The sequence below is a fragment of the Callithrix jacchus genome, chromosome 12, assembly GCF_049354715.1.
Source record: "Callithrix jacchus isolate 240 chromosome 12, calJac240_pri, whole genome shotgun sequence".
In the NCBI taxonomy this organism is placed as follows: Eukaryota; Metazoa; Chordata; class Mammalia; order Primates; family Cebidae; genus Callithrix; species Callithrix jacchus.
In genome coordinates this window covers 52,182,969-52,254,598 of record NC_133513.1, presented here as the reverse complement: position 1 = coordinate 52,254,598, position 71,630 = coordinate 52,182,969, and the positions used below count along the sequence as shown (strand labels likewise).

At 45.4% G+C, this 71,630-nt stretch overlaps 1 protein-coding gene across 2 annotated transcripts; it reads right to left on the bottom strand.

The window, feature by feature from the left end:
- Window positions 1-15,795: 15,795 nt before the first annotated feature.
- Window positions 15,796-71,097, bottom strand: POLR3A (RNA polymerase III subunit A). 2 transcript variants are annotated; one of them, XM_002756207.7, is made up of 31 exons: window positions 70,916-71,097; window positions 67,315-67,450; window positions 66,840-66,977; window positions 66,195-66,366; window positions 65,773-65,927; window positions 60,926-61,165; window positions 60,640-60,802; window positions 60,328-60,464; window positions 58,010-58,113; window positions 56,428-56,569; window positions 52,182-52,322; window positions 49,065-49,134; window positions 48,470-48,597; window positions 48,143-48,281; window positions 46,268-46,432; window positions 43,189-43,361; window positions 40,331-40,442; window positions 39,326-39,444; window positions 38,255-38,392; window positions 36,268-36,438; window positions 34,094-34,207; window positions 28,550-28,636; window positions 28,379-28,461; window positions 27,648-27,818; window positions 25,879-25,972; window positions 25,588-25,680; window positions 24,338-24,502; window positions 23,841-24,005; window positions 23,467-23,598; window positions 22,137-22,269; window positions 15,796-17,776 (listed from the first exon to the last, which is right to left on the bottom strand). In XM_002756207.7, the coding sequence occupies exons 1-31, from the start codon at window positions 70,957-70,959 to the stop codon at window positions 17,628-17,630; spliced, it is 4,173 nt and encodes a 1,390-aa protein (XP_002756253.1). In that variant the 5' UTR covers window positions 70,960-71,097; the 3' UTR covers window positions 15,796-17,627. The 2 variants fall into 2 exon arrangements, with proteins under 2 accessions (XP_002756253.1, XP_078201620.1); XM_078345494.1 differs by lacking the exons at window positions 56,428-56,569; window positions 58,010-58,113.
- Between the last annotated feature and the right edge of the window lie 533 nt (window positions 71,098-71,630).

The following is a 71,630-nucleotide window of genomic DNA, read 5'->3' as shown; positions in this document are numbered from 1 at the left end:
GTGCCTTCTACATAGCAACATCCAACACGTGGTGGCCACTGATAGCTCCATTTACTGACAGGAAGATGCTTTGTACCCTGTTAAGTAGTTCATAAACTTGGTGGTCAGCATCTTTTGGACAGCACAGCATCTAAATCCCTCTTCCTCCACTATGTGAAGGCCTCCCCTTGCTTCCCATTCCCCCAGACAGGAATGATAGATAGTTCACTGTCCCCATTACTGCTCCATGGTGGCAAATGGGGACCATTGGATACTCCTGCTAAGGAAAACGGGAGAATGTTATTCGGGCAGTGGAGGCAGAGGCAGCACCAGGTCCCCTGGCATGGAAGGGAGGGTCCTAACCAGACCATGCCTGGGGTGGGGTCCAGCTGGACTCTGCTGCCAGTAACCCTTGGTTTTTTATCTTTTTCTTATCCTGGGTTTCTGGACTTTATGATGATTCTGTGAGCTGCCTGATATGTTTCCAAAAACATGACAAAACAAAGCTTTTCCACTTCGCTAACCAGATTTGGTTTCTACTTCTTGTTACCAGGAACTCTGATTAATACACTTGGTGCCAAAAACAATGCAAGTTATTAAAAACAGGGCAATGAGGTCTGACACACCTGTGGGACTGAGAACGCCAAGTGAACACACCTGTTCTCCTGGTTGCATTCTAAGGATAGGCAACTCATGGAAAAAGAAAAACAGCCAACAAAAGTTGAACCTCAGGAGTAAACAAAGAAGTAAAAATTAAAACAGATAGGGCCAGACATGGTGGCTCACGTCTGTAATCCCAGTGCTTTGGGCGGTTGAGGTGGGCGGATCACTAGAGCTCAGGAGTTCAACACCAGCCTGGGCAACATAGAAAAACCCTTCTCTACTAAAAATTCAAAAATTAGCTAGGCATGCTGGCATGTGCCTGTAGTCCCAGCTACTCAGGAGGCTGAGGTGGGAGGATGGCTTGAGGCCAGGAGGTGGAGGTTGCTAGTGGGCTGAGATTGCGCCACTGCACTCCAGCCTGGGTGACAGAGCAAGGCCCTCTCTCAAAATAAATTAATAAATAAAATAGATAACGTTTTTTCCTGTCAAATTGATAAATACACATGCATGTAATGAAGTTATAATAGCTGGTGTTGGCAAGGGAGCAAGTGTCCCACCAGGTGGCAGAGAGAGTGCACAGCCTGGACCAGTCCCAAGGGGAGTGATGGAAACTTACTATTGGAGAAACACTTTTAAGGTGAATTCCTATTGCTGAGCAGTTTTTCTTTTTTCTTTTTCTTTTTTGGAGTCCTTCTGTGTCACCCAGGCTGGAGTGTAGTGGCACGATCTTGACTCCCTGCAACCTCCTCCTCCTGGGTTCAAGCGATTCTCCTGCCTAAGCCTCTGGAGTAGCTGTGATTATAGGCACCTGCCGCCACACCTGCTAATTTTTGTATTTTTAGTGGAGACAGGGTTTCACCATGTTGGTCAGGCTGGTCTTGAACTACTGATCTCAAGTGATCCACCAGCCTCAGCCTCCCAAAGTGCTTGGATTATAGGCATGAGCCACCATGCTCCACCTCCTGTCAGATCAGCAGCAGCATTAGATTCTCAGAGAAGTGTGACTGCGATTGTGAACTGTGCATGCGACGGATCTAGGTTGTGCTCCTTATGAGAATCTAATGCCTGATGGTCTGAGGTGAAGGTGAGGCGGTGATGTTAGCGCTGAGAGGGGCTGCAAATACAAACGTTATCAGAGAGTTTGCCTGCACAGAGACCACCATGAATCAATTGCTTGCAGACTCATCTCAAAACCCCAACAGTGAGTGGCAAGGGACAATTAAGCTGCATCTGGTGACAGGCTTTATGGTGGCAAGTGAGTGGATGTACTTCAGTTGCACAGCTGCCTTAAAAGTATGAGACATCTTCAAGTCTGTGTACATTCTGAATTAAAGTCAAGGCGGAATGGCCTGAGATTGACAGAAAAGCACTGAAAAGCCTGCTTCCATTTCCAACATCCTACCCTTGTGAAGCAGGGTTTTCCACAGTGACAGCAACCAAAACGAGATTTTGGCGTAGACTGGGCATAAGCAACGCACTTGGGATGTCACTGTCTCCCAAACCACCTAGATGGGACTGTCTAGTTGCAGGAAAACAAGCTCGGGGATCCCACTGACTCTACATTATGGAGAGTTGTGTAATTGTTTCATTATATATAACAAGGTAGTTATAATAGAAATAAAGTGTGCAATAAAATGTTTGAGTTTGAGTCATCCCGAAGCTATCCCCCACCCCCAGCAGTCCGTGGAAAAACTGTCATCCATGAAACTAATCCCTGGTGCCAAAAAAATTGGGGACCACTGCCTTAGCTGTTCTCTCATGCCCGTTTCTCCTCTCCCCCAACCCTAGGCAACAAATAATCTACTCTCTGTTGCTTTTGATTTCTCTATTCTGAACGTTCTCTATAAATGGAATCATTTACTATGTGATCCTGTGTGGTCTTCTGTGACTGGCTACTTTCATGTAGCATGTTTTCAGGGTTCATCCATGTAGTAGCCTGTATCAGAACTTCATTCCTTTCTATGATGGAATAATATTTCATTGTATGGACATATCACATTTCATTTATCCATCTTCAGTTGATGGATTTTTGGGGAGATGCCGCTTTTGGGTACTATGGATAATGCTGCTATGGACATTTTCATGTGGAGGCATATTTTCACTTGTCTTGGGTGTCTACCTAAGAGGGGAATGGCCATCACATAGTGTTCATGTTTAATTTTTTGAGGATCTGCCAAACTGTGTCTCAAAGTGGCTGCCCATTTGACATTCCCACCAGCAGTGTAGGAAGGTTCTCATTTCTCCACATCCTTGCAAATACTTGTAATTGTTTATCTTTTTTATGCCAGCCATCCCAGTGGCTTTGAGGTGGTATCTCATTGCTTGTGGATGTTCTGTTTTGTTTTGAGCCAGAGTTTCACTCTTGTGCCCAGGATGGAGTAGAATGACATAATCTCGACTCACTGCAACCTCTGCTTCCTGGGTTCAAGCAAGTCTCCTGGCTCAGCCTCCCAAATAGCTGGGATTACAGGAGGCTGTCACCATGCCCCACTACTTTTATGTTTTTAGCAGAGACGGGGTTTCACCATGTTGGCCAGGATGGTGTCAAACTCCTGACATCAGGCAATCCACCTGCCTCGGCATCCCAAAGTGCTGAGATTGGAGGCTTGCCACCAAGCCCAGGCTTTTTTTTTTTTTTTTTTTCTAAGACAGGGTCTCACTCTGTCACACAAGCTGGAGTACAGTGTTGCCATCACAGCTCAGTGCAACCTCTGCCTCCTGGGCTTAAGTAATCCCCCCACTTTAGTCTCCAGCGTAGATGACACTGCAAGTGTGTGCCACCATGCCCAGCTAAGTTTTTCTTTTCTTTTTTGTACAGACAGGGTCTCACTCTGTTGCCCAGGCTGGTCTCAAACTCCTGGGTTTAAGCGATCTACCCACCTTGGCCTCCGGAAGTGCTGGGATTACAGGTGTGAGAGCTACTGCACCCAGCTGTGTGTTTGAGATAGATCCTCGATTTGTCACCCAGGCTAGAGTACAGTGCTGTGATCTCAGCTCATTGCAACCTCTGCCTCCTGGGCTCAAGCGAGCATGTCTGGCTAATTTTTACATTTTTGTAGAGACAGGTTTTCACCATGTTGGCCATGCTGGTCTTGAACTCCTGACCTGAATTGATTCATGAGCTTCAGCCTCGAAAAGTGTTCGGATTATAGGCATAAGCCATTGCGCCTGGCATCAGCCATGTGTTTTTAAAATTTTTTTCTTTTAGTAATTTTTTTTTGAGATGGAATCTGACTCTGTTGCCCAGGCTGGAGTGCAATGGGGTGATCTTGGCTCACTGCAACTTCCACCTCCTGGGTTCAAGTGATTCTTCTGCCTCAGCCTCCTGAATAGCTGGGACTACAAGCGAGCACTGCTATGCCCAGCTGATTTTTGAATTGTTAGTAGAGACGGGTTTTCACCATGTTGGCCAGGATGATCTCAATCTCTTGACCTTGTAATCTGCCTGCCTCGGCCTCCTAGAGTGCTGGAATTTCAGGCATGAGCCACTGAGCTTCACTAATTCTTTTTTTTGAGACAGGCTCTCTGTTGCCCAGGCTGGAGTCCAGTGGCACAATCTCAGCTCCCTGTAGCTTTGACCTCCCAGGCATTGATCCTCCTGTCTCAGCCTCCCAAGTAGTTGGGACTACAGGTGTGCACCACCACACCTTGGCTAATTTTTTTTTTTTTTTTTTTTGAGACAGAGTTTCACTCTTGTTGTCTAGGCTGGAGTACAATGGCATGATCTCAGCTCACTGCAACCTCAACCTCCCTGGTTCAAGTGATTCTCCTGCCTCAGCCTCCCAAGTAGCTGGGATTACAGGCATGCGCCACCATGCCTGGCTATTGTTGTATTTTTAGTAGAGACAGGGTTTCTCCATGTTGGTCAGGCTGGTCTCGAACTCCCGACCTCAGGTGATCCACCCACCTTGGCCTCCCAAAGTGCTAGGATTAGAGGTATGTGCCACCGTACCTGGCTAATTTTTGTATTTTTAATAGAGACAGGGTTTGCCATGGTGTCCAGGCTAAAATTTTTTATTTTTTGAGACAGGGTCTTACTCTGTCACCCAGACTGGAGTGCAGTGGTGCAATCTTGGCTCACTGCAACCACTATCTCTAGGGCTCAAGTTTTTCTTCCACCTCAGCCTCCCAAGTAGCTGGGATTACAGATGTACACCACTATGCCCAGCTAATTTTTTTATTTGAAAAAATGTTTTAATTAAAAAAAAATTTACAGAGGGTCTCCCACTGTTTCCTAGGCTGCAGTGCAGTGGCACAATCTTAGCTCACTGTAACCTCAAACTCCAGCGTTCAAGTGATCCCCACCCACTCAGCCTCCCAAAGTGCTGGGATGACAGGTGGGAGCCACCTCACCCAGCCCCATTCCCCATCGTGGTTTTGATGTGCACTTTCCTGGTGGCTCATCTTCCCTGCTTCTCTTACACTCTCTGCAAAGGGAGAATCGAGAGGTTTTTCAAGGTCTCTGAGGGCTGCTGTCACACCCTTTTACTCCCTGTCACCACACTCGCTACTTCCCACTCGCTAACACCCACAGCTGTGACTCTCCATGGTGCTGAGGGAAACCCTTCGTGAACTCAGGATGTCAAGCTGGAGAGACCATCGTCTTCATCCAGTCTAAACTGCTAAACTATCTGACAGGTGAGGAAACTGAGGCCCAGAGGAATGCATGCAGGTTACCTAAAGGTGCCTGGTGTATTAGTGACAGAGCTGGGCTGAGACCAGAGAATCTAGGCTTGCACAGGGGCCCAGAAGCTCTGGGTTTGATTCCCAACCATCGCCATGACTGTGCCCTTCCTTCCTTCCTCCCTCCCTTCCTCTCTTCTTTCCTTCTTCCTCTTTGTCCTCTTTCTCTTTCTTTCCTTTTCCCTCCCTCCTTCCCCTTTCTCTTTTTCTTTCTTCCCTTCCTTTCTTCTTCCTTCCTTTTCTTTCTCTTTCTTTTCTTTCCTCCCTTATTTCCCTCCCACCCTCCCTCCCTCCTCATCCTCTCCACTTCTTCTCCTTCTTCTTCTTCTTCTTCTCCTTCTTCTTCTTCTTCTTCTCCTTCTCCTTCTCCTTCTCCTTCTCCTTCTCCTTCTTCTTCTTCTTCTTCTTCTTTTCTTTCTCTGTCTCTGTCTCTCCTCTCCCCCCTCCCCACCTCTGACAGAGATTTTCTCTTGTTGCTCAGGCTGGAGAGCAATGCTGCAATCTCAGCTCACAGCAACCTCCCCTTGCCAGGTTCGAGCAATTCTCCTGCCTTAGCCTCCCGAGTAGCTGGGATTACAAGCATGCACCACCGTGCCCAGCTAATTTTGTATTTTTAGTAGAGAAAGGGTTTCACCAGGTTGGCCAAGATGATCTCGAAATCCTGACCTCAGGTGCAGGTGACCCACCTGCCTCAGCCTCCCAAAGTGCTGGTATTACAGGCGTGAGCCACCGCACCCGGCCCCTCTCTCTTTCTCTCCCCCTCCTTCCCTTTTTTCCTTTTCTCTCTCTCTTTCCTTGTGAGACAGGGTCTCACTTTGTTGCCCAGGTCTAAGTGCCATGTTGAGATCATGGGCTCACTGTAGCCTTGACTTCCTGGGCTCAAGCAATCTTCCCAGCTCAGCTTCCCGAGTAGTTAGGACTATAGGTGTGCACCACATCCAGCTAATTTAAACTTTTTTTTGTAGAGACAGGATCTCACTCTATTGCCCAGGCTCGTCTTGGACTCTTGGGCTCAAGTAATCTTTCCTCCTCCGCCTTCCAAAGTGCTGGGATTACTGGCATGATCTGCCACTCCCAGCCTTGTGAGCCACTTTCTGAGCCTTTCTGAACAGCAGTTTCCTCATCCATATAATGGAGATGATACCTACCTTATGAGGTTGTTTTGAGGATATAAAATATTTAACATACTAAGTAAATAACATTTAATTTTGGAATAATTACTATTTATGTGCCTATGATAAAAGAAAGTCAAACAGTGCAAAGGAGTATAAAGTGAAAAAGAAATCTCTTTCCTCCAACCCCGTCCTGGGGGCCACCATTAACACCAGATTCTTGTCTTTTCTGTCAGCTCTCTTCTATGGATATAATGGAAGTTATTTATCACATGGGACCCTAGAGCTGGAGATCATTAACTTGCCTGCTTTTCTAAGCTGGTCCTTCCACTTTGCCCCTCAACCCCCCTTCCTGTGCCAGCACACAAACCGAGGGGCTCCCTTATTTGTCCAGCTCCCCCTTCCCAAGCCCCTCCACCTGGTAATGATTTCCTAGAGAGTCTCCCAGGGGTCTCCATGGGGACGTTTCCTGCTCCAGTCTCTATGGCAACCCTTCAGGTTGCCATGGTGACGCTTAAGCAATTATTTGGAGACCCTTAAATAAATCACCCATGGTGGTATATGCTAGAAGCATTTGGCTCTGGCTCTTGTGTTCGGGGCCAGAGTTGGGGCCCAGGCCTGAAGGCAGAAAATGTGGGGCGGCAGGGGATGGTGGTCAGAGCCTGGTGCCCTTGGTCTGGCCCTGTGAGGGGCCCTCTCTGGGCAAAATTGGAATTGAGCCTTTTGTGAAGTGGTGTGAGGACAGGAGGCAGTTAGGCTTGTGCAGTCTTTAAATAGGAAGACCCTGTAGCCAGGACGACATCTTAACCCTGATCAGGATGGGAGCAACTTGGAGCTATGCAGTCACCAAGCAGGGATTCCACTCCAGGGATTCCGCTGGGCTCCAAGGCCCTCACTCCTCCTTGACACCAAATTTCAAGAGGAAATTTAAGATGGAATACACTCCTTCCTATATTTATTTATTTGGCCAATATGTTTAAAGTGGCTGCTATGTGCCAGGCACTGTGTGCTAAGCACTGGGAATACAACGGTAAATTAAAAAACAAAACCCCTGTACTCATGGAGCTTACCTTCGAGTGGGGAGAGGCAGACAACTAGCAAATAAAACATCCATGGCTGGGCACAGTGGCTCACACCTGTAATTCTAGCACTTTGGGATGCCAAGGCGGGTAGGTCTCCTGAAGTCAGTTCGAGACCAGCCTGGTCAACATGGTAAACCCCATTTCTACTAAAAACATCAACATTAGTCAGGCATGGTGGCGGGCACCTGTAATCCCAGCTACTTGGGAGGCTGAGGCAGAATCGCTTGAACCCAGGAGGTGGAGGTTGCAGTGAGTCGAGATCATGCCATTGCACTCCAGCCTGGGAGACGAGAGCAAAACTCCGTCCCCCTTCCCCCATCACCCCCAAAAAGAGAAAAAAACATCCAGGTTAGATGGTAGTTCCAATGTTAGGGAAGGGGCCTAGGGAACAGCAGGGTAAGCTGTGGCACACACTGACACCAGAGCTGGGGGACCCAGGTACCCTCTCAGTGCTCAGCTTCAGGTCTCAGGACAATTCCTGAAACGTGGGAGGGTGAGGTCTGGAAGGAGCCAGCCAAGACTTGAGGCTCCATCAGCAGTGACCAGCTCCCTCGTGTGTTCTGCGTAAGCGATGTACAAAGCTTTCCAGCTTCTAGATGCCTCGTGGATGCTTGGAAGCAGACATGCATGGCTGAGAGTTTAATCTCCATTACACAGACTGGGAAACAGACACAGAGGAAGGCAGCCTGCTAAAGGCAATGCTGCTAACGGCAGGCAGAAACGTGACTAGAACTGGAGTCATGGATATCCCAGTCCAGGTCCATTCCTGCCAGACCAGTGGGCTTATCACCAGGTCTGCAAATTCATACTTCCCTGGGTGCTGTCTTACTGAATAAGTAACTTATCTTGTACATGAGAAAGATCATGTTGTCTATGGGGAGAGATTGTGATTTACCTGTAACACCAGCCTCAGGTGATTCTACCATGCTCCCTGACTCGGAGCTTTACTGTAGGCCACTGGTGTAGACTAATGCCTGGTGTGTGTGAATGAATGGGTTAGGCCCATTCCTTGGTGGTGGAACAGACTGCAAGGTGCAAGAATATGATTCTTCTTCTTCTTCTTGAGACAGAGTCTCACTCTGTCACCCAGGCTGGAGTGCAGTGGCGCGATCTCAGCTCGCTGCAACCTCTGCCTCCCAAGATCAAGCCTTCTGAGTAGCTGGGACTACAGGCACACCCCACCGCACCCAGCTAACTTTTGTATTTTTTAGTAGAGATGGGTTTTTGCCATGTTGATCAGGCTGGTCTCAAACTCCTGATCTCAAGTGATCCACCCACCTCGGCCTCCCAAAGTGCTAGGATTACAGGTGTGAGCCACCATGTCCAGCCAAGAACATGATTCTTTTAACCTCTGACTTCCTCAGCCCACTGGCACTCCTCCTGGAAATGAACTTTGGAGGCACAGGCCTACTTAAGGTTTGGGCAACTCAAAAAGCTTCCTGAGAAGGTGATGAGACTCTGGACTGTCTACACTGGGATCTCCTCCCCATTTTTTCCCTTCCTTTTTTAAAAAAACTTTTTTCCCTTTTAGACAGGGTTTTGCTCTGCCACCCAGGCTGGAGTACAATAGCATGATTTTGGCTCACTGTAGCCTCTGCCTCCCAGGTTCAAACGATTCTCATGCTTTAGCATCCCGAGTAGTTGGGACTACAAGCATGCACCACTATGCCTGGCTAATTTTTTATCTTAGTAGAGACAGGGTTTTACCATGTTGGCCAGGCTGATCTTGAACTTTGGACCTCAAGTAATCTACCTCCCCCAGCCTTCCAAAGCGCTGGGATGCTGGGATTACAGGTATGAGTCATTGCACTTGGCCTTTTCTTTTTTAAAAAAATTAGACCCAGTCTGGGCATGGTGGCTCACACCTGTAATCTCGGCACTTTGGGAGGCCAAGGTGGGAGGATGACCTGAGGTCGGGAGTTGGAAACCAGCCTGATCAACATGGTGAAACCCCAACTCTACAAAAAATACAAAAATTAGCTGGGTATGGTGGCATGTGCCTGTAATCCCAGCTTCTCAGGAGGCTGAAGCCGGAGAATTGCTTGAACCTGGGAGGCAGAGATTGCAGTTAGCCAAGATCATACCACTGCACTCCGGCCTGGGCAACTAAGTGAAACTCCACCTCAAGATTAGATACCTATTTTTAGGACAAGTTCATCTGGCAGGTGAGTTATTCCATACTCCTTGGTGGATTCCAACTTCCACGACTACCATCTGCTTCTCTTTTCTGAGTGTGACCTATCCACCTTCATATAGGTCTCGGGTTTGGGGCCAGGTTAGCAGGCAAAAGAAAATCACTTCTGGTTAATTTAGGCCCCAGGAGGCATTTACTAGAAAGTTCTTGGACGGTGAGTAGAGGAGCTAAATGGCCAACCTTTGGGTTATGTGGTTACTGAGCACTTGAAACTCGAGATGTGCCAAGTGTAAAATATACACTGGATTTTGAAAACTTAGTATGAGAATAAGAGTGTAAAATATTTCAGTCATTTTTATATTGGTTACATGTTGAAATGATATTTTGAGTATGTTGGGTTACATAAAATGTATTGTTAAAATTAACTTCTCGTTTCTTCTCCCTAGGCTCAAGTGATCCTCCCACCTCAGCCTCCCAAGTAGGTAGGATTACAGGTGCATGCCACCATGCTGGATAATTTTTTTGTATTCTTTGTAGAGATAGGGTTTTGACATGTTGTCCAGGATGGTCTCAAACTCCTGAATTCAAGCACTCCTCCTGCCTCAGTCTCCCAATGTGCTGGGATTTCAGACATGAGCTACCATGCCTGGCTAATACTAGATTTTAAATTACATATGGACCGGGAGTGGTGGCTCACCCCTGCAATCCCAGCACTTTGGGAGGCCAAGGCAGGTGAGGTTGGAGTTCAAGACCAGCCTGGCCAATATGTGAAGCCGCATCTCTACAAAAATACAAAAAAAAAAAAATTAGCTGGGTGTAGTGGAGCTACTTGGGAGGCTGAGACAGGAAATTTGCTGGAACCTGGGAGATGGAGGTTGCAGTGAGCTGAAATTGTGCCACCACACTCTAGCCTGGGCAACAGAGCAAGACTGTCTCAAAAAAAAGAAATTATATATGACTTACATAATTACTGTTTTCTATATTACTATATACTACAGTACTGCTGGACAGTGCTGTGACTAGATTAATTCCACAAGGAAAGGAGCCATAGCAATATTGTCCATTGCTCTAAAGCCAGAACCTGGTATTGGGGCCAGGATATAGTAAGTGGTCAGAAAAGTGTTATTTATTGAATGAATGTTTGACAGTCACATTTTCCATCATCCCAGAAACATTTTAAACAGCCTGTGAAGGGAATGTGGTCTAATTTAAATGTCAGTTTATATATTAAAAAAAAAAAAAAACAAACCTGTAACTCAAGCATGCAATTTGCAAGAAGCGGAAAGGAAAAGGGAGAATGTAGGGATCAGGGTCTCAGTCCCTTTCTTCTGAGAGATTGAGGGGATATTCTGACCTTGGTCAAGACAAAAAAAGAGAAAAGAAAGGTCCTGCCCATCAGAGGCAGAGATACGATCACTCCCCACTTCCTGTCCCCCCTCCCTTTCTTTGCTAACAGAGGAGCCTATTTTTAGCTAGGCACATGGCCACCCAGAGTCCAGACATTTTCCAGCCTCCCAGGAGCTGGGTTTGGCTATGTAAGTTCTGGCTCATGGGATGTAAACAGAAGTGTCAAGTAACTTTTGGAAACTTTCCTTAAAGGGAAGTGCTGTGTCTCTCCCCTTCTCCTGGCTGGAATGCCTGGAACCTCAGCAGCCACGCTGAACCATGAGGAATGGTGGAGGGGTATAGCAGAAGGCTGGGAGGGGCCTGGGTTCCTCCCTGACAACTTAATGAACTGTCGTATCAGCCTTGGAATGCCTACTGTGGACTTTTTATGTCAGAAAAGAAAATCCTGTGTATTTAAGGCTTGCTGACTTGCAGTTTTTGGTCACCTTGTCCTAACTGGTGACTGGTGCCTATCAGCTTTATGTGGCTATCACTGAAAGGGTCCACTTGACTACCTTCAGAACACTCCAGTACTTTCCGGGACAAAGTTTGCTCCAAGATGACTGGATTTCTTTACCATCAGGTACTTATTTATTTACTTTTGTTGAGACAGGGTCTCGCTCTGTTGCCCAGGCTGGAATGCAGTGGTGTGATATCGGCGCACTGCAGCCTCTGCCTCCTGGGCTCAAGTGATCCTCCCACCTCAGCCTCCTGAGTAGCTGGAACCATAGATGTGAGCCATGATGCCCAACTACTTTTTTTTGTATTTTTTTGTAGAGATGGGGTTTTGCCATGTTGCCCAGGCTGTTAGGTATTAATTTAAAAAAAAATTGGCAAGAACTTCAGAAGGTACAAAATTAGAAAGGTACAATAGAACACAGAGTGAAGAGCCTAAGCAACATGGTAAAACCTCATCTCTACAGAAAAAAAAAAAAATTAGCTGGGCGATGTGCCTGTAGTCCTAGCTGCTCAGGAGGCTGAGGCGGGAGGGCTGCTTGAGCCTGGGAGGTGGAGAGGTCATGGTGTCCCGAGATCATCACGCCACTGTACTCCAGCCTAGGTGACAGAACAAGAACCTGTTTGAAAAACAAAAAAACAGAGTCACTTCCTACCTCTGTCCTTGTCACCCAGTTTTTGTTCCCAGAGACAACCACTATTACTGGTTTAATACATTTTTTTTTTTTTTTGAGATGGAGTTTTGCTCTTGTTGCTCAAGCTGGAGTGTAATGACGTGATCTGGGCTCACTGCAACTTCTGCCTCCCAGGTTTAAGCAATTCTCCTGCCTCAGCCTCCTGAGCAGCTGGGATTATAGGCATGTGCCACCATGCCCGGCTAATTTTGTACTTTTAGTAGAGGCGGGGTTTCTCGATGTTGGTCAGGCTGGTCTTGAACTCCCGACTTCAGTTGATCCGCCCACCTCGGTCTCCCAAAGTGCTGGGATTACAGGTGTGAGCCACGGTACCAGGCATCTTTTTTTTAAAAAAAAAACATGATCTGACTCTGTCACCCAGACTGGAATGCCGTGACGCAATCTTGGCTCACTGTGACCTTTGCCTCCCAGGCTTAAGTGATTTTCCTGTCTTAGCCTCCCGAGTAGCTGAGATTACAGGTGCACACCACTATTGCCTGGTTAATTTTGTATTTTTAGTAGAGACAGGGTTTCACTATATTGGCCAGGCTGGTCTTGAACTCCTGACCTCAAATGATCCACCAGCCTTGGACTCCCAAAGTGTTGGGATTACAGGCATGAGCCATTGTGCCTGGTCCTAATATATTCTTCTAAAGAGAAAGAAAAATGTTAAGTCCTCCCTTGTGAGATACCTTCTTATATTATCTAAATATATAGTTGTTATCAACATCTATATCTCTACAAAAAACTTGCCTGTGTGAATTACTCTGCTGTTACTACCTGTGACTCTAAAATGAGATCACACTTACTTTATGGCCTGCATTTTAAAGTATTCAAGCTCTCAACCATGCAGTGGCCAACATCCGTCCCCTTCCCTAACCCTTCTCCTCCCCAGTGTAAGATACTTCCCACGATCTACTGATTGAGCAGACAGTGGGGTAGTTGTTATGTCTAGAGAGGCTGGATCCCAAGTCCACCGGGGTCTACTTGGGGTCAAATAAAAAGAGCCAGAGGATTGGTTTTTAGTTGTAAATTCACAGACTGTATTTTTCAGTAAAAACTAACGTCACTGTATTAATCATTGTAAACATTTAATGTGTATTATGATGTGCCAGGCACTGTACTAGACCTTTATATGTAATCATGTTTAAAACTCACAATGACTCCATGAGTCAGACACTACTAAACATTATTCCTATCTTATAAATGAGTAAAGTGAGGCAAGGAGAGGTCAAGTAATTTGTTCATGTTCACCACATGGAAAGGGGGAGTTGGGACTGGGCATGGTGGCTCACGCCTGTAATCCCAGCACTTTGGGAGGACTGCTTGAGCCCAGGAGTTCGAGACCAGCAAGGCAACATAGCAAGACCATCTCTATTTGAAATTTTAAAAAGAAATAAAAATAAAAGAAAGGGGGTGTTGGAATTAGAACTCAGGCTCATAACAAGATGACCCTGACCAGATGGTAAGCTCCATTCATGCAGGGACCTCCCCTAAGGGCCTAGTGCACTGCCTGGCACAGAGCGGAAGTATAGCAGATATTAATGGATTCAAATGTTCATACGCTAACACTGCCAGTAGGCTGGGGAGAGGATGGTAGCAACCTTTCCCTGTGACAGTAGGCTTGTGTCCTCACTCAGGGCACACTCCCCAGTATCTGAGCCTAAGGCAAGGAGGCCAAATTAGTGTCATAAGAAGCCCTGTGGGAGGGGTTAGAACCAGAGGGCTGCAGTCTCAGAGGGGCCTTTCTCTACCCTGGTGGGGCCTGACATGCCCACAGGAGCACAATCCCTTGATCTGTAATTTTCACTTCAGAGTGTGCTGGACACACTTTTGCACATGGAACCTGAACCTCTTTGCTTCACCTGCTTCTGTGGAATTCGTTTTAGATGTATTAACTTTTTTTTTTTTTTTTTTGAGATGGAGTCTTGATGTCTCCCAGGCTGGAGTGCCATGGTGCTATCTTGGCTCACTGCAACCTCCCCATCCCGGGTTTAAGTGATTCTCCTGCCTCAGCCTCCCCAGTAGCTGGGATTATAGGTGCGTGCCACCACACCTGGCTAATTTTTCTATTTTCAGTAGAGAGGGTTTTATCATGTTGGCCAGGGTGGTCTAGAACTCCTAACCTGGGGTGATCCACTTGCCTCGGCCTCCCAGAGTTGGGATTACAGGCGTGAGCCATCGCACCTGGCCAGATATATTAACATCTGATTTACCCGTCATGTTTACTGCTGCACCCCTAATACCTAGAACAGTGCCTTCGAAGTAGCAGGCCTTAAATCTTTGTTGAATGAATAAAAGAAAAGTGAAGCTGTGTACCTGATCCTGGCCAGGTGGCGCTACCAGACTCTGGACTTGAGTCCTTCCAGCGCCTCCTACTGGGGCCGAATTAGCGGCACCTCAGGGGCCACTTTATTTCCTACATTTCTAAGTCACAGGAGTGGGGGTGACTGGAATATTCACTGTTGACCTCCAGCACCTGGAGAGGGGAGCTCCTAGCAGGGGTTAGTTCTCATTCTAGAAGTTAGAGCTCATACAAGCCCAGCGTCCTTTTTCACAGCCCACAAGGATGCTTCTGTTATAGTTTTATGTAATGCAAGTATTTCCTCCTCAGTTTTGGTTGAAAAATAAAGAGGTCTGCCAACAGACCTCTGCCAACAGCAAAAATCAAGAGAAATAATCATTATACAATGCTAGGTTCAATTTGAAATGAATCAATGCGAAAACACATGGATAAACCCTGAAATACAAACATGGCACCATAATTTAACTGACACACATACTGAGTCCAGAATGTCTCTCCCACCCTCAAAGTGCTGAATACAGCATGGGGCTGTAACTGTGTCAGGAGCTATTTTAATCTCCCTTGTACAAAAGACATAAAAATGACAAGGAACTGGGAGATGGAATTCACATGTATTATTATTTTTTAAAAATTTTTAATAGTTTTTTTTTTTTTTTTTGAGGCAGTCTTGCTCTATCGCCCAGGCTAGAGTTCAGTGGTACAGTCTTGGCTCACTGCAACCTCTGCCTCCTGGGTTCAAGCAGTTCTCTGCTTCAGTCTCCTGAATAGCTGAGATTACAGGCTCCTGCCACCATGCCTGGCTAATTTTTTTGTATTTTTAGTAGAGACAGGGTTTCGCCATCTTGGCCAGGTTGGTATTGAACTCCTGACCTCGTGATCCACCCGCCTCGGCCTCCCAAAATGCTGGGATTACAGGCATGAGCCACCGTGCCCAGCCTATTATTTCTTCCAAACATGTGTGGAGAGTCAAATGTAACCCTTTGACTGAGCTCTCACGCTTGAGGATGTGCTGCTTCCTGGCCTTTGAGCTCTGTGCTGGCATAAAGCCCAATGCCAGTGCAGGGCAGATGATCACAGTAGGGAGAATTTTAACATCAGTCATGGGACACAGTGGGGAGCAGAGACAGTAGGGTTTACCAGGCAATGCTGTTGATATTGATAGTCCTAGCAAGGCTGCCAGTTCTAGAAGGACGACCAGCACCCCCGGGATGTATGACTTCCCATGGGTGAAGTGATCCTTCACATAATCATTCTGCTCCAAGGTCTGCCTTGTTCCCAAGTGCTACATGCTGATCTGCACCCATCACAATCACACACATCTCACACGTACTCTAGACTCTGCAGCACCCAACTGAGTACTTGCTCAAGCAGGATGAGGCTCTTTGGTGGTGCCATCTTTATTATTCCCAGCCACAAGTTATGGCCACAACCTCTCTTCCATTTAAAGTGTGTGTCATCTGCAGAAGAAAACAGGTGCCAGTGTTCTCTGCCATGACCCAATTCCACCCTCCCCTGGCCTTTGCACATATCCCAGTGGTCCTGGCTTGGATCAGGCCTACAGCTTACTTCCCAGGCACACTTTCAGGAAGGCAACTGGGGTGGGGGTACCCCTTCATGACTCTTCCCAGGTTACATGAGAAGCAGTGATCTTGGTGGGGTCTCAAGTAGAAGCCCTGAATTAGTGTTCATTAATGAACTTAATCCCTTTTCACAAACAAGGCTCTAGCTCAACTGAAAGGTAAAGGCGGGGGGCACTAAACATTAAGAAAAATGGCATTTTTTCATATCACTGAGACCCCAAGAGAAGTTAATAGGTCTACCTTGTAGATGCAGGAAATCATAGGGTCAAACTATAATTTTTTATAACAGTTCATTTTTTTAGGCTTAATTTTTTTTTGAGACAAGGTTTTGCTTTGTTGCCCAGGCTGGAGTGTAGTGGCACAATCTTGGCTCACTACAACCTCCACCTCCCAGGCTCAAGTGAGCCTTCCACCTCAGCCTCCCCAGTAGCTGGGACTACACGCATGTGCCCACCATGCCTGGCTAATTTTTATATTCTTTGTAGAGACAGGGTTTTGCCATGTTGCCCAGGCTGCTCTTGAGCTCCTGGGCTCAAGCGATCCACCCTCCTTGGCCTCCCAAAGTGCTGAGATTACATATGTGAGCTACTTCACCCAGCCCAAACTACAAATTTTAATAGAATTTTAAACCCAACCACTGGCCAAAACCACTCAGGTCAAGAATTCCTAATGTACAATCACATCAGTAGGGAGGGAAAGCACTCATTCTAACACGGATCCAAGAACCAAGGTTACCCCAGGTACCTTAACAGCATCAACTCAGAACTTTGGAAATCAACTAGAGACGATTCAAGGAACACAAGTGTAATTCTATAAAAAGCCATCTCATCCCCATCTCAGCAGGCCCAAACTCCAGCGAGGCTTCCGTAGGCCATGGAGAATGGATCTGGCTCTTGTCACAGGGTAGAGCCCCAGGATGGGGGTCTGAGGTAGACGAAAACAGGGTAGCCAGGGGCATCTAGAGAAGATGTAACAGAGTTGCCTGGGCCTCATGACAGTCGCAGCTCAGTTACAAATCCTGGATGGCTCTATTTGCTTAAACCAGTTTTTCCAGTGACGCTTACATGCTGGCTTTCTTGGTTTCTATAGATGTTTAGTTTCAAAAATAAAATTAAATTCCAAATCCCCCAAATTAAGTAAATAAATAATAGTAACAATATTTACATGAGTATGTCACATTGAGAGATTCCAGCATAATTGAGGAATGGAAAATCCACGAATGTGCCCTGGCCTGTGTGGGGTTCAGGCCTGGCTCACCATCAGGTGTGAAGACACCACGGGGAGCCAATGGATATATGCAGTGAGCTAGGATGGGCCATGACACCTGGCTGGGCCTTCTCTTAAGTCCAGGGAGGCAGGGTGTGCAGGAGCTGTGGGGCCATCCATAGATTGAGCTTCAAGCAAACAAACAATAAAACCCTCAGCTCTCCCAAGCAGTGTGGCACAGCCAGGGTCACTGGTGTGAGCTGTGCCCTATCAGAGGAGGAGCCTCTGGGGATGCCAAGGGGACTTCTCTGATTGCTGGCACAGGTGGGGACATCAGGACCTCTGTCCCAGGGAGCACAAAACTCTTCACGTCAGCTGCAGACAGGACAAGGAGTCAAGGTCAGGCACTATCCCCTCTATCCTTGCATTATGTGACAAGGGGGATGTGGAATTCATTTGTGTCGAAGATCAGGGGCCTCCTGGGAGGGTTCGGGTCCCTGTTGGCCTTGTGGAGCAGCTTGAAGAGCCCGGTTCCAATGTTCATTGGAATTCCCATGATGATGCACTCAGACACCCCTGAAACAAACCAGAAGGAACATCAGAGAGCCTCTAAACACAAGGTAGTTTTCAGGAAGAAAGACTGTTGGCTTAAGTGTCAGAAAGTTAGGATGTGAGTCCCAGCACCACTCTACATCAACTGGTTGAACTTCAGCAAATCCCTTTCCTTCCCATCTAGAAAAGGGGAGTGGCTGTGGAACGCAGGTGGGAGGGATTCTGCACTTTCAGGGAAGAGCAGTGCCTGCTCAACAGCCCAGGAGCTTGTTGGAGACAGAGTCAGCTCCACCAGTTCTCCTCTCCCACCTGAGCCAAAAGCACCCTGAGAGGGCTCTGCCTTTAACAACACAACTTAGCAAGAATACTGACGGATGCTCAGGAAACTCTAAGTTTGCCAACCAGTGCTTCCTTAACTTACAGCCTACAAGAAAAGCAAACAACTGGGACAGCACTGAGTAGAATACAATCCCCTTGGAAACAGCAGCAGGCAGCTGTTAGCTGTGCTCAGGGGCAGGGGCTAGGCCAGGCTTAAGAGCATCTGAGCCTTGATGATCCACAGCCCTGATGAGAATCCCTCAGAAGGCAGGGCTCCTATAGAGTTACAGGAGTAAGGAGGTGGTGCAGATTCTTTCTCCAAGCCCTATGTCAACTTGGCATCAGGCTTGAGTACACAACAAGCAAGCAAGGGGCTACTGTGTGGCAGACTTTGTGCTGACAAGGAACCAGAGAGGCAAACAACCAAATTAAAGACCAACATACAATGAGACAAACACTGGGTTACAGCGTGCTGAAGGACCAGGAGGAGGGGAAAACTTCAAAGTGGGGGTGGGGTGGCAGTGCCAGGCCATCAAGGAGGTGGTGAAGGAAGGTGGCAGTGTGTGGGGCTGCAGAGCTATAGCAAAGGCCCAGTTTCCAAGTCAGGACTGTTGTTAGGCAGACTGGCTCTTCTCTTGGCCTCCAGCTTTCTTCCAGTCTTCCATGTCCCTCCCTCTTGCCCCACTCTAATCGCTGCTTCTGTTTCTTTCCCTTCATGCTTGTTTTTTAAAAAAAATTTAAATAGATGCGAGGTCTCATTATGTTGCCCAGGCTGGCCTCAAATTCCTGGGCTCAAGTGATCATCCTGCCTCAGCCTCCCGAGTAGCTGGGACAACAGACAGTACACCATGCCTGGCTCTGACTTTTATCTTAAAGAATTAAGTGGCTGGCAAACCACTGCTCAATGAAATAAGAGAGGACACAGATGGAGAAACATTCCATGCTCATGGTTAGAAGAATCAATATCGTGAAAACGGCCATACTGCCCAAAGTAATTTACAGATTCAACGCTATCCCCATCAAGCTACCAATGACCTTCTTCACAGAAATGGAAAAAAAAAAAACACCTTAAACTTCATATGGAACCAAAAGAGAGCCCACATAGCCAAGTCAATTCTAAGCAAAAAAAAAAAAAAAAAAAAAACAAAGCTGGAGGCATCACACTACTGGACTTCAAACTATACTACAAGGCTACAGTAATCAAAACAGCATGGTACTGGTATCAAAACAGAGATATAGACCAATGGAATAGAAGAGAGGCCTCGGAGGCAACACCACACATCCACAACCATCTGATCTTTGATAAACCTGACAAAAACAAGCAATGGGGAAAGGAGTCCCTGTTTAATAAATGGTATTGGGAAAACTGGCTAGCCATGTGCAGAAAGCAGAAACTGGACCCCTTCCTGACACCTTACACTAAAACTCCAGATGGATTAAAGACTTAAACATAAGACCTAACACCATAAAAACCTTAAAAGAAAATCTAGGCAAAACCATTCAGGACATAGGCATAGGCAAGGACTTCATGACCAAAACACCAAAAGCATTAGCAACAAAAGCCAAAATAGACAAATGGGACCTAATCAAACTCCACAGCTTCTGCACAGCAAAAGAAACAGTCATTAGAGTGAACCAGCAACCAACAGAATGGGAAAAAATTTTTGCAATCTACCCATCTGACAAAGGGTTAATATCCAGAATCAACAAAGAACTAAAACATATTTACAAGAAAAAAACGAACAAGCCCATTCAAAAGTAGGTGAAGGATATGAACAGACACTTTACAAAAGAAGACATACATGAGGCCAACAAACATATGAAAAAATGCTCATCATCACTGGTCATTAGAGAAATGCAAATTAAAACTACATTGAGATACCATCTCATGCCAGTTAGAATGGCGATTATTAAAAAATCTGAAGACAACAGATGCTGGAGAGGACATGGAGAAACAGTAACACTTTTACACTGTTGATGGGAGTATAAATTAGTTCAACCATTGTGAAAGACAGTGTGGCGATTCCTCAAGGACCTAGAAATAGAAATTCCATTTGACCCAGCAATCCCATTACTAGGTATATATACAAAGGATTACAAATCATTCTATTTTAAGGACACATGCACATGAATGTTCATTGCAGCACTGTTTACAATAGCAAAGACTTGGAACCAACCCAAATACCCATCGATGATAGACTGGACAGGGAAAATGTGGCACATATACACCATGGAATATTATGCAGCCATAAAAAACGATGAGTTCGTGTCCTTTGTAGGGACATGGATGAACCTGGAAACCATTCTCAGCAAACTGACACAAGAACAGAAAATCAAACACCACATGTTCTCACTCATAGGCGGGTGTTGAACAATGAGAACACACAGACACAGGGAGGGGAACATCACACACTGGGGTCTGTCAGGGGGAAATAGGGGAGGGACAGTGGGGGGTGGGAGTTGGGGAGAGAGAACACGGAGAGAAATGCCAGATATGGGTGATGGGGAGGAAGGCAGCACATCACACTGCCATGTGTGTACCTATGTAACAATCTTGCATGTTCTTCACATGTACCACAAAACCTGAAATGCAATAATAAAAGAAAAAAGAATCATGTGGCCGGGCGCGGTGGCTCATGCCTGTAATCCCAGCACTTTGGGAGGCTGAGGTGGGCAGATCACAAGGCTAGGAGTTTGAGACCTGCCTGACCAACATGGTGAAACCCCATCTCTCTAAAAAAGAAAAAAAAAATTCCATGTTCCTTTTGAAAAGAGGAGGAGGTAATCTTAGAGGCAACAAACAGGTGTACACTCTAATGAGGCCAATCTGTACAAGAGCAGGAGATGAGAGATCAAAGGGCTACTGGGAAGCAGAGCTCTGGCCTGCAAACGGCAACCAGCCTTGGAATCCCTGTTTGGACTTGACTGGTGTGTGCCCCGGGGCAGGGTGCTGACCCTCGTGAACCCCAGCCCCTCACCAGCTCCCACCCCAGGCTTGCAGGGTCTTGCTGTGGAATCAGAAATACTTGAACAAAGCCCAGCAGCCAGTGCTGGTCTCACGGAAGAGGCAGGGAAGCCAGACACTGGGGAGAATTCCCCTCATGCTCCCTCTCACCCAGGCCAGCACTGCCCCATCAGAGCCATACTTTGTGGGTTGGGAGTGGTGGTGGGGGGGTGGGATGAGGCATGGCATAGAGCAAGGCTCTGCTGGTCTTTTTTTTTTTTTTTTTGAGACAGAGTTTCTCTCTTGGTACCCAGGCTGGAATGCAATGGCGCGATCTCGGCTCACCGCGACATCCGCCTCCTGGGTTCAGGCAATTCTCCTGCCTCAACCTCCTGAGTAGCTGGGATTACAGGCACGTGCCACCATGCTCAGCTAATTTTTTGTATCTTTAGTAGATACGGGGTTTCACCATGTTGACCAGGATGGTCTCGATATCTTGATCTCGTGATCCACCCGCCTTGGCCTCGCAAAGTGCTGGGATTACAGGCTTGAGCCACCGCGCCTGGCCAGGCTCTGCTGGTCTTAACAGCAAGTGAGGTCACCGTCTTCTGACTTGTGAAAGGGCTTAATATCCGCACTTACTGGTGGGTTGAGCTACTTAGCACATAGAGTGCCTGGCATGGGGGCTCAGCAGGCATCAATGGCCACCTCCCAAGGAATCCAGGACAGCAAGACGCTCTGCTCTGCTCAATGCCACCCAGCCACTACCCCCTTCTGTCAGCCCTGGTGTCACATAGAGGGGTCAGGATCAGTGTGGCTGACTACAAAGTCAAGGGCTAGAAAAATTCTTACATGCCCAGGGTTGCTCTTTTCTTCCTGGACCAAAAACCATCTGTGCTGACAGAGGGAAGCCTTCCAACAGATTTAATGGGATGCAGGATGCTATAGTCAGGCTTTGGAGATAAAAGATCCAGCAGTTCCAATTCCATGATCTGTGACATTATTCTTGAAAAAATAAATGCTCTGCCACTCAGTTTTGTTCATTCCCTTAGAAGCCCAGCCACGGTCTAAGTTGTAACTAGTAAAGGCCTTTGATGCTGCTCACAGAAACATCAAACCTACCACACACAGAGTCCTTCTGCCCGAAGTAGGCAGCGTCAAAGAGATGGTCAGCTGTCTTCTCAAAGGAGGCCAGCATCAGCACACTCTCCTTCATCTTGGCCAGGCCAAACCTAGTGATACCCAGGACTTCACCCTGCATCAAGGGAAAAAGAGTCATGGTGGTACTCACACCACTGGCAAAAGCACAAAACCAAAGCACGATGCATCTTCAATAAAATCAACAAAAATCCGCCAACAGAATCCCAACCTCAGCCCAACCTTCGGTGTGAAAGGCTCGGAGGAGCTATGTCCGCCCTCTGTGTCCCACTGAGGTGGTCAGTCACTGGCAACATGGAACCTTACACTCACATCCAGATCCCATCAGAACAAAGAATAAACAACTGAGAACCAGAATCCAGAAACTAACTTTGAAAAAGGGGAGTGCTTCTGAAGAGGGTTCTTATGGCTCAAATAACTGAAAATGAAAGGAATTAAAAAATCTCAAGTATGAAGAGAATTCATTAAATTTAGGTAATTCTATTCAAAGGAATATTGTGCCATAGTTTAAAAAGTATATTTATTAAAACCATGAAACAAGATGGAAAATACTCGTGATGTTAAACAAAAGTCAGAACCAAAACTGCATGCACACTGTTTGCTGCAACTAAAGTAACAGATGCACATGGACTTCAACGAAGTCCCCCCCGCACCACCTCAGGCCAGAATAGATGCAGGACTTCAAGGAAGACTTCAAACTCACAGCCTCAGAGTGGTAGGAAATGGGCCATTTCCCTCACCTGGTTTCCAAATATCCTGTAATACACTATTGACTTGTCTAGGGAAGGCTTATGAAAACATGCTGCCCTAAGGCACAGCTAGAGGGAAATGTTTTTTTTTGGAAATGAGAGAGAGAAATCAAATCAAAACAACCAATCAACTTCAGGTCATGCTAACTTCTTCTTTCCTGGGAATGGCTACAGAAGAGTGATGGATGGGTTTAATAAGAAAGAAACACCTCGACTTGCCACGGGACTCTCTGGGCTTTGGCAATGGCTAAATTTGCTTTAGGATGACATTCAGGATGAAAATGGAACCAAGTTCCAGCTCTCTTCACTCCACCGACTGGTGTGAGTTTGTCATGAGGCTGTAATTCTCATACGGGGATCTGACCAGGACACCCAGCCTGGGCAGCATACTTTGGTTTTTGAGCAATGTTCACATCTTAATGGTGAAACTGCTGTGATGATCCTCACAGCAGCATATTCTACATATCTTAGAAACTCCATAGGTTTATTCTCCTAAGAGTGAGTTTCAGGACACCCAGGCACCCAAGGGCCTCCTGCCCACACACCTTGTAGGTCATGAGGTCAGAGAGCAGCATCACGTGTCTCCTGTCGATACTCATGCCGTGGTTCACCATGGTGTATTGGATTTCATTGATGATCGTTGTCCGGGCGGCCTCGATGCCCAGAGTTTTCTCCACCTACAGAGAGCCAGGAATGAACGGAAGCAGCCACTGCAAATTCTCTCCACTTTCTACTCTGCCCTGCAGGTTCCAAGTAAACCCTGTGCCATTTTCCAGAAATGGATTGCTGGACAGTGTTTAGTTGTAGACCCAGGGTAAATGGGATGGTCAGAGAAGTATGGTGGGAACCAGTGGAAGGCCTGCAGATGGCACAAGGCAGACAGCCTAACCCTAAGGCAACCCCAAGGGCTGAGCGGTACCTCATAGGTGTTATTGGAGGTGGTTCGGGTGCCCTTCACACCGTGCGTGGCCATGACCGCCCGCAGGTTATCACCTTCCACCAGAAGCTTGTACTTCTCCTTTCCACTCTGCTCATCAATGTGGATGACAGCTCTGGACACCTCTGGAATGCCCTGCACCACCACCTGGATTCAGAGGCAGAGATGGCTGTGAGGATGGTGTGAGCCATGCCCTAGGCTGGTCACCTTGATCACCCCAGCTGTCAGCAGTGGTCATCTGAGACACACTACAGCTAGTTTTAGGGTATGGGAGAACAGAAGAAGTTCAGGGGACTGCACCTCATCCTAACATCAGTTTTTTGACAGAGCAGTGAGGAATCTAACAGACTGGCTCCTTGGGGATAGGGTGAAGAAGAAATGAAGAAGTGGGACTAAGTGACAAAGCCCTTAGGTCCCAGCCCTGGGTGTCACACCACAGGAAGATGCTGGGTCTCCAGGAGAAGCAACTTCTGTTTTACCTTGGGGAGATCCTCTTTCAGGAACTGCAGCACGTAGTACATGGAGCTCTTGCTGTTCTCTCTGGGGGTGACACAAACCACAGCCTCACCGTGAACAGCCACGTCACCGGGCTTCACACGGAGCTTGGAAGTGCAGATGGAATAGCGCACTGTCTCAGCGTTCACCTGCAACATGGCCAGGCGTAGGTGTTACTGACAGAGGTTTGGAGGCTTTGAGTCCAGTGTTTTTCATGTTTCTTTCATTATTGCCCCTCTAAGAAGTCCTTTAGTCAGGTTTGTTCTAAGCCGCCCCCCATCATGAAATTAATGCCATAGATATACTGCCTATCTGTTTTAAGTACTGTATGTGTATATTATCTGTGCTTTATTCATAAAGAGATTTTGTTCACCCACAACAAAATATCTGCCCTGGAAAATTCATGCTCAGTTCATGGTAACACACGCAGCAGCCTCTGTGGGAAGCTCTAGGGAGGCTGGAGGTCGGAAGCCAGGCTGATTTAAATACTTCTGTGGGGCCTCCCCTTCACCTGACATTTCCACCATGGTTCATGTGCGACAGTCCTGGATACAACTCAGGTTTTCTGCTAAACAGCCACAGGCAGGCAGCAAGGAGGAGGCTAGAGAAATCCCCAGACTGGAGAGTGGATTGCTGCATTTCAGAGTCAAGTGTAACATATGAACTTGGTGCATGAGAGAACGGGCTGACAGACTGTGTTTTAAGGGCTACGGAGACAGGGTCAGGAAGTCACTCATTTTGCACCCCATGTCAGTCTGTTTGTGAGAAAGGCTGATCATCTTTCAACTGTTACCTATTTCCCACGAATGCCAGTTTAAGAAGCCAGGTTAATCTCCCCATCTAAAAACATTTACTGAACCTCTTAGGCTAGCTGCCATGGTGGGCACTGAGGACCCACAGGTAAGTAAGACACAGCCAGCCCTAGGCTCCTTCCAGACACTGGGAAGAGGAGCGACAAGATCACTTATCATAATACCATGTCACAGTGAACTGGTATTGTGGTCTGCACAAAATTTCAACTGATTTCCTGTGTGTCTTTAGATGGCTATATTTGTATCAAAGTCAGGTTTAGAACAAGAAAATGTGAGGCGACAACAGAATCACAAAAACCAGAAACCAAACAGAAGCTTCTGCAATGCTTCCTCTGTCTTGCTTAGCTCTTGCCCTAGTTTATCGGTACCTATCTTGGGACTAACAGGATGACTTCCTCTCTACATTTAATTATGTGACTCACTTCCAGTCTCAGAAGTCTAATCCGTTCCAGGGAGAGCTTGACGAGAATAAAGCAGTCATCAGGAAGAAACACTTCTTCAATATACTCGGAAATCTGGAGTGTTAAAAGATCAAAGTGTTCATCAGCCACTTTCCCCTTTCCTAAGAGCATGCGACTGCTTGCTTGCTTTTTTTTGGAGAGCTGGAGTAGCACGGACGCCACAGACTGGTTAATCCATTGCAATGGATTTTTACACTTCCTTGCAACATTGCTGAGCTAGTTTTCTTGTTATCAATAGGGATTTCTTCTTACCTCTCCCAAGAGGGTTTTTTCAATTCTTCCTTTCACCAGGCGAGCATAATCCGCGTCGTCATCCTTGTCTAGCTGTGCTGTGATAATTGGAGTGCTGTTGAGAAGCAAAGGAAAAATGATGCTACCACAAGGGAGAAACCCGTCTGAAGACCACTGCTTCATTAAACCCAAGTGCTATTTAGAATCATAATGTTACTAGCGACCGCAGTTTACTGGGCATTTACTCTCAGGTATGCTAAGGGTCCATGTACATTCTCATTTACACTTACTATTTGTAATGGTCCCCAGGCAATCTACTCCATAAGTGAAAGAAAAGATTTTCAGAAAATTCTTCCTTAGAAAGTGAACCCTGGGCGAGCGCGGTGGCTCACACCTGTAATCCCAGCACTTTGGAGGCCAAGGCAGGCAGATCACCCGAGGCCAAGAGTTTGAGACCAGCCTGGCCAACGTGGCGAAACTCATCTGTAAAACGCAAACATTAGCCAGGTGTAGTGGTGCGCGCCTGTAGTCCCAGCTACTCAGGAGGCTGAGATAGGAGAATCGCTTGAACCCAGGAGGTAGAGGTTGCAGTGAGCTGAGATTACACTACTGCACCCCAGTCTGGGCAACAGAGACTCTGTCTTAAAAAAAGAAAAAAGAAAGTGAATCCTACCTGTTTTTCTTTGGTCCTAACAATCATAACCAGCAGTTATTTTAGTTCTGTTCCCTGTGTAAACTGACCACCCAGACTTTTTTTTTGAAAGGGATCTCACTCTGTTTCAGGCTGGAGTGCAGCGGCAGGATCACAGCTCACTGCAGCCTTTACCACCTGGGCTCAATTGATCCTCCTGCCTCAGCCTCCCAAATAGCTGGAACCACAGGTGTGCACCACCATGCCTGGCTAATTTAATGTTTACATTTTCTGTAGACTTGGGGTCCTCCAACGTTGCCTGGGCTGGTCTCGAACTCCTGGGCTAAAGTGATACTCCAGCCTTGGCCTGTCCAAGGGCTGGGATTACAGGCATGAACCATGATGCGTGGCCTATAAAGTGACCTTTTGTTTACTACAATTTCCTTCATCCCTCTTCTCTCCCAACACTGCTTCTACAGGAACACCTCCAACTCCTGTGATCACAGAGCCATCGGCTTCTGTCCTCACCATTCTGGACTGGATCCCCAGAATACACATTCTTGGGACTAAATTGACCAGCCCAGAAGGGGCCAGCAGAACTCCTAACACCCTGGATATCTACGATTGTGGTTCTACAACCAAGTATGGCTATCTTTCATTCAATGCTATGTATTGTCATTTAAAAAAATTAGGTCATCATGATTTCTGTCATCAAAGGCATTGTAATACAATTCTATTTCTTCTAGCCTTAGATCAGCTAGAAATCCCAGAATGAAATCACCAGGAATCACGGAATATGACCACAAGCCCCGTGGGAGACACTTCAGTCAGGCCTAGTTAGGCTGGAATAATGACATCAAAAGGATATAGTCTCCACTGACACATTGTTCCAATTTTTCTGGTCGTTTTTAACATTTTCTCTCTTTCATGTTACTTGTGGCCATAAAAAACCATTGATTCTATTTTGAATGTATCCAGTTTAGACTTTTTCTTGAGTGGCTTTTTTAAAAACCAGAATATGACTAACACAGCAAGCAGAGTCTGAGACACTGTCCTATGAGAATGAGAATATCACACATACGCATGTGACACGAGGATCACTGCTTCTCAAGAAACAGGACAGGCATGTGTGGAACAGGAGGGAAATGGAAGCAGGCACCTGATGGCCTTGGAAGCATTGATGATCTCCTTAATCCGAGGCACGCCCAGGGTGATGTTCATGGAGGCCACGCCTGCAAAGTGGAAAGTCTTCAGGGTCATCTGGGTGCCTGGCTCACCAATGCTCTGGGCACACAGTGCGCCCACTGCAGAACCTGGCTCCATCTGTGCCCTAGAAGGCAAAGGTATGGATAAGAATACAGGATGACAAAGAAAAGTCCAGCAAAACTGCTGGGGAGAGGCTTCTGGTTATCACTTTCAACAGAGAATATAGATGCTATTAGGGTCAGGAAGGAATTGGCAATAGGCCAGGGTATGCTTGTGACAGAGGAAGAGCCTGGTATAGACCAGAAATAGGTGCAGACAGGGGAAAGTAATGGTCACAGAGGGGGCAGCACTGCAACTCAATTCTGCGTGGCTACGGTGCAGAAGATCTAAGTGGTCTGCTAACCAATGGTACTGATGGCGAACAGAGCAGCTGGCATCTGCCATATTCATCAGCAGTTTCCCCATGGGGAGAAGACATTAAGAAATTTCCTTGCAGTTATTTCCATATCTTGGAGCACTCAGCCTAGCAATTCATCAGACCCCCTAGAGAAGATGTGACAGAATCTGAACAAATACCGGCAGTTAACAAGTACACTGGTGCAGGGTTTTGTACCCACGGGGAAACAGGAGGGATACGTGAGACCTATGTGGATGACCGTCAGTCCAAGACAACGGCATGGCTACCTCATGTACTTGTCCCTGCAGGTCTCCAGAAACTTTTCTACTTGGGTGGGGGTGATGCGGTCCAGCTGGTACAGCACCCGGGGCTGGAAGGACACAAGCCAAGCACAGAGTTAAGGGCCGGAGGCGCCTGCAAACAGCTTGGGGTTCTAACGTGTCTTGGAGGGATATTACCTCTGTTGTGCCGTTATCATTAATGCCATATTTATCTCTGGTTTTCTTGATCTTCTCAGAGACGCCCTTAATGAATTTTTTTATTTCCTGAAAGATTACACAGCAAACATCATTTGTAAGTTTCACAGTCATTCAGATGACATAATTCATTTCATAAACCTCAGCTGTATATGACAAGTCCATCATATATATATATATATATATATTTTTTTTTTTTTTTGAGATGGAGTTTTGTTCTCGTTACCCAGGCTGGAGTGCAATGGCGCGATCTCGGCTCACTGCAACCTCCGCCTCCTGGGTTCAGGCAATTCTCCTGCCTCAGCCTCCTGAGTAGCTGGGATTACAGGCATGCGCCACCATGCCCAGCTAATTTTTTTTTTGGTATTTTTAGTAGAGACGGGGTTTCACCATCTTAACCAGGATGGTCTCAGTCAAGTCCATCATATTTTAGCGTTTGCTCAATATATAGTACAAAGAACACAATCTGGATACTGCTTCTACTAAAAAGTAGTTTTCCAAAGAACACACGTACTGTCCATACCCCAGACACATGCTCCATTGGTTGCGGTGTCTCTAAGGCCTTCTCCAACTGCTCTCATGGCACTGTCTGCAGGGCCCACACAGCACGTGGGAGCCTTTGCTCATGCTCTCCCACATGCCACGAGAGCTACAAGAACACAGCTCAGGACAGGTATAACTGCATCATTTATACTTTTCTTCTCCAGATTAATTTTTGAGGGATTCTTCTGAAGCTCTTATGATCAGTTTAAATACTACCAACTAAAGCATAGCTTTGTTGATATGCATTTCAAACACACACTTTGAGTTCACCTTCATTTCAAAGAAAACACTCCTGAAACGCAGCTTATCTTTTCCCCTCTGGTAACAACCTCTCCCGGCAGGCCCAGGCCCATGCTCTCTTCCCACACACAATTAGAACCCTGTAAGGATTCCTGGAAACCACTGTCAAAGCCAGATGGGAAGCATCAGTATATATCTGATTCCCACTGGGAGGACGACCAAGTAGAGCAAGAAGAAGGTGGAAAAATACACGGGTGGAAGATCAGAGCAGGGTGAGAGACTACAGCCCTGACTCAGGTTTTCAGGTGACCACTCAAATGGGTGGTTTTAGGATTTATAGTATGTCCATGAAATAGACCCAGCCCACCACCACTCCTAAAGCTAGGATCCGCCAGCACCTTCCCCTGGGAGTGCTCACAGGGAAGGAACACTTACAGAGGAACGGTTAACATCTTGCTCACAGTGGGTCAATCATCAAACACTAGAGATTGGCTGTGACAGCACTTCTCAGGGAGAGATGATGGCACCCGCCATGCAGTAGCAACCATCCTCCAGAGCCATTATCCTCATCCTGGGAGCCAGCATCAGCTGCTCTGGCATGACCCAGGGACAGTCTCTGAGAATATGGGGAAGAGAGGATAGACTACCCCTCCTTTGTAGTAGCAAGGAAATCACGGTGGTGGTAAGCTTGAATGGCACTCTGGCCAAATGCACGCATCCAGCTGCTCTGTGTGGCTGGGAATATAGATCCCCATACACGGAGGACAACCTGCATACTGTGGTGGCCAAGAAGCCTTATGAGATTTTGTTTCTTGATTCTGGGGTAGGCTGAGGGTCCCCCAGAGAGAAGGCCAGCATGCTCTGCCCAAAGTCCACTTAGCCTATTACATAGTTGAAAATGCCTAAGCGTAAACCAGGGGCCCATTTTTGCAAAAATAAAATCCTGTAAGGTACCCACAGACAGCTTAAGACTTCCTAGCCCCATTCTATCCTAACCTCGTAAAAAGAAATCTCTTTAGCCTCCTAACTAGCAATTTCTAGTTACTATCCTTTCTAAAAGCAAAATGCTAGAACTATGTTCTTGTTTAAATAGCCTTAGCATCTGTGTTCACATGGTCTTATGCCTTTCCCAGCCAGCTGCTGCCCAGTTTGGCAGGAACTCCCTGTAAGGAGGCATGGCTTTAGCCCCATCACTCTAGAGCAGAGGGCACTGAAGGGCTGAATGAGGTCAGCAGTTGGCCAAGGCAACCAACTTCTTCACAAAGTCAGATGCTTTCTTCAAAGTCTTTTCTCTGAACAGGGATTTCTTCGACGTAATCTTTGCCCACTGGGAAATTCCATCTGTCTCCCAGGAGCCCAGGCAGCCAAGGGGCTACCTCAGGGGCCCATTGCATCCTAGCCGTCAGTTCCCATGAATACTGCTGTCCCATGATCGCCCGTGTTGGCCAACTCTCTTTCTTCCCACTGAGAAAGTACAGAGATACACAGAGGGTGACCCTGCCACCCAATCATTGTTCTACATAGAAAGTGCTTTTTATTTAAGAACTTTTACTGGCAGGGTGCAGTAGCTCACACCTGTAATCCCAGCACTTTGGGAGGCTAAGGTGGGTGGATCACCTGAGGTCAGGAGTTCGAGACCAGCCTGTCCGACATGGCAAAACCCTGTCTCTACAAAAAGTACAAAAATTAGCTGGGAGTGGTGGCACGCACCTGTAGGCCCAGCTACTTGGAAGGCTAAGGCAAGAGAATCACTTGAACCCAGGAGGCAGAGGTTGCAGTGAGCTGAGATTGTGCTACTGCACTCTAGCCTAGGCAACAGAGTGAGACTGCCTCAGACAAAAAAAAAAAAAAAAAAAAGAACTTTTATCAGTATAAGAGGGGATTTTGATTGGCGGTGGCTTGGTCCTTTTGAGAAAGCTCCCAAAAGCCCTCTTGGCCCAGATGTTGCCATTTGATCACCAGCTGTTAAAGGCTGCCTCACCTGTTGGCACAGGGAAACCAGGAGCGGAACCTAAGGCCAAGCAAACCCAGAAGGTTTTCATCTGCAAGGGACTATGCACGTATATGGAGTAAAAAGAACACACCTACAACAATCTGCCGGCTTAGGCACTGGAAATGACACAGCTCAGCTACCATCCCAATGGACATGCTTCCCATGGATTTGTTGAATGACTTTCCCTACACAAAGGTTCTGGAAATTAGGTTTAAAAATGAAAATAAGAGACCGGGTACAGTGGCTCATGCCTGTAATCCCATCACTTTGGGAGGCCGAGGCAGGTGGATCACCTGAGGCTGAGAGTTCAAAAACAGCCTGACCAACATAGAGAAACCCCTGTCTCTACTAAAAATACAAAATTAGTCAGGCGTGGTGGTGCATGTCTGTAATCTCAGCTACTTGGGAGGCTGAGGCAGGAGAATCCCTTGAATCTGGGAGGCGGAAGTTGCGGTGAGCCGAGATTGCGCCATTGCACTTCAGCCTGGGCAACAAGAGCAAAACTCCATCTCGAAATAAATGAATGAATAAATAAATATTAAAAAAAAGAAAAACAGCTTACTTTTTGGAAATAAAAACTGAAACAATCAGCTAAAAATTCACACTGAGTCAACTCATGCATACTAGAGGGAACTCACAACATGGCTATTGGCAGGCAATTCATCACATGATTAACCAGTAGTTAGCCTCTCACACTCCACAGCAGGCCCATGAGCATGGGCATCCACCTCTGGCGTGCCACTCAGGAGTGCCTCTGTCACCTTGGCTGTGATGCAGGCTAGGGCTGGAGAACATTTCACAGGCTCAGACACATCCGCTCTTGGCCAGTGGATTTTGGACCCTCTCAGCAAATCTGAGCTCATCAGATTGTGAGCTGTTGGTGACAAGGACATGTTTAGTCATCCTTGCATCCCAGGGATCTGTGGACTGTGTGACATATGGTAAGGGCTGAACCAGCGCTCACTGAATAAACAAATGCTGTGGGGCAGGAGGTCACCTGTTAAAGTTTTTCAAGGGCAAGAAAGGAACCAGTCCAAAGCAAAGCAGTGTTTGCCAGAACCTAGACAGAAACCTGCTCTCTCTGGTGCTGGCAAATGCTGGGGTGCTGCTAGAGTGGGCCCTTTCTGTTGGCATTCACAGCATGCTAAGCACGTTACCTCGTGAGAGCTCTCATAACCTGCCTCAGTTAAGGTTTTCAAGGACAAACAGATAAATAAGTAAACATAATCATGAAGAAAACCCAAATTACAACTCTAATTTGTTGGTTTTTTTAAAAAAAGAATAAGGAAGCCTTTGGAAGAGAAAAGCAAAAGAAAGGCATCCAGCCTTGCCACACTCTTGACTTTAAAACCACGAAGAGACTCTTTTTCACCGTTCACACCTTGACACATGCATACAAGAAATGAGGGGCTTCCTTAACACAAATACTCCTATTTAAGCTCACTTGCTGCTTTATTTTTGATCTACTGAAAGAGATACATTCTTCCTTGGTCTGCTGATCTGTGCCACATTTGAATTACCAATTAGTACACAAAGGAAACCATTTACTGATTTCTGTATCCCTTTGCTTTTGATCCCAACCATGATTATAACATGAAGGAACTGCCTGAGCAGATCGGAACCATTAAAACAACAACCAACCAACCAGAAAACCTCAAGAGGGTGTCAAGGTATCAGCTCCCTGGAAGAATAGAAAAGGTTGATTCAACGGATTTTTGATCCATAATATAGCGAAAGAAAGAGCAGTTTAAAATAGATGGTATTAAAACAAGACTACTACTACTAACAGTTATTGGGATTCAGAATAATTGAGGAAGAGTTGGCTCGCAGGATAGAGTGGGTGTTAGGGAGAAGGATTAAACAAATCAGCATTTTTCTTCTAAAAGGGAAAAAAGAACATTTTTTTTTCTAGTAGAGAAATGGCTTGAGTCAAAGACATAAACTAAGAAAGACATGAGATAAATTCTGCATGTTGGCTGGTGAGATTTTGCCTTGGCCATTTTTTTTTTCTTTTTTTTTTGAGAGCAAGTCTTGCTCTGTTGCCCAGGCAGGAGTGCAATGGCACAATCTTGGCACACTGCAACCTCTGCCTCCCGGGTTCAAGAGATTCTCCTGCCTCAGCCTCAACAGTAGCTAGGACTACAGGCGCCTGCCACCACAGCTGGCTAATTTTTCTATTTTTAGTACATAAGGGGTTTCACCATGTTGGTGAGGCTGGTCTTGAACTTCTGACCTTGTGATACGCCCGCCTCAGCTTCCCAAAGTGCTGGGATCACAGGCGTGAACCACTGCACCCAGCCTGCCTTGGCCATTTTTGACCTTTTTTTTTAGATGGAGTCTCACTCTGTTGCCCAGGCTGGAGTGCAGTGGAGCCATCTCAGCACACTGCAACCTCCACTTCCTAGGTTTAAGCGATTCTCCTGCTTTAGCCTCCTGAGCAGCTGGGATTACAGGCGCCCACCATCACACTCGGCTAATTTTTGTTCAGTAGAGATGGGGTTTCTCCATGTTGGCCAGGCTGGTCTCGAACTCCTGACCTCAGGCGATCCACCTGTCTCAGCCTTCCAAAGTGCTGGGATTACAGGTGTGAGCCATTGCGCCTGGCCCATTTTTGAACTTTTTAACAAAGGAAGAACCCTACTTCAAAAAACAAAAACCCAGCTTATAAAATCCCCTTGCCAGCCCTTGGCAAACAGAGTTCTTGACGACAGCCAGGCTAGGTGCAGTAGCCAGCACCTGGCAGAGCTCACCTGCAGGAAGCTGTCCTGGCAGCAGAGAAATTCGCTCTTGTTCATGATGGACTCTGTGGTCAGGATCAGTTCGTTTTTGCTGAGAGCAGGCTCGCTTGGACACGGGAAGACTGCCTCGATTATTAAAAGAAAATTACGTTATGTGTGGGGACCACAGAAAAGGGGGCGGTAGTAGATGAGAGAACTTACTAGGGATAAAATGACCTTACCCAGTGTGCTTTTAGCAACCTGTGATTTTTCTTTCAAAACAAATTATGGACTCAACTTTCATATGAAGGTGACAAGTAAAGAAACAGATACTCCATCCTACACAAAAATTTCTGGGCTATTCAGCAAGTGTTGTCCTATCACTTCCCAGCCTTTGCCCCACCCAGATTTACATTAAAAATATAAACGGTCATTTAAAAAACTCAAACATTTCAAAAGTAAAAATACTCTCCCACTTCTCAAGCTCATGAATTTCCTCTTTTTTTTTTTTTTGAGACAGAGTCTCCAGCCTGTCACCAGGTTCCGGCTGGAGCGCAGTGGTGCACTCTCGGCTCACCGTAACCTTCGCCTCCCGGGTTCAAGCAGTTCTCCTGCATTAGCCTCCTGAGTAGCTGGGTTTACACATGCACACCACGCCCAGCTAATTTATATATTTTTAGTAGAGACAGGGTTTCACCATGTTGGCCAGGATGGTCTTGATCTCTTGACCTTGTGATCCGTCCGTGTTGGCCTCCCAAAGTGCTGGGATTACAGGCGTGAGCCACCGAGCTTGGATTTTTTTTTTTTTAGATGGAGTCCTGCTCTGTTGCCCAGGCTGGAGTGCAGTGGTGCCATCTTGGCCCACTGCAACCTCTGCCTCCCAGGTTCAAGTAGTGATTCTCCTGCCTCAGCCTCCGGAGTAGCTGGAATTATAGGTGCATGCCACCAAGCCTGTCTAATTTTTTTGTATTTTTAAGAGTGACGGAGTTTCACCATGTTGCCAGGCTGGTTTCTGACCTCCTGACCTCAAGTGATCTGCTCGCCTTGGCCTCCCAAAGAACTAGGATTATAGATGTGAGCCACTGCCCCTGTCCAATTTCCTCTTTTTTCTTCCCCTCTGCTTTGTCCAGTTGACTCAACATTTTAATGGCTACATAATTATTATTTTGTATAGACATACCATTATGTATTTGACCTATCCTCTGCTGATGGTTTGCCTCTACTGTAAACAGCCTGGAAAAAACTTTCTTGGCATAATTAGACCATTTCTAATGGGCAAAAGGAATTTCTATAAGGGAAACTATTGGGTTGAAAGGGACATATATTTAAAGTTCAGACTGATATAGTCCAACTACTCTCCAAAAAGGTTGTTCCAAGTTATATTCTGAAAGTATGTGAAGTGTGCCTGCTTTTCAACACCCATGACTTACAAAACTGGTCTCTAGTATACCCTACTTGACACAGAGAGAGACCAAACAAAGTCCTTTTCTGTTGGCGTTTGATTACTACTAACACTAGACTTTCAACTGAAAACAAAATTTTTTTTCGTCTTTTTTTTTTTGAGACAGGGTCTTACTCTGTCACCCAGGCTGGAATGCAGCAGTGAGATCAGCTTACTGTAACCCAAACTCCTGGGCTTAAGGATTCACCTGCCCCAGCCTCTTGAGTAGCTGGCACTTCAGGTGCTTATCATCATATCTGGCTAATGTTTTAAAAATTATTTTTTAGAGATAGAGATTTTACTCTGTTGTCCAGGCTGATCTCAAATTCTGGCCTCAAGTGATCCTCCTGCCTTGGCCTCCCAAATTACTAGGATTATAGGTGTAAGCCACTGTGCCTGGCCTTTTCCTTTTAATATTGGAAATTAAAAAAAAAAAAAAGAAAGAAATTTTTTTCTTTTTTTTTTTTAATAGATATGGGGGTCTCACTTTGTTGCCCAGGCTGGTTTTAAACTCCTGGCCTCAAGTGATCCTCCTGCCTTGGCCTCCCAAAGTGCTGGGATTACAGGCATAAGCCATTGTGCCTGGCCCTTCCCTTTTAATATTGGAAAATTATACAGAGTGACACATGAAAAAGATAGTAAGCCAGTGCTTGGGCAGATATAACTGAAGAATTTATTAACTGCAAGTGACAGTTCAAACAGTACTTCCATTCTAAAGAAACATCCTTAAAAACACTCTACCCCCAGATAAAATGCTAAGTCTTACTTTGATGTTGTCCAGAACCCTTTTAAACTCCAAAGGTTCATCTTTTCCCTCCATAGCTGCAGGATCTAAGCCATCTCCTCCGTAAATGAACTGGATAATATCGCCAGTAGAGCTTCGGACTGTCAGGTCATACTGGGAGCAAAGATCTTCAAGAGATTTGACAAGCCTTCGCTAAAGGAAAAGGAGGAAAAAGCTCAGCTGCTTTGAGAAGAATACTCATGTGCAGAGGATAAGATTTGCAACTCAAGAGTCTCAAGGTTACAAGCACTTTAATCACATAAAAATACTTTATTAGAAATCCCTTAAAAGAGTCCTCTCACCCCAAGAACAAAGAGCAAGAATGCCCTAATAGCCTGTGCAGTGGGATTTAGAATATGCTCCAACCTCCTGCACTTTAGTGTATTTTAGAACAGATGCAATTTAAACCCCATCACCCACAAAGGACTCTGCAAACACTGTTTTCCTAGGCTGTTTTACCTTCCTTCTCTTTCTCCCTAAGGTATAAATTAATGCAATAGCTTTGCATTTCTAAACAGAACTTAAGCCAGGACCCCTGCAGACTTCAATATGAATTACAGAGGATCAGGTGCAGGCCCTCTTCTGGGACAGAGGGGGAAGAAGAGAGAACAGGGACAGTATTGTGTCTGAACCAGCAGGCAGCAACTACTTCTCAAAGCTACTTAGGGAGAACCGTCCACCAGCTGAACACCCCAGCCAGCAGTGCTATGGTGGCTCAGTGAATTAAAGAGAAAGAAATCTTCCTCTAGGCAACTTCAAAACAAAAATCCCTTATGCCAGAACTAATTTGGTTTATGTTAACACACTGCTCTGGGAAAGTCATACTCTCTGCTTCGAAAAAGTAAAGACAAAACAGTTAAGTCAAAACACACAATATGGCAAAAGTGGTAAAAGTATGTCATACCCTGCTGGGTTTCTGACAAAGGCAGCATGCTCCAAAACTGAAGGGCAATTTCCCATCGAAAGATGATTAATTGTCTTCCATGGATGATACACAAAACGATGATTAAAAGTATGACAATGATACACAAGGCATAGGAGAGATTATGGAAATGGGCATCTACTGACTTGGAAATAGGTGTCCACTGCCACACTAATCACCGTGTTTGTTCCAGCCCACTCATTCACATCTCTGATTTATCTACCCTGGTTTTCCAGCTTGCAAAGGGCCATGCTCGCACAGTAGGGAGAGAAAAGACACAAAGTCATAGCACGTTCATGGCCCAGCAACTTGTAATGTTGACTTTATCTGGTGTTTTAAGTAGTTTAAAACATCACTTAAAAAAAAAACGGTTAAATTATTGAGTAGAGAGACTGAAAAGACATCTTTTCAGTCTTCCATAAGACCACAGGAAGATGTATTTTTCACTCCTCTGCCATTAGGGGTACCTTTGTGGCAAAGTTTGAGAAGCACAAACACAGAGAAGCCTCTAGGTTAGCCCTGTGCCCCAGAGTCTGTTATCTTAGAGCTATTACTCTCTGGGGAAATGCTTTCCTCCTAAGCATTCAAGCCCTCCAGCAGGCATTGGAATAGGTCTTGAGGGTTAATTAGAATGATATTAATAATGAGTTACATATAAATAGTTGCAAAGAGGGAGGCAGAAGCCTCGCAATAACCAGGAGGTATGTATTATCACCCTCACTGTCATGTGCTAGCAAAGCGAGGTTAGTGAGGTTGAATGACATGTCCCACAACGTACTTCCAGCCATGTCCTCCTCTAATAGCGCTTTGCTATGCTTGGCTCTGGCTTGGTCTTGATCATTCAAGGGACACAGAATGATCTGGAACACATTCCATTTTTTGGTTGTTCATTTCCAGGGCATCTACCTTTCTAATTTTTTCCTTTTAAATTTAAAGCAAGACTAGATAAATTATAGCTCATGTGCAAAATGTGCAAACACTCAACAGTCAAAACCCACAGAGCCCTGTTCTGCTCTGTTGCGAATGGCCTACATTTCTTCAGGTTACCTGCATGTATCCTGTTTCAGCTGTCTTTACAGCCGTGTCGACTAGACCTTCCCGCCCGGCCATTGTGTGGAAGAAAAACTCAGTTGGTGTCAAACCGGAATAAAAGCTATTAGCCACGAAACCTTTGGCAGCTGGGAGCTAAAGAGAGGCAGAAAAGAAGACAAATAAAAAAAAAAGTTCAAGGCCCACAATTCTGAAATCCACTCAAATGAGAAAACACACCACCTTGAGATTATAAATACCTGGCCAGTATTCTCATGAGATGGCAGGCTTTCTATGCCCTTGAAATAATCTATGTGGAGAAATAATCTGGACAAAGCAACTGTACCAGCAACAAGGAGAATGAGGGCCCAGCCGGAGCTGGTGCTGGTGCCAGTGGCAGGCAAGTGGCCCAGGAGAGGGAAACCTAAGATCCGGCACCTCTCCTTAAAGCAGGCAAGCAGTCAAGGACCTCAGAGGACACCCTGTGGATGGCCGCTGCTGCCCGTTCCCTGGGAAATGACACCTTCAAGACATCCTTCCTGTGGGCCAGACCTGCCCGCCTCCAAAACATAACCACACACTGTTAATGTCTACAGGATTTCATTCTGGGCACTGAAAGTGTTCTATAAAAGTAGATTGCAGTGATGGCTGCACAACTCTGTGAATATATTAACAGTCACCGAACTGTATGCCTTACATGAGTAAATTATATATGAAGTATTATTGTAATAATTACATAGGAAGTATATATGTATTTGGAGTTTATTTTATTGCTTCTTGGCCTTTTGGCTAAGATTAAGTGTAAAATTTATTTATTTGTAGAGATGGGGTCTCACTGTGTTGGCCAGACTGGTCTCAAACTCCTGGCCTCAAGCAATCCTTCGCCTTGGCCTCCCAAAATGCTAAAATTTCAGGCATGAGACACTGTGTCCGGCCTGAAGTGTATCTTAACAGAATAGCAAAAAAATACGTATGTAAAACTCCGCATGAAACTGACCAACAGTCTTTGCTCTGCATAGGTCTGTGTTTCTTGGAGGACACTGTAGATGAAGAGGCCTTCACAGTTCTACCTGATCTGCTACTGCTTACCTTTGAGTGTTTTTCAAAGTGTGGCAAGGACCTGTTTTCAAAACCATCTGGCACTCGAGAGCCACTGATGGCCTGCTGTCCCACACAGGCAATCATTTGTGATATGTTAATGAAGGAACCTGGGAACATGGGTCAGAAATGTAACATTCATTTACAAAAATAATACAAATTGAAGTTCAAGCAGATCAGAAGGGTAAAACAGGAATAAGCAGAGCATAGGCCCTTATCCTCAACAAGGTCACGGTCCCAGAACAGTAGAAGGCAGAAATACAATTGAGATAACACGGAACTGTCAGGAACATGAGAAAGGCAGAATGAGGGCAAGAGGAGCCAGGAGCATGTGTGGGTCAGAGGAAAGGCTGGGGAAGTGACAGGCAAGTCTTCAAGGAGGTGTCGGCAAGTCCAGGTTGGATTCCTAGAGGATGTTATAATCAGGACATAAAGGGAGAGGGGGAGGACTCCCAAAGTGGGTGAGAAAGTGGGAAGCAAAGACAGAGGAATGGGAAAGTGTGGGGTATGTCCTGAGGGCAGAAAGCAGGAGACAATGGGGTGAAAGCCAGCAAAGTTAAGAGACTGGACTTTATCCTACAAAAAAAAAAAAAAAGCGGGGGTACAGAAATAGAAGCATACAGGTTTTGAATTTGAATGCATTATCACAACCGAATGCTCTGAGGGCCTCATATCTACAAAATTAAAGAATTCTGCCACATCATTAAGTATATTAAAAATTTCCTAATTTTCTTTCTTTTTCAGCATGCTGGGCTCAAGTGATCCTCCCACCTCAGCTGCACCCTCAAACTCAGAATCCACACATTACCAACAAATTCCTCCAAAACAGTTAAATTTACCCAAATGCAAATAATTAAGTCTCTCTCTCTCTGATTTAAAAAGATCCCCTTAAGTAAATGAAATGCCTGTTTGAAGTTGTTACTATTACATTTGCTGGAAGCAAACCAGCCTATACGGAGAACACACTGCCAGCAGGTGAGAGAGGGGTATGCACACCTTTGGAGCCACACAGAGCCATGGTGAGGGGGCTGTTGCTCTTGTCTAGCTCCCGGAGGCAGGCGCTGCCAGCGTGGTCTCGGATCACAGACAGTTCCTTCAGTATCAGTGCCTGGGGGAGAAAAGGAGATCCTTGGTGGGTTGTCCTCATTGCCTCTGTGGATTACATATGCTCAATCTGACATTTAAAGAAATCTGAAAATTATCTCGCCTCAGTATTTTCAATCAATCAATGTTTTAGAATCTTAGAGGACCAAAATGCCTTGGCTATACAAACACGTGCATCTTCTACAAGGTTTTAAAATCACTAAGGCAAAAAGTTATTCTTTTTTTTGTTAGAGACAGGGTCTCTCTCTGTTGCTGAGATGGCATGATCATAGCTCACTGCAGCCTCAAAAATCCCGGGCTCAAGTGATTCTCCTGCTGTATCCTCCTGAGTAGCTAGGACTACAGGTACATGTCCCCATCATGCCTGGCTAATTAAAAAAATTTTTTTTGTAGAGATGGGTCTTGCTATGCTGCCCAGGTTGGTCTTGAACTCCTGGCCTCAAGGAATCCTCCTGCCTTGATTATAGGCATAAGCCACCAAGCCTGGCCTAAAATTGACAGTAAAAAAAACTTGAAAAATCCTTTAAATGGCCCATCAGGTAGAATGTATGGCTTTGTGTATTCTACCCTACACAATAAAACATTGTATATACATAGCTGTGTGGACGCACACACATATCCCTATATAAATATGTAGTATGTAAAAGAGAATTGCTTGTACTGTTTGTAACTTTGTCTATCTATTTATTCTTGCCAAGCAGACATCTGAATGCCCACAAGCCAGGCATGTGATGAGATGACTTCACAAGAATATTCTGGCTCATGAGCTCATCCACACACTTACTCCTCAACTTACAAACTGGATGCTGAATCAGTTAGGAGTCTGGTTCCATTAAAAATTGCTGCTGCTGAGGCCTCAAGTAATTTTCTAGGAGGTACCAGTGAGAAATATCCTTTTCTCTTTCTTTCTTTATGACTCGGTGAGAGTAAGATTAAGAATGAGCTAATGGTAAATACCTCACACAATTCTGGTTTCTCCCTACTTTAGAAAATGTATTTCATCAGAAAACTTCCCACTGCTTAAAGGGCCTTTCTTCCACACAGGTGAGTCAAAGCTCAGAGCCACAGGTTATTGGTGAGGCAGAAGACGGCCAGGTGAAAGTGGTGCACTCAGAGTGCTGATCTCGCTGCTTAAGGGAGTTTCTGGTTCTTACAGGCTGGCAGTGATACTGATTCTGACTCATGCTGGTTGAGATTTCAGCTAAACTAGTTTCAAATGAGGGGCATAGGCTAAGAATGTGACTATTTGACATGAATTTTCCTTCTGCATCCAGGTCTCTTTCAAAGACCATACATTCAAAGAACCATGGTAAGGCCAGGTGCAGTGGTTCACACCTATAATTCCAGCACTTTGGGAGGCTGAGGTGGGTGGTTCACATGAGGTCAGGAATTCGAGACCAGCCTGGCCAACAAGGCAAAGCCCCATCTCTACTAAAAATACGAAAAAAATTAGCTGAGCATGGTGGTGGGTACCTGTAATCCCAGCTACTCGAGATGCTGAGGCAGGGATAATTGCTTAAACCCAGGAGGCAGAGGTTGCAGTGAGCCGAGATTGCACCACTGCACTCCTACCTGGGCAACAGAGCAAGACTGTGGCTTAAAACAAACAAACAAACAAACAAATGAACAACCTGCTGGGTGTGGTGGCTCCTGTAATCCAAGCACTTTAGGAGGTAGAGACAGGTGGATCACGAGGTCAGGAGATCGAGATCATCCTGGCCAACATAGTGAAACCTCGTCTCTACTAAAAATACAAAAATTATCTGGATGTGGTGGTGTGTGCCTGTAATCCCAGCTATGCTGGAGGCTGAGGCAGGAGAATCACTTGAACCAGGGAATCAGAGGTTGTAGTGAGCCAAGATTTCACCACTGTGCTCTGGCCAGGTGACAGAGTGAGACTCAGTCTTAAAAAAACAAAAACCCAGCTGGGTGCAGTGGCTCACACCTATAATCACAGCACATTGGGAGGCTGAGGAAGGTGGATCATGAGGTCAAGAGATGAAGACCACTCTGGCCAACATTGATGAAACCCGTCTCCACTAAAAATACAAAAAATATAGCCAGGCATGGTGGCTCATACCTGTAATCTCAGCACTTTGGGAGGCTGAGGCAGGCAGATCACCTAAGGTTGGGAGTTCAAGACCAGCCTGACCAACATAGAGAAACCCTGTCTCAACTAAAAATACAAAATTAGTCGGGCATAGTAGCACATGCCTGTAATCCCAACTACTCGGGAGGCTGAGGCAGGAGAGTCACTTGAACCCGGGAGGGGGAGGTTGCAGTGAGCTGAGATCGTACCATTGTACTCCAGCCTGGATAAGAGCAAAACTCTGTCTCAAACAACAACAACAACAACAACAACAACAAACTCCAAAGAGCTGTGGTGTCAGTTTCTACCTAAAGGATGCTGAAAGCAAATGGCAGGAGCCCTCGAGTACCAGTTACAGAAGCGGTCTGAGTGTGCTACCGGAACAAGAGCAGCCCCGTGTGGCCGAACGAATAGATGGCCGTTTTCACCACCTGGAACATGACAGCTGGGAGGGATGTGAGGATCTGATGAAAGGCCTTACCCCCAGGAAACAAATGAGAACACACATAGTGAGCCCAGGGCTCTGACAAGACGGACGTCACTGCCTTGACTTGCCCACTCCTTTGCTACCTCTCTTCATGGCTCAGCACAACCCCAGAGGGCACCATCTCAGCCACCATGTGCAGAAAGTGGCAACCCTGAACCAAAGGGCCAGGCTCACCTCCAGGGTCTCCTCAGCAGTGCAGCCAGGCTGCTGCTGCAGCTTGCCCGTGTTCAGGGCTTCGATGTACTCATCGCATTTCTTGTAGCCAGCATTCAGCAACTCATACTTGGCCTTTAGCAGTCCTTGGCCAGGTGTGACGTCACCGATCCCAATTGAGAAACCACGGTTAGCTGTAGAGTTGGTAGAGCAGGAAGAAAGGGCCATAAATGAGACTCAGCAAACCTGCTAAATATAGTTGATGCCTGCTAGATATAGTTTGTGCTATATATCAACTACCTATGCATAGTTTAAAGTATAAAAAAGTTTGTATCTTCACAGAATTCATCACAATTCAATTAAATAATAGCTTTCTCTCTCAGTCATTAGGGAGTTACACAAAATGACTCAGACTCACTGACGTTCTCTCAGAGACCTTACGGCCTCGTGGGGAAATACAACACTGTTTCCAACTATCATCTAAAGCAGAGTGACATTAAACACTAAAGGGTGGCCTGAGAGCTGGGTGCAGTGACTCAAGCGGCTGAAGCAGGAGGATTGCTTGAGCCCAGATGTTTGTGATCAGCCTTGTCTCTACAAAAACCTTAAAAAATCAGCTGGTATGGTGGCACATGCCAGTAGTCCCAGCTATGCGGGAGGCTGAGGTGGGAGAATCGCTTGAGCCCGGGAGGTGGAGGTTGCAGTGAACCACAACCACATCACTGCACTCCAGCATGGGCAGCAGAGCAAGACCCTGTGTCAAAAAAAAAAAAGTATTCTCCACCTTTGATGGAACTAGGTGCCACCATTGATCCTATCTACAATATACTGTATGTAGAAATAAAGTGACTGAGTGGCTTCTGGCTTAGCAGGATAGGAAGGGGTGACCTAAAAGTATCTGTAGACGAGAGGACTCATGGGCCTGGAAAGGCTCAGAAATGAGATCATCAGGTTCTGCAAGTGCTGGAGATGATGAATGTGCTGGAAACAATGAGGAAACCTAGTGGAAAGTCTGTATAAGGACAGGCTCCAGTAGGAGATGGGAGTTTACTCCCAGCAAAATGGAATCAGAGCGGCTTTGGATCCAGGGATACCAGGCAGATGAAATAACTGTAAGCAAGAGCACTGAGGGAAAGTCTGTATATTCCACACTTGAGAACCCTTAGACTGATTTCCTGTGCAGCTCCCCAAATCCCAGGAGCCAGGTCTCTACCCTTAGTTAGGAGATGGAGACTGCAAAATACATCTCTGGGAAATCAAGCTTCTCTAGAGAAAAGTGTTACTAATAATGATATTTGGTATCTCCTCAATAAAATATTTTTTTTCCTCAATAAAAAAACTGAGAGGTCCAGTTAACTCCATTTCCAGTGTTTCAGTCCTTACTCCTAATGGACCACCAGATATTTGAGGAGAGATTTTAACATGAAAGATAAAAGACACAAATGCACAGGAAAAAGAAACTAAAAGGACAGAAAATTTAGGAAGCAAATATGATAAAACTATAAATAATATTCTCTCAGAGTGATCAAAGAAGATACATTTTGGGATCAAAACAAAACAAAACCAAACCCTACCTGTGAATAAGAATACTGAAATTAGAAATTAAATACCCAATAGTGAAAAAATTTTAAACCTCAATAGAAGTGTTAAAAGATAAAGTGAATCTAGAATAAAGAAATGGCAAACAGGGAAAATAATACAAATAATTAGATAATCAATCCAGGAGTTCTAATATGCAATTAACAAAAGTTCCAAAAGGAAAGGACAGAGAAAATAAAAGAGAGAAAATTATCAAAGAAACAACATAAGAAAATGTCCAGAATGGAAGGACACAGAGTTGCAGATTAAAAGAGATTTACTGAGTGCTTAGCACAATCAATAAAAAAAGACCCACATCAAGGGCATATCGTTGTGAACTTCCAGAGAACAGAGAGGATTCTGAAAGTTTCTGGAATGAAAAAACAATCCAATGGCCAGGCATAGCGGCTCATGCCTATAATCCTAGTACTTTGGGAGGCAGAGGCAGGTGAATTGCTTTTGCCCTGGAGTTCAAGGCCACCCTGGGCAACATGGTGAGACGTCATCTCTACAAAAGTTAGTTGGGCATGGTGGCATGCGTCTGTATTCTCAGCTACTTGGGAGGGTACAGTGAGCTGAGATCACACCATTAAACTCCAGTCTGGGTAACAGAGCAAGATCCTATCTTAAAAAAAAAAAAAAAAAAAAAGCCAAGTGGTAGCTTATGCCTGTAGTCCCAGCACTTTGGGAGGCCAAGGCAGGCAGATCATCAGAGGTTGGGAGTTTGAGACCAGTCTGGCCAACATAGTAAAACCCCATCTCTACTAAAAATACAAAAAATTAGCCGGGCATGGTGGTGGGCACCTGTAATCCTAGCTACTCTGAAGGTGAGGCAGGAGAATCACTTGAGGTGGAAGTAGCAATGAGCTGAAATCGTGCCATTGCACTCCAGCCTAGGTAACAGGAGCGAAACTCTGTCTCAGAAAAAAAAAAGTTGGGGAATAAGAATGATAATACCCTTTAACAACTCTGAAAGCTAGGAGAAGGTAGAACAGAATCTCAAAATTTGAGGGAAAATAATTTTCACTCTAAAATTGTATGCCCAGGCAGGTATAAGAGTGGAATAAAGATTTTTTGGGTATGCAAACATCACTTGACACATGGCACACTCAAAGCATGAGCAAATAAACAAAAAAATAGAACAGTGAAAGCATAGTAGGCAAATTCTGAGTAATCCTGGAGAACTGAATCATGGACAGCCCCAGGTGTTCCGGTGCTTCCACAGGTGCCTTGGAAGCAGCCCATCAAGGATGTTTTATAATCTAACCCTGTCTGGAAGACGGTAGGGAGATACTGAGGGTTTTGAGAAGAGAACCGAAAAGCAAATTCAAATCTGCTGTGAAACTAGTCAGTACTGAGTTAATTTCATTAATAACAGCACACATAATTCAGCCTGAAACAAGTATCTTTTTCTGTGTGTATATGTGTGGTGGGGATGAGCTGGCAGTAAAAGAACAAAATAACATAAAGGCTTAAGGCTCTAACAACTGCAGCACTAAATGGAGAAAGCTGAGAAACTCACACAGGTAGACGGGAGCCAGCCTGGCGAGCCGTGACATGGCATCCGCAGCTTCATTCTGCCCCCAGTCGCGCAGCAAAATGTAGAAAATATTGTTCTTGGATCCGGACCCTAGGGTTCCTTTGTCCATGCTGCCACTCATCAACTCGCTGTTTTGGATTGTAACGTCTGAAAGAAAGATTACATATTTAGACAAACATTTATGGCTTTGCCTTATTCCAAAATGAATTTGAGACTGTTGAGAAAATATGTTCCCATACTGACAGTTAGAGCAGAACAAATAGACATTCTCTTTAAAGTTGTCTGGGGATGGTTAAAGGAAAACCTGGGAATTTCTGAAAAATATACAAACTCTAGTTAGTGTGTAGTCTGAAATATACCAGTTGGCCCTCACTCTCCTCATCTGTGAACTGTGGGTAACAGTATCAAGCACTTGTCATCTTTATGTTATCGGCTATTTTGAGCATCAGATGAAATAATGTACAGTGAAGTGCTCTATAAACTGAAAACAATTTGTTACTCATATAAGACTTTTTTTTTGAGAAAGAGTCTTGCTCTGTTGTCAGGCGACAGGCTGGAGTGCCGTGGCACAATCTCAGCTCACTGCAACCTCTGCCTCCCAGGTTCAAGCAATTCTTCTGCCTCAGCTGCCCAAGTAGCTGGGACTACAGGCGTACACCACCACGCCCGGCTAATTTTTGTTTTTTTAGTAGAGATGGGGTTTCACCATGTTGGCCAGGATGGTCTCGATCTCTTGACCTTGTGATCCGCCCGCCTCAGCCTCCCAAAGTGCTGGGATTACAGGCGTGAGCCACCACGCCCAGCCTCATATAAGATATTGAAAATTAACAAAGTTACCATCATGTACAGCCTACACAACAGCAACATGAAATTCATATCTACAAAGAAACAAAACAGTCTAAAATAAGAAGCTGAAGTATTTTAAAGATCAGACCGCATATTTCCAAAGAAATAAACCTGAGAAATATCAGTGCCCTTCAAAACATTTGCTCTTCATTAGAAGACAGCAGAAATCCTGACCTTCAGAGAAACTCTGCAATTCAGTTCTTCAGTACAGGGTTTTGGAGAACCATTTCTAGTCCTGAGGTCTCTCCAGCAAAGCCCGTTCTAAGTCAGTGCTACTCAAACTAGGCTGCTGGGGAACTGCTAGTTAGTGGTCTGGGTGAGTTAAGGCGCTCACATCAGAAAGTAACTCAAAAGAGGCTGGCTAAGAAACAGTGCTCTGTGGACTGCACTTTGGGTTGAACTGGTTTAGACAGATTCAGATGACTTGTACGTAAATCCTTTCCCGGGCTGGGTGTGGTGGCTCACACCTTTAATCCCAGCACTTTGGAAGGCTGAGGTGGGAGGATTACTTGAGCCTGGGAGTTCGAGACCAGCCTGGGCAACATAGGGAGAACTTGTTCATCTTTTTTAAAAAAAATCCTTTCCAAAACAAGTAAAAAAAAAAAGTTTTTAATTATACTTTTTAGTCATACTGTTAGATAATGAACATGTTTTTGGATGCAAAATAATAAATTAAATGCCTTAAATAATAAAATCCTTGTTGATGGCAAAAAAAAAATGACAAACTGTACTGAGTGACAAAAACTAGTCACTTCAGACAAACACATTTAGAGAGAACATTCTAACCATTGGGTCATGTGTCTATACGATCTCTACTTTTTAGAGAACTGGGGAATTACACCTGAGAGAAGAAATACCAGCTACATTTTCCTGAAGAATAAACTTCCCACCTAAGGCACAGAGAAACACTGAATTTGCTGGCTTAAGTGAAAGTACCAGTGAAGTTGACCACTGGCCACTTGATTTCCTGTCACGTCCCTCTTCCTCCCCACTGGAGTTCCGTCCACTCACAGGAATCATTGGCACAGAGATCCTCCCCTTTGCCACAGTACTGCTTGCCCTTGGTTCGCAGGTTGGCCCTCACTGGATTGTCGTCACTAGGCCTGAGGATGACACTGAAGATCTGCTTTCCAGTCCATAGGGTGACAGGCTGAGGGAGGGGAGGAAGCCTGAGAGTCAGTGGGCTGAGCATGGTCTCAAAGCCCCTTCAGTAGACAAAGCCAGATGGCCCAGGGACTGCCCTCACACCTGGTACCAACATGGTATACTCGCTTCACCAGTTCACCCACCCAGACACAAACACACCCCTGTGCACCAAGACACAGCTCCCACACACACCTTTAATATTGTAGGCGGTGGAAGGCGAACTTTAATTTTCTCATCCTTGCCAACCAATATAGAAGCAATGATTTGGCAAGCCTTGGCTCGATCAAAGAAAGTGTCCTTGAGAGTGAGGAGATAGGCACCTAAGTGTTAGGAACCAATACAAAACAAAGAAAAGGAATGAAATTGTGAGAAAACGGCAAGGTTTCCGTTTTAAAATACGTTTGAACCATGGCCAACATCGTGAATTAAAACAAATAGCTGCTACTGGCTCTCTCCTCCAACTAGCATCCAAATCCACAGGAAAGTGACTTTGTTTTGTTCACTGTGTATCCCCAGGCAAAGGGGACAGATTCTAAGCCAGACACTAGGTCTAGAAAATAGCCAATCCACAAGAGGAGTTCACTAAAGACTTGCCGAATTAATGAATAACCAACCAATTAAAAAAAAAAAAACCCACAAGGAAGTTCATGATCAAACTTAGCAAACAAAAGATGAAATTAAACGCAGGCTATTAAATAGCTTTTCAAGTCATCACATGAATCACTGTGAACGAGGAACACTGTGTTCCAGTCAGAAGTCTCCTTTCAAGTGAACTTCACCAACCCACCTGTTAGAAAATCCTGAATAGCAGCAATCAGCGGTTCCCCATTCCTTGGGGTTACAAGATTTGCTTTAGTCTGTAGGAAAAGTAAGTGCAATAAGTTAGCTGTTCATGGATGCATGATACAGTCCATGATTCAGTCCAACCTGAATTGCAAGGTTTTTGAATAGCTATGAACAAATACAGAGTAGCAGAAGGATGAGGCTGAGAAATGAAACACAGGGGTCTGAACCCCAGCTTCATCACTAACTCCCAGTTCCTTTATCTGTCAAGGGGAGAGGAAAAAATACAGCAAGATTGACCTAGGAGGTTTCTACCAACACCAAAATGAAATACCAAGTGAAGTTGCTTCAGAATTCTATGAAGAACTCTACCCATGTTAGAAGATTTTATTATTTTTTGTTTGTTTGTTTTTGAGACAGGATCTTGCTCAACAGCCCAGGCTAGAGTGCAGTGGCGCGAATATGGCTTGCCACAGCCTCAACCTCATGGGGCTCAAGGGATCCTCCCAGCTCAGCCTCCCAAGCAGCTGGGACTACAGGCCCATGTCATCATGCCCAGCTAAGTTTTTGCATTTTTTTGTGGAGAGGGGATCTCACTTTGTTGCTCAGGCTGGTCTCGAACTTCTGGACTCAATTGATCCTCCTGCCTGGGCCCCAGAGTGCTGGTATTACAGGCATGAGCTACTGCACTCGGCCCAATTGTTATTACTATACATGCTTCTCCAAAGAAAATTCATTTCTGTGAGTGGTAAGGAGCGTTGTTACCTCTGAAGTCAACCAATTCCAAACTTGTCCACAATGATGACAGAACTGCTAAATGTCCCTTGGTTAAGACATTAAGTTCTGCTAATCCAAAAGCATAATTTAATTAAACATTTAACAAGGGTCTACATTGGGCCAAAAAGGGTTTTAGCTGGTTAAACATAATTAACTCATGTAAAGAAGACTGTGTATATCAGAATACATTTGTTCTAATCTTGATGTGAAAGTGCACGTGTGTTTGTGGGTTTTCTGGGCCTTTTCACCCAGAATGCAAGGTCCTCTCAGACAAAGACCCATTACCACCTACTTCTGAGCCACAATCCAAAGCAGGAACCCTTCAACTACAGTGGAAGGCAGCTGTTCAGCCAGATGTGCCTATTGCACACCTGCCTGACTGCTCTTCCTCCTGGTTTAGAGAATCTCTCTGAGGTGGGATACAGGCAGTCTAGGGGTAGAAGCAGGGTGCAAGGGGCTGAGAGTCATGTATTTTGAAAAGGACTCCTGAGTAATTTGGGCCCACATCCAAATTAGAGCCCTATGCACTCCACTGAGAACAGCTTTGCTAAATCAGAACGATAGGTATTTTCTCACTTGAAATTGAGGGAACTTGTCCCACATGGTACTACGAATTCTTCTATTCCAACATCTGTGGAGCCTTTGTTTTATGTCTGCCATTTGTAGCCAGTGAAATATGTAGTTATAACACAGTGTCTACAAGTTTGGATCCTCAATGGCAGAGTCAACAGCGAAGTCTAAATGGTTGGTTGTGCAATCCGATTGCTATTATTCCCAGCAGTATTCTAAACATGACTTTTTGTTACAAAAATAATATATGCTCATTATAGAAAATAAATGTAAACATATAGACAACTTAAAATCCCCAAACTATGATGCATTACTAAAAGTCTAAACCAAAACAGGTTAAAAGCATCACATCAGAAATGGTTATAAGTGTTTTTGGAGGGAGGGACACTTATAACTCTAAGAGTTATTTGTTCCTAATATAGGAAGATGGAATACTGAAAAAAGAAAGCCTGAAGCTTGAAATACTCAATAGCTGGGGATCACTAAGTTCAGGAGGGAAAAGCCCTACACAGCAGGTACTACGCCCCACTGTGTTACTGATGGGTCAGGAGTGAATAGTGCACGTAGGGCCAACAGGTTTTTTTTTTTTCCTTTTTGAGACAAGGTCTTGCTCTGTTGCCCAGGCTGAAGTGCAGTGGCACAATCACAGCTCACTGCAGCCTTGACCTCCTGGGCCCAAGCAATCCTCCCACTTCAGCTTCCCAAGTAGCTGGGACTAGAGGCGTGCGCCACCACACCTAATTTTTATAGAGACGGGGTTTTGCCATGTTGTCCAGGCTGGTCTTGAACTCCTGAGCTCAAGTGAACCACCTGCTCAGGTTTCCCAAAGTGCTGGGATTACAGGCCTGAGCCACCATGCCTGGCCTGTGCCAACAGTTGAAGCCCAAGTGTAAGCTCCTTAAGAGCAGGCACATGCCTTACTGTCACTGATTTGCTGCAGTATCTACTTACTTACAAATAAAATGGTGGTAAGAGTTATTATCATTATGTAAAATACTGCATCAAGAAGGCGAAGCATGTAATACAGTGTAGGAAGGTTTCCATTCAGAATGTTCAAGAAAATGTGCTGGTGCTTAATGAATCCTCAGCTACTGGAAAATTTACTTAGGTAGGACACCTTCCCCTGTGACAACCAACATTGGTATTGCTGTATTCTTTTCTTATCTTGTCATAACTGGTCCTCATGTATACATTTTCTCCCAGAACCCACATTTATAGGCTGGAAAATCCCCTCAATGCATCTGTTACAGATACTAACTCATGTATACACTATTTCCAAAGAGATCTTCAAAGGCTCAAAAGAAACCATTGACAAGAGCGATAAATAGGCAGATAGCAGTTGGTTTAAGAACAGAAAGAGGCTGGGCGTGGTGGCTCTCGCCTATAATCCCAGCACTTTGGGAGGCCGAGGCGGGTGGATCACAAAGTCAAGAGATCGAGACCATCCTGGTCAACAAGGTGACACTCCGTCTCTACTAAAAATATAAAAATTAGCTGGGCATGGTGGCGCACGCCTATAGTCCGAGCTACTCGGGAGGCTGAGGCAGGAGAATTGCTTGAACCCAGGAGGTGGAGGTTGTGGTGAGCCAAGATCGTGTCATTGCACTCCAGCCTGGGTAACAAGAGCGAAACTCTGTCTCAAAAAAAAAAAAAAGATCAGAAAGAGCCTGGCTTCTCTGGCATTGTTAGTTGTGGCGGTGTTTTCATATAAGTTTCCTTTTGCCTCCTTTCAAGGAGCTGTTACGCAAAATCTGGGCTGTGCCACCTTACGTACCCCCATCAGAACGAGGGCCTCTGCTTTAGCTTCTTCTGTTTGAGGAAGATGAAGGTTCATTTCATCACCATCAAAGTCAGCATTGTAGGGTGTACAGACACACTCATTAAATCTGAAGGTCCGGTGGGGCTTGACCCTGGCCTGTGGAACACAAAACAAAACAAAATAGGAAGAGGAGTTGGGCATTTATCCAAAAGCTTCTCTGTTTTGAGACATTAAAAATGGCTTCCTGGAAAACTGGGCACTGGCTTAAGAAAGTAGATTTCCAGTATGTCCTGCCCAGTGATATGTATCACTTAAGACTCATTCCCAGCCTGGCCAACATGGTGAAACTCCGTCTCTACAAAAAAATACAAAAATTAGCCAAGTACGGTGGCTCATGCCTGTGATCCTAGCTACTCTGGAGGCTAAGGCAGGAGAACCACCTGAACACTGGAGGTGGATGCTGCAGTGAGCCAAGATCGCACCACTGCACTCCAGCCTGCGTGACAGAGTGAGACTTTGTCTCAAGAAAAAAAACTCACTCAAGAAGCTTATTAGATCAAACCAAAGCAGTGAATTTCAACAAAGGGGCCAATGTGAAGGCTTCCACTGGCCAAGGATGTCAGGGTTTCAAGTATCAAAAAGATTAACAGCAGAAGTTGATTAAAAGACACCAATAAAACTCATGTGTTTATAATGACACTGAAAAAAGAGAAAGGAGAAACAAAAAATCCCAACCAACCTAGTTGGAAGTTACTGAGCACTAACCCCTTTATTTTTTTTAAATAATTTTTCCTAAGGAAACTAACACAGGAGAGCACTAAAGGTCTTATTTCCCAAGACGACAATAAAGGAAAAAGACTTAACCATTTACACGGCCTTTGCTTTATGAGCTACACCTCTGGGCAAGTAAACGGGCCTAATTAACAAGGGGTATTTTCCATTACAAGAATTCTAGCTAATAAATGTGAAGGAATGACAGATTCAAAAAGTGGGGTTCCATTTTGTAGTCCAATAAAATAACACAGGCAAATAAATGAATGAATTAGAATGAATTCATTGCTTGCATCTTGACTCAAACCGCAAAAAGACATTTTTGAGACAACTGGGTAAATCTGAATATGAACCAGGTATGAACCTGGGAATGCCAAGAAATGACTGTTAATTTTGTTAGGTGTGATGACATCACTGTGGTTATGTGAGTTTTCCTTACAAATGTAAACTGAATACATAATGAAAAATGACACAGATGTGGGTTCACTGAAGAAAAAAGGGAAAGATAAAACAGGTGTGGCTACTTGAAAATTATTGCATGTAGAGGATGGCGATATGTAAGTTCATTAGACCATTTTTTCTACTTTAGTGTGTATTTGAAAATTTTCTTTTTCTTTTTTTTTTTTAATGGATTGGAGGTTTCAGTGGGACGGGAGGATCACAAGAAATCAGGTGTTCAGAGGAATGTATTGAGTAGAGGTGAGGAACTAGGATGTTGAAAAGTAAAAAAAGGAGAGGAGAGGAAGAAAGGAAGAAAAAGAGGAAGAGAGAACAGGAATATTGCTTCATTCTAAAAATGGGTATTAATAATGGCCGATCAATATTTTGTGTATTTAAAGTGGAGAACTCTATAAATATTTATTGAGTTTACTTGTTCCGGATCTGAGTTGAAGTCCTGGATATCCTTATTAATTTTCTTTTTCTTTTTTTGAGACGGAGTTTCATTCTGTCGCCCAGGCTGGAGTGCAGTGACGCAATCTTAGCTCAGTGCAACCTCCACCTCTTGGTTCAAGTGATTCTCCTGCCTCAGCCTCCCAAGTAGCTGGGATTACAGGCATGCATCACCCTACCAGCTAATTTTTTGTATTTTAGTAGAGATGGGGTTTCACCTTGTTGGCCAGGCTGGACTAGAACTCCTGACCTCAAGTGATCCACCCATCTTGGCCTCCCAAAGTGCTGGGATTACAGGTGTGAGCCACTGTGCCTAGCCTGAAAATTAAAAAAAAAAAAAAAAAAAAAAAAAAAATTCTATTTTATTATTATTATTTTTAGAAACAGGGTCTCACTATGTTGCCCAGGCTGGAGTGCAGTGGCTATTTATAGGTATGTTCATAGGATACTGTAGCCTTGAACTCCTAGACTCATGCAATCCTCCTGCTTCAGCCTCCTTAGTAGCTGGGGCTACAGGTGTGTGTCACTGCCAGTCAAAAAAAACCTAATTAATTCTATTTTGTAGTGTTCCAAAGCCAAGCAAAAGGTTCCAGAAAGAGAAGGCTTTAGTTAACCCTCTACATTCTCACAATCATAATCCCATAATCACAAACTACTTCTTAGTTACTTCTACTGTTAGGTAAACAGACTGACATAATGTGCTCAGAATACCCCAAAGTGAATCTAGAAAAAATCGTTACCATGAGAGCCTGCTTAAACTCTGTTTGCAAAGGACCATGGATAACAGCTTTACAGACAGGCGACTCTATGAATATTGAACAAATTAAAGCTGCATCTCATTTCCATTTTAAACCTCCAGAAAAAGGAACTGCTGCTGTTGCAAAACTAAATCACCAAAAAACATGGTTTAAGATCTTAGTTGGAGGACTAAGGAAATGCAAGGAAAAATCTTTTAAGCATTTTAGTCGCTGGCTTAGTTAACACACAAAGTTAAATCAAAAGTCAATTTTCTGGCTGGGCACAGTGGGTCATGTCTATAATCCCAGCACTGTGGGAGGCTGAGTGGAAGGATCCATGGAGCACAAGAGATCGAGACACATCTGGGCAATACACCAAGACCTCAGCTCTACTTTAGAAAAAAAAAAAGAAAGGCTGGGCATGGTGGCTCACACTTGTAATCTCAGCACTTAGGGAAGCTGAGGCGGGTGTGTCACCTGAGGTCAGGAGTGTGAGACCAGCCTGGCCAACATGGTGAAACCCTGGCTCTACTAAAAATACAAAAATTAGCCAGGCGTGGCTGCAAGAACCTGTAATCCCACCTACTCGGGAGGCTGAGGCAGGAGAATCGCTTGAACATAGGAGGCAGAGGCTGCAGTGAGCCGAGAATACACCACGGCAGTCCAGCCTGGGCGTCAGAGCGAGGCTGTTTCTCAAAAAAAACACAAAAGCTGGCCATCATGGCACATGCCCGTAGTCCTAGCTACAGCAGGCTGAGGTGGGAGAATTGCTTGAGCTGAGGCAAAGCTGCAATGAACCAGATTGTGCCACTGCACTAGAGCCTGGGTAACACAGCAAGACTGTCTCTAAAAATAAAAAAAAGTCAGCTTTCTGCCATACCTATTTTATATGAGTTTGTGCACACAACACATATATGTGTATGTTTTTGTGAAATCATGCTAGTCACTTTCACAATAACTTTAAGTTCAATCCTGATCCTGTTTTAGTGTTTTGTATGAATATTAAATTGCAAATACTAAAAAATTAATGTTAAAATATATTAAAGCTTACTAAAAAGAATCTTGAAATTAAAAAGTTTCACTTGCGGGTAGGTGCAGTGGCTCACACCTATAATCTCAGCACTTTGGGAGGCTGAGGCAGGCAAATCACCTGAGGCCAGGAGTTCGAGACCAGCCTGACCAACATGGAGAAACTCCATCTCTACTAAAAATACAAAATTAGCCAGGTGTAGTAGTGCATGCCTGTAATCCCCAGCTACTTGGAAGGCTGGGGCAGGAGAATTGCTTGAACTCAGGAGGCGGAGGCTGCAGTGAGCCTAGATCACGCCATTGCACTCCATCCTGGGCAACAAGAGCGAAACTCCGTCTCAAAAAATAAAAAAATAAAAGAAAGTTTCACTCAAACTAAAATGTGAGAGAAGCAGACCAAAAGTTACAAAAGCTAGGGCCAGGTGTGGGGGCTGTTCACACCTATAATCCCAGCACTTTGGGAGGCTGAGGGAGGATCACTTGAGTCTAGGAGTTCCAGACCTGCTTGGGCAATATAGTGTAGTGAGATCCTCATTTCAACCAAAAAAAAAGAAAAAAATTAGCCATTGGTGGTGTCACATGCCTGTGGTCCCAGCTACTTTGGAGGTTGAGGTGGGAGGCTTGCTTGAGCCTGGGAGGTCAAGGTTGCAGTGAGCTGGGATTGTGTCACTGCACTCTAGCCTGGGTGACAGAGCAAGACCGTCTCAAGAAAAAAAAAATTTATGAAAACTTGAGATAGCAGGCAATTTTAATTTTAGAAGTCCAGAGTTTAGCATTCAACAGTCATGGCTAATTCCCACACGATGGAAAATTTAAAAAGCAATCCCACTCACCAAATGGGCCATAATGCTCAATTTGTGCAGCGAGGGCTGCCGATTGAATAGCACCACATCTCCATCGATGAGGTGTCTCTCTACAATGTCACCATACTTGAGCTCTTGAGCCATCTTTTCCCGATTCCCATATTTCAAAAACCTGAATGTGCAACAATAAACATGATCTGTGAGAACAAAGTTCTCCCCCTAGGTTTCTCCTTCTTCAGATAAGGATTCAATCTTCAATACACCATTTCATAAAATCTAAGATACCTCCATTTTAATGTCAAATTGTTATTTTATGTGCCAAGAAAAAAAAGCTCCCTGTTAAATTATGACAGGGTGGGCAAGGTGACTCACTCCTATAATGCCAGCACTTTGAGAGGCCAAGATGGGTGGACTGCTTGAGCCCAGGATATTGAGACCAGCCTGGGCAACATGGTGAGACCTTGCCTCTACAAAAAATACAAAAATTAGCGAAGCATGGTGGTATGTGCCTGTACTCCCATCTACTTGGGAGGCTAAGGTGGGAGGATCGCCTGAGCACAGGAGGTGGAGACTGCAGTGAGCCATGATTGTGACACTGCACTCCAGTCTGAGTGACAGAGTGGGACCTTGTCTTGGAAAAAAAAAAAAAACCATGATAAATTTATTTTAAGATATATCCTAATTTTAGAAATGCTAAAAGCCCCAGGAGCCCAGGTGACACAGGCAATGATTTACTTTATATATATATATATTTTTAGATGGAGTTTCGCTCGTTACCCAGGCTGGAGTGCAATGGCGCGATCTCGGCTCACCGCAACCTCCGTCTCCTGGGTTCAGGCAATTCTCCTGCCTCAGCCTCCCGAGTAGCTGGGATTATAGGCACGCGCCACCATGCCCAGCTAATTTTTTGTATTTTTAGTAGGGATGGGGGTTTCACCATGTTGACCAGGATGGTCTCGATCTGGTCTTGTGATCCACCTGCCTCGGCCTCCCAAAGTACTGGGATTACAGGCTTGAGCCACCACGCCCGGCCTACTTTATATATATATTTACCACATTTCTGTGACAGAGTCTTGCTCTATTGCCCAGGCTGGAGTGTAGTGGTGTGATTTCAGCTCACTGCAACCTCTTCCTCCCCAGTTCAAGCGATTCTTGTGCCTCAGGCTCCTGAGTAGCTGGGACTAAATGCATGCGCCACCATGCCCAGCTAATTTTTGTATCTTTAGTAGGAAAGGGATTGGCCAGGCTGGTCTTGAACTCCTGGTCTCAAGTGATATCTGCCCACCTCAGCCTCCCAAAGTGCTGGGATTACAGGTGTGAGCCATGAAGCCCAGCCACAATGATCAACTTTAGACTTTAGTATCTACTGTATTTTGTTCTCCTGGATCCAATAACATTACAACCTTGAGAACAAAGGAGCACTTCATGTATATTCAGTGACTGAACAGAGCAAATGACATACCTAGGCTCACGGAAATTTAAACCGATTATTTTCCACATGCCAAAATGACACACAAAGTGTATTGTGGATTGCATTCTGAGGCTGAGTATGACCACAGTGAACGTTGCCATAAGAAGGTAGTTAAATCCAACTAGATTGGGAAAAGATTACCTTTTCATCTGCGTATGTCTCTGCTGAATGAAGTTTGCTCCTGGGTGAACCTCAGGGCCGTTTTGAACCAGTTTCCTCAAGAAATTGATGTTTGCTTTGTTTACCTGCAGTACAAAAAACCCACTAAACTGCATCTTAATCTTTACTTTCCTTGTACGGATTCTAGGAGAAAGAGAGGCACCCTGGGTAACCTGCTGCCTATGGTCTTGAGTGTAATGTGAACAGACTGGCAAACAAGTGCCCAGCTTCCAGTGTCAACTCAGCTGTTTGCTCACTGGGTGACATGGCACAGTCCTTTCTTGGTGCTTGGTTTCCCCAATGGTAAAACAGGTAGGCTAGATTGATCTATAGGGACCTTCTGTGATCCTAGAAACAGTTGTTGGGGGTAGGGCGTGGGGTTGTAAGGTTTAAAAATTGTGACACCAGCACCACAAGCCCTGGTCTGCATTGACTGTGTTCTGTAACCTCTTAAACAATTGTCTTGTGGAATACCATTTCGGAGAAAGAAATGTTTGGATCATCAGTAACTCAACTGAGGACACGATACAAGCTTACCAGGAGCTTCTATGATCTGGGCCAATTGTGAGTCTCAAGGGTAAAGCCAATCAATGTTCTCTTGTTAGCAGATCTTGCAGTTATCTAGACCTCAATTTTAAAAAAGAAAGTATGAGCCAGGCGCGGTGGCTCACACCTGTAAGCCCAGCACTTTGGGAGGCTGAGGTGGGTGGATCACTTGAGGTCAGGAGCTGAAGACCAGCCTGGCCAACATGGTGAAACCCCGCCTCTACTAAAAATACAAAAATTAGCTGGGTGTGGTGGTGGGCACCTGTAATCCTAGCTACTCAGGAGGCTGAGGCAGGACAATCATCTGAACCCAGGAGGTGGAGGTTGCAGTGAGCCGAGATTATGCCACTGCACTCCAGCCTGGGCAATAGAGTAAGATTCAGTCTCAAAAAAAAAAAAAGAAAAGGACTAGCTGGGCACAGGGGCCTGTAATCTCAGTGACTTGGGAGGCTAAGGTGGTATGACTGCTTGAGGCTGGGAGTCCAAAACCAGTCTGGGCAACACACTGAGAATCCCATCTCTAAAAAAATTTTTTTTAAATTAGCTGAGCATAGTGATGTGCACCTGTAGTCCTAGCTACTTGGGAGGCTGAGGCAGAAGAATGGCTTGAGCCCAGGAGTTTGAGGTTACAGTGAGCTATGAGTGTACCACTGTACTTCGGCCTGGGTGACAGAGCGAGAGTCTGTCTCTTAAAAAAATAAATGCCGGCCGGGCGCGGTGGCTCATGCCTGTAATCCCAGCACTCTGGGAGGCCGGGTGGATCACGAGGTCAAGAGATCGAGACCATCCTGGTCAACATGGTGAAACACCGTCTCTACTAAAAATACAAAAAATTAGCTGGACATGGTGGCGTGTGCCTGTAATCCCAGTTACTCGGGAGGCTGAGGCAGGAGAATTGCCTGAACCCGGGAGGTGGAGGTTGCGGTGAGCCGAGATCGCGCCATCGCACTCCAGCCTGGGTAACAAGAGCGAAACTCCGTCTCAAAAATAAAAATAAAAATAAAAAAAAATAAATGCCTTTCTGGGTATGTAGCAATAGCCTTAAAATGTTCAAATGCTTTGACTCAGTGACTGTAAGGTTTTAAAAATAAAAATGTATCCCAAGAATATTAACTAGGGGTAATATTTACCATTTAGTTTAAAATATGAGGTATGAATCAACATAGAAAAGTGTCTAAGATTTTTTTTTTTAAGACAGGGTCTCACTCTCACCCAGGTTAGAGTGCATTGGTGTGATCTCGGCTCAGTGCAACTTCCACCTTCCATGCTCAAGAAATCCTTCCACCTCAGCCTCCTGAGTAGCTGGGTCCACAGGTGCATGCCACCATGCCTGCCTAATTTTTTGTATTTCTGGTAGAGACAAGGTTTTCACTATGTTGCCCAGGCTGGTCTCAAACTCCCAAGCTCAGGCGATCCGCCTGCCTTGATCTCCCAAAGTGTTGGGATTACAGGCGTTAGCTACCATGCTTGGTCAAGATGTTACTAACTGGAAAAAAACGTTGCAGAAGAGTAAGTATAGCATATATATGAGTATATACATGAAGCCAGAAACAAACGTGGCTGCAGATGTTTTAGAGACTAGATATACCATACATGTATAAAACAAACTGGGAAGAGACATACACTCATATAAACCAAACTGTGGGCTGGGTGGGTTACTAGGGACGTTCCACTGCCTGTTGTTTGCTATACCAAAATACAATGTAAAAAACTGAATTTAAGACCAAGAATTGAGCAACTGAGTGGTCACATACCTTCTCAGGAAAAGTTAGAATTTTGGCCACATGGACTGGCACAGCTACCTCATCAATCCGGAGGTTGGGGTCAGGCGAGATGACTGTTCTGCCAGAAAAATCCACTCTCTTTCCTGAGAGATTTCCTCTAAATCGACCTAAATAGCCAAAAACATGTCATAGGTCCCCATGGCATAACATGTGCTGATGGGAATTATAAGAACAGAGATTGAGAAAAGCCTGTAACTTCCAATTAGAGAAGTTGTACAGACACTCCATGAAAAGGAACCAAAGACAGCGCGCTGGCTTCTACATGCCTTGTTGGAAACCCACCCTGTTTTCCCTTCAGGCGCTGGACGAAACCTCTGGTCCACTTCTTGGGCGCCATGTTGAGGGGGATGCCCGAGAGCTCACTGTTAATGTAGAGGGCACACTGCAGCTGCAGAAAGTCCCAGTCCTCCATGATCATCTGTGTCTTTGCTCCTGAGATCCGATGCTGAAACCAGCACAGCCCCAACAGAAAAAAACCTGCTCAGTTTGATTCTTCTCACATTTTCTTGACCAGAAGTTTTAGGATAGATATACTACAAAACTTACAAGCTAATGGGAAGGCACTGACCTTTTTAATAACATCATTGAGGAAAATGATTTCTGTCAATTTCATTGTCAGATCATCTTCATTGGTGCCAGACTTCAAATCACTCACAACGGAGGGTCTGATACACAAAGGAGGTACCAAAAGTCGCGTGAGAATCAAGTCAGACGGCTTTCCAGCTTCTGGGTTCATCAGAAGGAGGGGAACATCTTCAGCTGGGATTCGTTTAAATAAATTCAGAACTACTAAGGGATTCAAGTTTTCCTATGGAAAGGACGAAAGTCAGAAATGAAGATACTATGTTAGTCTTCCATAGCTTGGGCCGAGGTTTTCCTTCACCATGTTCTCTAACCTATCTGTTACTTTGGATAAGTGACAACAGAGATTTCTGAGGATGACATGCTATGCTGCAAGAGCCTTAAAAATGTTTACATCTTTTATTCCAAGCCAAAAATTCCACTTCTCATAATTATCCCAAGGGGTGTAACTTCAGAAATGAACACAAAGATTTAGCTACAAGAATGTTCACAAAAGCTGTTTTTTTTTTTTTTTTGTAGGCAGGTAGTGAAAGCTGTTCTTAATAGTGAAAAGTTGGAAATAGCCTGACAGGTTACTAGCTAAATAAAATCATGGTATACCTCTATGTGGAAAAGCAGGAAGTCATTTGAAAAAAAAAAAAAAAAGATACTATACAAACATAGCAATTGACATCAAAAGTATCCATAAAATATTGGTAGCTGGAATAAGCAAGTATATGACTAGTCTCACATCAGGGGAAAATGTACATCTTTGTACAGAGAAAAGGAAATGGAAGCATTCACTGAGGTATTAATAGAGCTGTCTTTAGGTAAGCTAAATCACATCTTTTTGATTTTTTTTATATTTAAATTTTCTTTATGGACTTATATTAGCTTTGTATTGACATTATTTAATAAAACTGCAATGCTGTAAACAACTTACTTGCAATATATGAAATATGCAAATTATTAGAGAGAGCCAAAGATCAAGGTAACAGTGGTCACCTTGTCTTGTTGCTTACTTATGAAATTTCCTGGGGATCTACAACTGTGTGACTCAGAGTGTATGTTATAAGTACAATTTACTAAGTATAACTTCATGAGATGGGGAACAAAGTTAGAAATAAATGTTTGAACAGCTACTGCCTTTATGACACCGTAGCCAGAGAAAGTTATTGTTGTCCTGCTCTGGAGGATGTCATAGTGTAGTTGGAAAGGAGAAGCAAGAAATTGTGCCGGAGAGTTCTTCTATGCAGGTCCTTCCTGGAGCAGAATTCCCTTCCTTGGCTTTCCTGTCTTCCAGCAATGGGCACCTCACTACCACCTGAAATTGTGTTAACAGAAACGTAGGTATGGGACAGAGGCCAGAACTTACCTGGAGTACCAACACAGTCAGTATAGACTGAGCAACCCCGATTGAAATGCTTGGGACCAGAAGTATTTTGGATTCTTTTGGATCTTGAAATATTTGCATTATACTTGCCAGCTGAGCATTCCTAATCCGAAGACCTGAGATCCAAAGTGCTCCACTGAGCACTTCCTTTGAGTGTCTGAGTTTAGGATTTTGGTGCTCTGAGTTTAGGATTTTGGAGCATTTTGGATCTCCGATTCTCAGATTAGGATATTCAACCTGTACTAAACAAGAGACCGAGAACATCATGGAACTGCCGGGCATCCAAGATGGCACAAGGATTGGCAAGAATCTGGAAACCATCTCTTAGCAAGAGAGATTGTCAAGAGTGACATGACTGCCTCCTAAGAGGGTCATGGAAGAAGCTGCCAACTTAGTCTACTATGCACTGGGAAACTGAGCAGGGACTGATGGAGACAGCACAAGAGTGGCTCGGTTTTGCACAAGGAAGACCATCTTATCAACTAGAGCTCTCTGTGATGCAGTGGGCTGCCTCGGGTGGTGCTGGCAGAACATCAGCCTGCCACTCAGTGTGCCAGGGACACTGTGGAGAGCATTTCCACCCGGACTGATGACCTCTATGGAGAGACTCATCTGCAGGGTCACAAACCCTTCGACTCACATTGACGTAGATTTGGGTATGTGTACATAAAAGCCTTCTGGGGATAGAGTCTATAATTTCTGTCCAATCCCTGAAGTGGGGGCAAGGGGGATGTCTGTGACCCTGAAAAGGTCAAGAACCACTGCTCTAGGGTCTCTTCCAACTCAGTCATGCTGCGCTGCCTGTACACCACAGCTTCCATATTCCCGAAAATTAAACAGGCGGGAGCACATCAGAACACGGACAATCCTGAGATGAGTGAGCAGGGGGGCCATGGGCCCACTTGTGTGCAAGCCCTCTTCATAAAGGGTGAACATACTCAATGATGTGGTATCCCTTAGATGCAAAAGGGGCCCTCTCTGAGGAGGGCTGCGTAGAATTAGACAAATGGTAAATCCATGTGTTGCCCTCTCCCACACTCCCCAGGGAGTAGAAGACCCAGGACGACTTAATGACTACGGAGGACCTGCCATTGCTCCATGCGTCATGACAGGCATCAAACAAAAATGCACCTTGTCAAAGAACAGTTATAACACTGAAGGGTAGGATCAGAGGTGGTTTAGATAGCAGAGGAGGCTTCGTGAGAGCAGCTAAGGGACTGGAGGATGGCTGGGTTGGAAGAGGGAGGGAGGCTTCACCAGGCTGAAGGAACACTGGGAGGACAAGCACACAGGCAGAGAGGTGGATGAACCCTCGGCTACATTCATTATGATCATGACTGTGACAGGAGTGGTGGTGGCAGTGATAAATACTACTGCAACTGGGCAACAAGCTCCAAGCACTTGCTATGTGCCGAGCCATGCACTAAACACCTGATCGGAAACTCATCTCTCAATCCTCCCAGCAGCTCTAAAGGAGACACTCTTGCAATCCCATGCTACAGATGAAGAAACTGGAGGCCAGGTTAGGTCACATGCCCCATGTCACAGAACTGGTAAGCAGCAAGGCTGGCTCTAATCTCATGTCTATCTGACCCTAAGGCCAAGGCTCTTGACTACCCCCTGAATCCTCTAGGGTGTCAACTCTGGTAAAGTGGGGTGCTGTGGACAGGGAGCTGGTGGCAGTGGGGGAATGCCCAGAGGTCCAAGTTGGAGGCACTGGACAGGTGACTCTTCATCAGGAGGTGGGTCCCTCATGGGCCAAATCACTTAGGAGACATTTTCAAACGAAATGCCTCCTAGGCCCTGCAGGACAATCACTGTTACTGCTGAGAGCTTGCGGAGGCAGAGAAGTGGTCCTCGAAAGCAACGGGACTGTCTGCAGGTCCCTGGGGAGGAGCAATTTATGTGGTAGTGGTATGTTAGGGAGGTTGGTCTCGGAGCAGAGCAGTCAGCGAGGCGAAGATGCAGGTGAGGCCACAGCCAGGAGGGCATATTACCCCTTGGGCTCTCTTGACAGGCTGCTACCAGGTCAGAAAGCTCCTCACTTCCATGGCAGTACAAGGACAAACATACCTTCTCCTTAACTTCCTCTGTGATTGCTTAATTCCAACTGCCTTGGAGAGATCTCCACTTGAATCAATGACTGATGCTTGCCCTTCCTGTTTCCAGGAGTACTGCCCTTTCTCCACATGTCCACATATGGGCACTTACTCACCTCTGATCCCTCTCCTCTAACACCCATCCCCACTGTGGCTGGTCTATTTCTATCCATTCTTACTCCATACAGTCTTCTTGTACTTTACCACGTGAGGAATAGTTTATGCCCTGTATAGCTATGATTTTAAAATCTTTTACAATAAAAATGTAGCCCATACAATTAAAAATGTATACTGGCTGGGTGTGGTGGCTCTTATATCTATAATTACTGCCCAGGCGTGGTGGCTCATAGAACGTCTATAATTCCAGCACTTTGGAAGGCTGAGGCGGGTGGGTCACCTGAGGTCAGTAGTTTGAGACCAGCCTGGCCAACATGGTGAAACTTGGTTTCTACTAAAAATACAAAAATTAGCTGGGCATGGTAGCGGGCACCTGTAACTCCAGTTACTCAGGAGGCTGAGGCAAGAGAATTGCTTGAACCCAGAAGGTGGAGGTTGGAGGCTGCCAAGACCGTGCAGCCACACTCCAGCCTGGGCGACAGAGAGAGATTCTCAAAAAAAAAAAAAAAAAAAAAAAGTGTTACTGTTAAAAATGATGAAGGCCAGGGAGCAGTGGCTGACACCTGTAATCCCAGTACTTTGGGAGGCTGAGGCAAGAGGATTGCTTGAACCCAGGAGTTCGTAGCCTGGGCAACACAGCAAGACCTTGTCTCTACAACAAATTAAAAAATTAGCTGGGCATGTGCCTGTAGTCCCAGCTACTTGGTAGGCTGACGTGAGAGGATCACTTGAGCCTGGGAGGGTGGGGCTACAATGAGCCATGATCACACCACCACACTCCAGCCTAGGTGACAGAGCAAGACCTCGCCTCAAAAATTAAAATAATATATAAACAAATATATAAAATAATTTTTAAAAAAAGAACTAAGGTAAAAGCACAAACAAGGGGACAGGGTTGGTGGCTTATACGTGTAATCCTAGCACTTTGGAAGGCTGAGGTGAGAGGATCACTTGGGCTCAGGAGTTCGAGACCAGCCTGGGCAACACAGCAAGAACCCATCTCAATTAAAAGCAAAAGGAAAAACAAAAACATGTGGCGTTACAAGGCCAGTCTCCATTAACCTTAGTGTCAGATAAACACTTGTTATGGTCAAATAAGAATTGCTAGAGAGCTGCTGAACCTAACTGGACCTCTCATTTTGGAAGATAGTGGGCGTCTAGGGATGGGGCGGAGGTTGGGGAGGGAGGGTGTGTGTTATGTGTGAAAGAGGCAGGCAGAAGGTGGGCATGCATTCTCAGGCTTACCTGTGCCCTTCCCAGCAGAGGCTCCACTTCTTTATTATGTTCAATGGCTGTTTCAAAAGACTGAAGGAAATTTGATACAATGGGATCCACCACTTTTTTGTTGGTCTTGTACTTCTCATGAATTATCTTCAGTAATCCGCACTTCTTTACAGTACCTATAAGGGTTAATTGAATTACCAACAGTTAAAAAATTAGGTTCTCCGATTGGCCAGAGGTTGTAGCGTGGTTAATGAAATCACTGAAACTACTATAGCAATAAAAGATGAGAAGTCCACTTCCTAATAGGACATCAGTTGTTAGGCTCTTAGGCCTAATTTATAGGGAGCAAAGCTGACTCCAGAACATGATGTAAAACTATTAAACTAAACAGAAGACAGTGCGTGGAAAGGGCTATCGCTCAGCCTTCTGTGCATTCCACCCACCATTGAAAGCGCCACAGTGATGGCAGATGTTCTTCTTTCGGCACTTGTCAGAGATTTTCTTCTTCAGTCCTCGCTTCTGAAGGTAGGTCAGGCTAGGCCTCTTCAGATAGTCCAGAAACTGCTTCTTCTCCTCTTGGGACAGCATGATATGGCAGCAGGTTTTACAGATCATCTTTTTCAAATTAAGCAAGACAGATAAAAGCAGAAGGGAGAATGAAAAATTCTTGTCTTTCAAAAATGCTGTCACCCTGTCTTGTACCCTTAACTGAGTGACCATATACACAGCTCTGCAAATGGCTCCGTACTATGGACACGCATGGAGAGAGAGCCTGTGTCCACCAGATTAGCAGTACTCACGGCTGGTAGCCAGACTTTGTTCCCTTTGTTTTTTCCTTTGTGCTATTCTGCAGTTTGAACTACTACTGTTATTTATTTTAACAACATGCATCTACCATCTTCTCAGTGTAAATAAAATGAATAATCCTTGAGTGATTTAATATAGTGTGAGAAGAAAATATTATGTATTTAGCATAAAAACGTCCCATAGATGTATCCCCCACCACTCACGATTCCTAAGTTCATTCCAGTGTCCCTGACCAATCACTCCAGAATTTATGTCTGGGAAACTGGCACCTGTGTGCTTACCTGTAAGATGCCTATGACTGCTCTGAAGTACCCTACATGAAAACACGGCAACTCCAGGTCGATATACCCGTAGTGGCCTAGACAGTCAGCCAAGTTTTTCCCACAGGTTTCACATGGACGATCCTTCTCACTCGTTCCCTTCGGAAAAAAAGCACACCCAATTATCAACACAGACTGCTGGACGGGAAAGAGGGCCCAGCCAATCATGGCTGGCTAGGTGACAAAGAATCATTTATTTTGCTTTTTAAGTTTTCTTTCTGAGATCGCTTCCCACTTTTTTTTCTTTTTCTCTTTTAATTTTCATGACTTGAATCAGAATCAGACATTCCTACCTTGCTGACTAAGGGCCAGAGTTCTTGACTTGGTCTGACACATGCAGGGGGAGTTGGGGAGATGGAAGGAAGCCCTTGCTCCTTTCAGTTTGGTAAGTCACCAGTTTTATCTATCAGTACTGCAAAGGGTCAGGGAGTCTTACCATCCTATGGTCGAGCACCCCGTATAGCAAGGGGGCATGTTGGTTGTCCTGGCTGTACAGGTTCTTACTAACAACTTGGATGTGCGCCTGTTGGCGCATCTCCTCGGGTGACTTCATTCCAAAACAGATGTGGCTTCTGGGATAAGAAAAAAGGTAAAAATTACAGCAAAACCTGTGACCAAAAATATCTATTACATACATAGCCCATCATAACCAATATATCCTTCCAACTATCTCCACTGGCTTTTCCTACCAGTATTAAATATATTCAACCCTTTCTCATTGTTCCTTTGCAAACATTCCTTCATCTTACTGGAAGCCAGTTTCTACTCTCACCATCAAAGCAACAGTGCTCAAAAAGGCCCCCTAGACAACCTGCCTGCTGCTGAATCCAATAGGAGCTTCCTCATTTTACCTCTGCAGCACTGGCGGCACCCTGCCCAATCTTGAAGTGCTTTTCTCTCAGCTTTGGTGACACCGTATACTCTTTGTGAGTTTTCTTCTTCCCTTCTCTGGCTGCTCCTCGCACAATCGCTTTTGAGGTCTTTTCTTCCACTGCTATCCCTTAAATACTGGTGTACTGCACCACCTAGCATTACAATCTTCGTCCTCTTACCTTCTCATTCTACACATTCTCCCCAGTGACCATGCCACTCACATACATGTTGACGTCTATCAAATCTATCTCTATAGGCCAGCTACTGCTACGCAACTGGACATCTGTATAGATACCCCCTCCTGGACAGTTCCACCTGGGTATCTCACGGGCACTTCAAACCCCACACATTGAACACAGACCCCAATACTTTTTTCCCTATATCTGCCCCTTCATTCATTCTTCCAACAAATTGGGTGTTTCCTATGTGCCAGGCACCATCCTAGAGGCTGAGGAGACAGATTAGCTAAGACAGACAAGGTCCATGGCAACACAGAATTCACAGTTCGGGGTGGGAAAGACAGACCACAAACAGACAGATACATAAATGTGAACAGAGGCAGACGTGATATAAGCGGTAGAGTCTGAAGAACTACTTTATGTGGCATGGTCAGAAAGCCTCTCTGTAAAACGGACAATTAATGAGAAGGAAGAGCATCTGAAGTGGAGAGAATGACTAGGCCTGGGGTCCTGGGACTGGCACAAGCTTGGCATTTTCTTTTTTTTTTTTGAGACGGAGTTTTGCTCTTGTTACCCAGGCTGGAGTGCAATGGCGCGATCTCGGCTCACCGCAACCTCCGCCTCCTGGTTTCAGGCAATTCTCCTGCCTCAGCCTCCTGAGTAGCTGGGATTACAGGCATGTGCCACTGTGCCCAGCTAATTTTTGTATTTTTAGTAGAGACGGGGTTTCACCATGTTGACCAGGATGGTCTCGATCTCTTGACCTCGTGATCCACCCGCCTCGGCCTTCTAAAGTGCTGGGATTACAGGCGTGAGCCACCGCGCCCAGCCCAAGCTTGGCATTTTCAAGAAACCAAATGAAATCAGTACACACTGAAGCATAGAAATCTAATAATACAAGATGAAGTCAGTGAAGCATGCAGGGGCTAAAGCATGAGGGCTTGGGAACTTTGGTAGAAATTAATTTGAATAACGTAAATGGTAGTGCAATGGAAAGCTGCTAGAGGATTTTTTTTTTTTTTCTGAGACAGAGTCTCACTCTGTTGCCCAGGCTGGAGTGCAATGGTATGATCTTGGCTCACTGCAACCTCTGCTTCCTGGGTTCAAACAATTCTCCTGCTTCAGCCTCCCATGGACCTGGGATTACAGGCATGAGCCACCATGCCTGGCTAATTTTTGGATTTTTAGTAGAGATGGGGTTTTACCATGTTGGCCAGGCTGGTCTCAAACTTCTGACCTCATTATCTGTCTGCCTCAGCCTCCAAAAGTGCTGGGGTTACAGACATGAGTCACTGCTCCTGGCCACTGCTAGAGGATTTTAAGCTAAATTGACATAGCCCTAATTTGCACTTTAACAGAAGCACTTGAGTTGTTTTGTGAGAACGTATTATATCTGACTGGGAGCAGGTGTACAGGTGTGTGTGAAGGGCCAGTGTGGAGGTAGAGCTGCCATGTGGGAGGATGCTGCATCCACCTAGGTAAGACACCTGTTCCGGCGAATGGCAACCATCCACACAGCTGCCCAAGCAAGGCATTCTGTACAACCATCTCATATCTCCTTGCCTTCATCCCTAACAATCCTTTCAATTTTACACCTTAAGCCTCTCTGAAATGCACCTCTCCCAATGACTCTACCACTGTATTGCAGGCCGCCAGATCCCCTGCCTGGATCCATGCAATGGCCTCCAAGGTCTCCCTATCTTTCATTCTTTTCACCATGAATCAAGAGATTTTCCAGAAGAACTCTTATCAAGATACTCTCCTGCTCAAAATCCTTCAAAGGTTCCTCACTGCCTGCAAGACACTTAACACAGCTTCAAGTCTTCTGCTTCCTTCTCATCACCCATGCTCTCTCGCTCTGTTATGCTCCTCGAGTTTGGTCTGCTTTCTTTGGCCTGGATCCATGCGCTCTCAACCTCCTGGACCTACCCTCCTTATTGCACTTGTCATGCCCAGTGTTGACTTGTGTACCTTCTCCAACTATATTAGGAAGCAAAAGTTTTATTCAGATCCTATCTTTAATGTCCAACACTGGGTGGGTGTAACACGAAGTACCCTCCTCAGTGTCTGCTGTAAGAATGATGAATTCCCTCTCCCCCTGCTTTTTTTTTTTTTTTTGAGACAGCGTCTCACTCTGTCACCCAGGCTGGAGTACAGGAGGTTGGCTCACTGCAACCTCTGCCTCCCAGGATCAAATGTTTTTTCCGGCCTCAGCCTTCCCAGTAGTTGGGACCACAAGCACGCACCACCACGCCCGGCTAATTTTTGTATTTTTGTTAGCGACGGGATTTCGCCATATTGCCCAGGCTGCTCTCGAACTCCTGAGCTCAGGAGATTCACCCGCTTCTGCTTCCCAAAGTGTTGGGATTACAGGCCTGAGCCACCCCGCGCTCGGCTGGATTCAATTTCCTAATGAGAACTATAAGAAGGAGTAATCGCCTCATAAGGCCTTTCTGAAGGCAAAAGCCCGGAATATAGCAGCTTCATTTCTGACACTGCCATCCGTCGGCCTGCGGTACAGCTTTCTAGCCAGCAACCCCATCCTTTTGGTGAGCAACTGTTGCATCCCTGTCAGTAGCTCTGCAGCTGACCGAATTAGAGACAGTCCCTGCCCCAGATTGCTCCCCTCGCTGCAGCAGGGGATAGGTTCGCTGAAGAACACGGATCAGGTTCGCTGAAGAACAGGGGTCATCGCATGACTTCGGGAGAACGCGAGCTTTGGCCCAGGGTGCACGAATCATTAAGGCTCAGGCCATTCTGCCTTCTCCGCCCAAGTCCAGGGACCTCTCGAGGTGCTGAATCCCCTCGGCCTGCCCAATGCTCTTTGACCTACGCTGGTAATTCTAGGCATTGCTCACACCTGTGGGACTACTGGCCTTCCCCTTCTCATTGGACCCCATCTCTGACCCTCCGAGACCCGGGACCGCTGACCTCGGACCCCTTGCCCTATTTCTCCGCCCTTTGGCCACTCTTTCACCATCTTACATTTTCTTGGCCACATCCGTCTCCCGGAACTGCTCCTTCACCATGATGACGGCTGCCAGGACGCCTCCTTGGCATTCGGGAGGCTAGATTAGAGAAACGATGCTCTCCGCACCTCCTGGGGCTGCTTCTTTACTGGCCTCTAACACATATGCAGCATCCTCTCGGCCACCGTAGAGTGCCCCACGTGTCCGCTTCCTCTTCCGCTACTCGCCGGCCCGTCTGTCCGTCAAGAGAGACTTCCGGCATGCCGCTATTTTGCCCTCTCCCTGCACCGTCACCTGGTGGCGCTTCTTGGAAACAGCACCGAGACCTGCGCTGTATTTAAAAAATCCCATTTCTGGACCGGGCGTGGTGGCTCACGCCTGTAATCTAAGCACTTAGGAGGCTAAGGCGGGCGGATCACCTGAGGTCAGGAGTTCAAGACCAGCCTGACCAACATGGTGAAACCCCATCTTAAAAAAAAAAAGAAAAAAAAAATCCCATTTCTGGTCAATTTCTCCAGGTAATCAGACACCTGCGGAGAAACAGCATGTAACTCTTTGCCTCAAGACCTTTAGACAGGCAGAGGGCCAAAATATGCATAAAATGGAAAATCATCATCATTAACATCTGTACCATTTAAATCAAGAGCCTAATTGTTTAAGGGAAGGTGGAGGCTAAAATGAACCTGTCCATGCAACAGAGGGCACTGTCTGGAGGACCAAAAAAGGAAAAA

Excerpts from the sequence above, each read along its gene's own strand:
- POLR3A (XM_002756207.7), bottom strand. The coding sequence starts at position 70,959 with ATGGTGAAGGAGCAGTTCCGGGAGACGGATGTGGCCAAGAAAAT. Across the intron at positions 52,323-56,427 it reads TGAGCATTATGGCCCATTTG|GCCAGGGTCAAGCCCCACCG; the intron begins GTGAGTGGGATT and ends TGTGTTCCACAG. Across the intron at positions 25,973-27,647 it reads AATGCTTCCAAGGCCATCAG|CACTCCAATTATCACAGCAC; the intron begins GTGCCTGCTTCC and ends GCTTCTCAACAG.